The sequence below is a fragment of the Anomalospiza imberbis genome, chromosome Z, assembly GCF_031753505.1.
Source record: "Anomalospiza imberbis isolate Cuckoo-Finch-1a 21T00152 chromosome Z, ASM3175350v1, whole genome shotgun sequence".
Lineage (NCBI taxonomy): Eukaryota > Metazoa > Chordata > Aves > Passeriformes > Viduidae > Anomalospiza > Anomalospiza imberbis.
The window spans coordinates 71,011,079-71,083,167 of record NC_089721.1 but is presented as its reverse complement, the minus strand read 5'-3'; the positions used below and the strand labels follow the sequence as shown (position 1 = coordinate 71,083,167).

The 72,089-nt window shown below is 38.7% G+C and overlaps 1 protein-coding gene, 1 long non-coding RNA gene and 2 other non-coding genes across 6 annotated transcripts; 3 read left to right on the top strand and 1 right to left on the bottom strand.

Annotated features, from left to right (window-relative positions):
- Window positions 1–12,317: 12,317 nt before the first annotated feature.
- Window positions 12,318–49,627, bottom strand: LOC137464881 (uncharacterized). Of its 3 annotated transcripts, none has more exons than XR_010994464.1 (7): window positions 48,672–49,627; window positions 31,877–31,948; window positions 31,024–31,205; window positions 23,243–23,384; window positions 16,476–16,622; window positions 14,558–14,654; window positions 12,318–12,858 (listed from the first exon to the last, which is right to left on the bottom strand). It is a non-coding gene; the product is annotated as an uncharacterized lncRNA (long non-coding RNA). The 3 variants fall into 3 exon arrangements; XR_010994462.1 differs by lacking the exon at window positions 48,672–49,627 and adding an exon at window positions 36,292–36,427; XR_010994463.1 differs by lacking the exons at window positions 23,243–23,384; window positions 48,672–49,627 and adding an exon at window positions 36,292–36,427.
- Window positions 49,628–54,652: 5,025 nt separating this feature from the next.
- Window positions 54,653–56,936, top strand: COX7C (cytochrome c oxidase subunit 7C). Its single transcript, XM_068177442.1, has 3 exons — window positions 54,653–54,815; window positions 55,779–55,924; window positions 56,848–56,936. The coding sequence occupies exons 1-2, from the start codon at window positions 54,741–54,743 to the stop codon at window positions 55,893–55,895; spliced, it is 192 nt and encodes a 63-aa protein (XP_068033543.1). The 5' UTR covers window positions 54,653–54,740; the 3' UTR covers window positions 55,896–55,924; window positions 56,848–56,936.
- On the top strand, window positions 54,994–55,056 carry LOC137465542 (small nucleolar RNA Z39). The gene has a single exon (XR_010994684.1). It is a non-coding gene; the product is annotated as a small nucleolar RNA Z39 (small nucleolar RNA).
- On the top strand, window positions 56,211–56,271 carry LOC137465548 (small nucleolar RNA Z39). The gene has a single exon (XR_010994690.1). It is a non-coding gene; the product is annotated as a small nucleolar RNA Z39 (small nucleolar RNA).
- Window positions 56,937–72,089: the final 15,153 nt, after the last annotated feature.

The following is a 72,089-nucleotide window of genomic DNA, read 5'->3' as shown; positions in this document are numbered from 1 at the left end:
AATTTTCCTTCAGAGTTAGGATGAGCTTTGGAAGCAGAGCAGAAGCTCAGCTCTCGTTGTCCCCAAACAATGCATAAACTGAGGAGTCAGACTTGCTGTGACCCACTGTGTGCTCTCTTTGATGGGTGAAACAGGATTCTGTGTGAAAAGAAAAGGGAATAATTATCTTCTTTCCATCACCAAGTCTCTGTTTCTGACTGCCAGGAACATTGCTAGAACTAGAACTGTAATGTAATTATAAGCTCTTTCTGATTATTTTGACTTCTGCAACTGAGCAGAATAAATTATTGTCAAAAACATCAGAACTGATCTGTCCACCTCTGTAGGGGTGTTCTCAAAAGCAGAAAAAGAAACTGAAGAGGCTGATCATTAATTGGAAATAGCCCCAAAGCCTACTGTGAAAGTAGTGTTAGCCCCAGGAGAGGTCCATAATGCAAGCAGCATTTCTGCTCAGAGACTGGGAAAGGATGGAAAGAAAAAGAGGGACCCCAGGTGCCTAGAGCTGGCTCACCTAAAGTGGAACCTTGGAAATCTCTCCTGAACCACTGCGTAAGCACAATGGTTAAACATTAACTCAGGGAAAGCATCAAATTTCATCTTAGACCTGAATGTTCCCAGCAGTTTTGGTTCTGCCAATTCCCAGTGCATTCATCTTGACAGTGCTGAGCTCCGCAGGCCTCTGATTCTTACTGGGATTCAGAAGTAGCATCACCTGCTCTATAAAACTCCTGAGGAGTTCAATCCCACAGCTGAGCTCTGAGTCCAAGTTAATTCCAGTAAGTGTTCTGAGACTAAATTTAACACTTACACCAAGACTGGGAGATTCATAAAGCAGCACCAGCCACCTCCTTCCCTTTCAAGAACCATGGAGCTGTATCAGAGCTGGGAAGAAATGGAAAGGACATTGTCAGATCTTTACAGACTTCAGCGCTTCTGCTGAATGAACTGAGAAATGCTTGCTATTTATAAATTACTATGGTCTGGCTTCTACCATTTTTATTTTGAGAAAAAAAATTCAATTTCCCATGCATGTCATCAAAAGTGTATATATAAACTCAGAAACTGGTTAAAGCATGAAGATTGAATCAATTTCAATAAAAGCAATAAAACTGATGCTGTTGAGCAGTTTCAAAGTGTGATTGTCAGCAATGCAAGAACTTGCCAAGATTTCCTGATTTGCTCTTTATTGAAACATAATTAATACTAATTTGATGAATGCAGAAATATTAGCTACTGTAAACTAACATTATTTAGGAATATCAAAATACAGATAGCATGTCACCACTGCATGGCAGCCTTCATGTACAGCGTCCATCCTTTTACCTTTAAGACCTCAGAATGGGACAAATATGAAGATAAGAGCCAGAAAACCAGAATGTGGACTCCTTGAAGTCCTGACCTGATAAATGAATTTCAGTTATTCCATCTGATGGAAACATTCCTTTATTTCTATTTGCTACATCTCCCTAAGCATGAATATAATGAATTCTGGAAAATGCACATTTTCACAAATTGTTTTCCTACAGCCACAGGTATGGATTTTTTTATCACTTTTTTTTAGTAGGACCAGCTACATGAGATCACAGGAACAGAGGCTATGTCAAAAAGAAATTGAGTCAGGAGAGACAAGATTTGGCCTTCCCAGTACATATTCTGAGTGAAAGTCATAAACAGACCAGATATTACCTGCATAACTAAAAGATACCCTCATGACTGTGGGTGTGGTTCATGATCCAGCTTTAAAAAAAAGTTACTTTTCAGAGGAATGAAGTGTCAGATCTATTGGGCCTTTTTTTTTCTCTTTTTTTGTCGGTTTTCAATGTTCCCAGAAGGAAAGGCCATATTAATAAGGAGACTCAAGACCAATTTCCTCCTATAAAGCATCAACAGGACACATTGCCACCCCATAACTTATGGCCCAGAAGTACTGCCTGTCCTTAGAGAAGTGTGATTAAAACTAAAACAAATAAAACTTTTCAGATTCTTCCACAACTGGTAGCAGTGGCCACACTGGCAGAAGAGATGAAGCACCCTCAGGTCACATGCATGTTCCATTCTACAGTAATTTGGCTTGGAAAATATTCACATAAAAGGGTCTCACCCTTCCCTTCACCCTCTGAGGCTCAACACAGAGCCAGGATGTGAGGCAACAAGGAGCTTGGTGCATTCAAAAGCAGAACAACAATGGTTTTATATTCTTCTGAACTTGTTCAAGCTGTTAAAGAAGGGATGATGCAGCTCACACTAGTAAGGGATGACTCACCAATGTAAGTAGTTTCCAGTTTTTTTGCATTCATCTGTGCTTGCCCCTGATAGAAAAAATTACACAAAAGATATCTGTGTTCTGTAGAATGGTTCTGAGAGGGAAAACAGACATGAGAAAGAATGTTTAATAATTTAACAGCATTCAGATAACCAAGTTGCTCCAACTCAATAGCAGTCGGACTGTGTTACAGCTGGTGCTTTGAGAGGTTTTAGCTTCCTTTGATTCCTTATTCCATATAAATTGAAAGACACGATAGGCATATTTTAGGTCATCTTTTCAATTCTTTTTCAGCAGATAATATGGCTAAAGCTCAGCAGCCAGCTTAGAAGAAAAGGAAGCAGTGTCTCGGTGAAGTTAATTTGCTAGAAAGCAAAGGGCACTGTCCTGTAGTTGCCCATGACCCTTGTCTGTCACTGCCTTCCCAGGATGCTGGAAGAGCTCAGTGTGGAGGATGGATAGCAATTTGCAGTAGTCAGTCCACAGTGTGCACATCTGCTTAATTCTCTGTGAAATTATGGGCTAAATACTTTTATCTCTAGCTGGGAAACCACAGACATTGTCTTCATGGAGAGCACTACCAATATTCATAAAGAGAAATGCCTGGATTTTTATTTGACTGAACCTGTCATCCACACAGACACATAGGAACCGGCCATCACTAGGGATCAAACCCAGAAAAGTCAGTAGTGAAAGATCAGAATTCCATGAAAATTTGATCATCAAGATGGAATAATTAGTCTGTTCAGTTGCTGGAAAGAGGTGCTGCAGCTACTAGTTGAGATGATAATTTCTGTTTTGTTTTTCAGATGGCCGTATGTCTAAAGAAGATTAGACCATTATATTGTTTTCTGGCTACAAAACAGCCATCTGAAAGCAACTTTTGAGCTCTCACAACTTGAACCAGGCACAAACTCACAATCTGAAAGGAAAGGTTCTTCTCTTGGACCAGACACACACCTGGAATGGTGGAATAAAAGTTGGTGAATGCAAAAGTAGCAGTTACCTCACTGCAGCTACTCTGCTATCTCCTCTCCTATTTTCACAGTGTGCAATTATGAATTTGCATTATTTAGCAATCTACAGATGTGCAGCTATAAAGTGAATTATGCATGCTTCTCAAAATGAAAGTTATAATGATATATCAAAAATGAAAGTTGCAACTGTGTATCATTTTCATCCTTTTTTCATTTATTCCATGCCATTACTCATTTTTCCACATGCATTTTTCTGTCCATCCTGTGTAATAAAATACAGTAGACATAGGGAGTCACACATACCTTAATGGCAACTATTTTTTTTATAAAGACAACAGCAGGATTGCTGTCCATATAGATTTACACAAAGATCATACTAATATAAAACAAACTGTCTACAACTTTGAAAATTGAGGCTGTTTAAAAATTTATAAGCTTTGTTATCCTCTGCCACTTTTCCACAATTATCCCATTTGTAATTCAAATTAAAGGTGTTGTAAATTATTGTAGATCAAAACTGTGGGGTATTTTTTAACACTCTGTATTAAAGGTAATCATCTCATAATGATGCAAAATAAATTGTAAGTAAAATACATGAGGGTCTAAATTTTATTCAGGAAGCTGTAGTAAGACTGAGTTTGAATGAGTAACCTTGGTCTCTCTAAAGAATTCTCTTACTTGAAAGAAAACAAAAGGTGGGGGTAAAAAAGTCAGGAAAAATCATCTTACAAAGTGATATGCAGTGGAAGCCCAATGACCTTTTCGTATTTTGATGATTCCCAGTTTCTCTGTAATGACATAAAATAGAGAAAAATTATTTTTTTCTTTTGAAATCATTACCAAATTCACTGGGCCATTAGGCAACAGAGACAGCTCTCGCTTGGGAACACTGAAATGCTTCATTCTCTGCATCAGACAAGTTGTTCCAGCACCACAATTTCTGAAGTAGGTGTTATGCTGACACTGAGCAGGAGATTGCTTTTTCCTCATGACCAATAGTTCAGAGAAAATTTCCAGCACTGATAAAATAAGTGTATTTTCAGTTTGAATTACTCAGAATGTTCTCCTGACATCAAAATAATCCTGTTTAATGTTAAGGGGTTTTGTGAAGATTACAGTTTTGCCTCTCATTAAATTTCTGAGTATCCTGCACTTAAATTCTGTTTCAGATAACAGAATCAAAATCTTCACTGTTACAAGGCAAGCACCTGACATTATAAAAATCACTGTTTTCCAAAGCACTTCCTGACAAGTTAACTGAAACAAGCACTTCCTCATGAAAGGTTTCTGTTTTACTAAATTACCACCTTCAACAACAAAAATGTCTCACAATATGAGAAGTCTTGTACTTTTTTAATGAAACCTATCTTTCCTGTTTCTCCTAATACCTCTCTACAAGAAGCAAACTCTTTTCCAAATGGCAATTTTCCTCCATTTCCAGATTGCACCTGAAAATATGACATGTACCAAAGCACCCTGTACCGCAGTGTCTGTCCGTGAAGGGTTCTGGGACATTCCTACCTTGTAAAACCCACCATGCCAATGAGTGAAATGTAAAAATGGACTGGTCCTCCAGTTTCAAATGTTAGCACATCTGTACAACCAAGACAGGACAAATATGTAACCGTTTAGAGGAAAATTGCACATGTTGGTGGCTCATTTTCTAAATCCACACCACAGATATGTCTCTTGTGATCTGCTCTCTATTTTCTTTGTCCCTTCCACAGAACTCTCTTCCTTAATTTCTTCTGCAGAAAATTAAATATGTCTGTTTAGAGCAGAATGCCCTACAGGGGCATCTAAAAAGTGCTAAAAGTGATGCCTCTTTGCCCGTGACTAATAAGCAATAAAACCCTCTAAATCAACCTTCTCTTGCCGTCACACTAACAGAAGTTTGTGTTCCGTGTTTCTCTCCATTGCTGTTCATTGTTCTCCACACTCAGAATACCTCTTTCCCAATGTGACAAAATCTCCTCACAAATACGTCAAATGTGCTTTGGTCAAACCTCCTGGAAAAGAAAAAAAAGAGGAGGGAAAGGTAATTTCTCAAGCTGTTAAAAATATCAACGTTTCCAAGTGTCACCTTCATTTACCTCCCAGTATTCACCAATCCCTCAAAACACTGCACTGGAAAGTTCTGATATTCCATCCACAACAACCAGACACATTAAGAATCCCAGAATCACAGACTGGTTTGGGTTGGGAGGGACCTTAAAGCCCATCCAGGGCCACCCCCTGCCATGGGCAGGGACATTTTCCACCATCCCAGGCTGCTCCAAGCCCCGTCCTGGATTTGTGTTAAGGATGTTACTGGTGGTTAATGCACGGGGCAGTATTTGTGGATGTGTGTTCAGTAGGATGAGCAACTCAAGCAGTGCTGGGAAAGCTAAAGGCACTTCTGCCCATGTTTGAGTGACCTGACTGATCCAGCTTCCACTACAAAACTGATGTTTTCCAGTGTGATTTGCACAGTACATTTTTTTCTTCTGAAATAATTATGCCTTTGCTAGAGGCAGGGGGTAGGACTGTAACCCTCTGTGTGATTAGATGAGTAAAAGTCACTCTGAAACTGACCCTTGTTCCCCTCTCTTGCCCTCTTTCTTAAGAAATCAAATATGATTAAATACTTGGTTTTATTCTCATTGAACTTTAAAAAAAAATATTATAATGAAAGATCAATGTGCTTTACAAAATATGAAGAGTAATGACTTTGCGGAGTTTGCAGTCAATCTTGTGTGTTTGATTTCCTCCTTGAAGGCATATTTCATTTAAATAGATTTCTAAAAGTTGGTTAATGTAAGACTAGATCTATATGTAATATATCAGCCCTTAGCTCTATTTGAAAACAAGACAGTAAAATTTGCAATGAAAAATAGTAATTAAATATTTATAAGATTTCTTCATGCCTCTTTCTTGAATCAATCTTCTGAATCATGATTTCTCTTAGATTTTATAGATCTATATTTTAACAATCACTGAATACCAAAATGAAGTTTCTGTCATGACAGGGAGAGAAACAAAAACCAAAAATCCTACAAACCCATCCAACCAATCAACCAATAAACAAACAAACAAAATAAAAAAATCCAGACAAATAAAACCTCAAACATAATTCTGAAGTTAATTAATTGTTATTCATTTGGGAAGATGATTCAAGTTCAAAAATCTGTAGGAATTTTCAAGAACTGCACTCTTAATTTTCTTCAACATTTCTGAGCATGCTAATTTCATGTGCTGTGAACAGTTAAACTGATTTTGGTCAAATTATTCCAAGTAAAGTAAAATGTGGGAAACACTGTAAGAGGTCCTGAATCACCTTGACGGTGTGTCTGTTTTTTGTTCTGCTATTTTCTAACTCTCCAGTTCCAGGTAGAGCTGATGGTTTGAAGGATGTGGCAGTATGGGTTAGGGGGGAAAAAAAATATGAAATGTTATTCAACAGCTCAAATCTTCACTCAAATGCAACTATTGTCAAAATACCCATATATTACAACAACGTAGTCACCAGGCTTTCATCAGCAACTGACTCTCCTGGCTGGAGAAGGATAAAAAGCAGTAGTGTCTTGCTCACAATTGAGTTTACCTTAGAGAAAGTTGTTTCAGTGACTTTCTGTGCAGCAGGAAAGGAGCAGACCTCATAAATTTTTATCTGCAGTTTCTAGACAATCATTAAGGCCTCAGCTGCCAGTCTTTGCCTGGCTGTAAATGGGAGGAAGTGATCTTCCATTCCCAAATGGAATGAGAATTACCAGACAATGGTTATCCCAACAAGATTCCATTATAAGTAAAAGGTATCAGGGACTACAGGAAATGCAACCAAATTTAGGAAAATCACTGCAGGCCTGATGAAAGAAAAGAACAGGTAGAACAATCAGAAGTTAGTTCTGTTATATCTTCCCACTGCAACAAGTTCATTTTCTGTTCATCTGACAGTAACTTGTCCTGCAAAGAGGCAAAAGTTAAATGGAGCATCCATTCCTCTTCACCACTGGACATCTGCTCTTTGCAGAGATTTCCAAAACTCTCTTCCTGAATTTTTGCCTTGCTAGGGCCAGGTGACTGTGCAAACATTTGCCCAATGGAAAGCAGCCAAAAGATACTCATGTAGCTAGTTTGCATTCATTTGCTGTAAACGTGTTATTCATTCTTCACCTTTTCAAGTGGTACGTGCTTGTGAGGGGAGTGAATAGGATTAGCCCAGCATGTATGAATAGATTTTCATAATTAATACAGTATTTGAATTCTTAATCCTTGTATGCTTTAAGTGCTGAAAAAATTCTTAAGGTGTTCATGAAAAACAGTCTTGCAAGACTTTGAGAGAAACGTTTTTAAGAAATGGATAGCACAGACAGTAACATGCACTTTTCCAGAGATTTATTTCTTCTGAATTCTTTTAATTGTGCAAAAATATTTTTAGCAAGTGGCTCTTTTAAAAGTAAATTGGAAGTATAAAAAGAGAAGTATTCAGTTAGAACAAAGTATCACTTATTGTGGATATGCTCTACAGCGACAACATATCAGGCAAAACAACTCTTTAAAGCCCAACACACTGCCATGATCTTATCTACACAATAGAAATAGAAAATTTGATGTAGATTATATTTGAACAATAAAAAACCCAAAAAGGTGGTCCTAAATATTTTGCATTATAAGCTTTGTGGCTATAGTTAATTATTTTGATTCAATTAGTGACTAGGATAACCAGCTGGTTAAAATATAGAGTTTCATTAAGGACTAAATCAAAACAGATACCAAACATCAACTCTGAATACTGTATTATTGCAGTATCTCTAATGGTGTCCAAGATACCAAATGCAGGTGTCTGAGTTACCTCCCCTAAAAATTGTATCATTAGAGGATGCCATACGTTTTAAATCATTGCTTTTCAGCTGTAACACATACTTATTTCTAATTATTACAATATTTTGGACAGCCTATGAATCAAGTGAGGTACTGAGTGATAGTTTGTCTAATTGAGGGATTTCTTTCACATTAAGAGGCTTCCTTGCAATTTCTTTGTCCTTTTGTTAGTAAGCACAGCCTGAAAAGTGTTCAGCTTTTACTTCAAGAATTTTTTCCATTTAGTTCAGGAGGTGGAATGTTCCTTTGAAAAGTACTATTATAAGTGTGTATTGCAGTCTTTATGCTATCTTATGACTCTGAATTTTAAGAAATTTCTTTTGTGGGGTTATTCTCTTCTCAGAGCAAAATATCTAACGAAAAGCATGTCTTATTATAAAAGCCCAGTGATTTCTCTCACACAATCCACAGTTCACACCTTTTTCAGGCAAAAAAAACTGCTAATTGAGGCAACCTACTGTGGAGCTGAAAGAGCTGCAGCTGGATTATCAACCATTGTGCTAATGAGCAATTCAGCTGCAAGAACACCTCTCCTGTGAGGAAAGGCCAAGAACTGGATTTGTGCATCCTGGAGAAGAGAATCCTTGGGGTGACCTCACTGTGGCCTTCCAGTGCCTGAAGGGGCTGCAGGAAAGATGGAGAGAGGCTCTTTGTAAGGAGTGAAGTGAGAGGACAAGGGCAGGGCTGGATGGGATATTGGGAATTAGGAATTGTTCCCTGGCAGGGTGGGCAGGCCCTGGCACAGGGTGCCCAGAACAGCTGGGGCTGCCCCTGGATCCCTGGCAGTGCCCGAGGCCAGGCTGGACACTGGGGCTGGGAGCAGCCTGGCACAGTGGAAGGTGTCCCTGCCATGGCAGGGGACACTGGACACTGGGACAAGGTGTCACTGGATGGGATTTAAGGTCCCTTCCAGCCCAAACCATTCTGTGTGCCACCCCCTGCCATGGACTGGGACACTTTTCACTGGCCAGGTTGCTCAGGGTCCTATCCCACAGCTACTGCCATGACCTAGGGCTCTATATCTATCAGACATGCCTCACAAAAATGCTGTTTGGAGGGGAAAAGAAAAAGAGGGAACTTTCTCTCCCTCACTTCAACAACCAGGTAAGTACTACAGAATACATAGGTCTGTGCACAATGCTGTTGGGATAACCTGCAAATATTCAAATGCATGAGGGAATCTGACTGTTGAAAGTAGCACATCAGGACAGGTAAGAATAAAGAGATTAATAGCATTAATGTTTCGTGCCACCTTAATGCTTTGTCAGACTAAATATTTCATCAAATATTTTATACGTAGGACATAAAAATGTCAAGGTATTGTTATGAATCACTCTAGGAGATTACAGAGTGGGGAGTTGTGAACTGAGTTGTACTCAAGGCTACTGAACAAGAATCGTGTGCTCTGCTCTCTGCCAAAATCCTGACAGCAAAGAGAAGCTCTAAAGAATTTGAAGAAAAGATTTTAGAGGCTTTCAGAATGAGCTGAACAGTCCCATTCAAAAGGAAACATGACTCTCCAGGTCCTGCCACAGTGGACATGTATTGGATACAGGTTTTGCCTGCTGGTCTGGCTGTCCTGCAGTGTGTGACAGCTCCAGACCTGTCCAGTGCCTGCTGGACTGTGGGGACATGTTTTATTTTTTTACAGATGCTGTGCATTGTGGATTTTTTTTTTTGTTTTTGTTTGTTTTTGGGGTTTTGTTTGTTTTTTGTTTTGGTTTTTTTTGTTTGTCTTTGTTTGTTTGTTTGTTTTTCGTTTTTTATTTTTTTGTTTTGTTTGGTTGGGGTATTTTTTTGTTCTTTTTTTCTTTTTGGTTGGTTGGGTTTTTTGTTTGTTTTTTTGTTTTCTTGTAAGCTCTGCACATCTCTATCAATTCCAAGCAAAACGCTGGATTCCAAGTCACCACAGGGTATGTGTCAGCGTTTGTTAAACACACTCTGTACACTCTCATTAATTTTACATGGCTGTGGTTTCACTGTTGGGGAAATGCAAATGGCAGCACATGGCATTGCCCTGTGAGGAAACAAGGGAAACACTGCATATTTTAGTAACGCAGGATTCATTTTTCCTGCGTTCATAGACTTTTTTGCATTTTTTGCTGTATGGACAGTTTCTGTGACACTTCTTACCTGCCTAAGGCACTCCTCTATAGACAGAATTTTTTACACATGACTAACAAATCACTGAATTTTAAAAGCAATGAAAGATAGGCTTTCATGGCAGGAGAATACTTCTGGAAAGACAAAACCAATCCCTTAATACTTTAAAAAAAACAACAGCAAAATTCTTCTTCCCTCTGTATCTGTCCATGGACTTTGGAGGAAGGCTCACACAGCAATTCAGTTCTAAAATTTGTGTACTCTCAGTCCAAATTCCCTATTACAGGGCTTGAGAAACAGGATTAGAGTGGAGTTGCATGAACATCCTACTTGATTTGTAAAGATAAAAGGAGCATTCCTCCTGCAGCAACTGTTTTTACTCTGATGTGGGAATAAATTGCAGCTGAGGATTTCTGTGGCCAATTGATGTTCCCAGAGAGGAACAGCAATCAGGGCTGGTGAAGCACAAGGTTGATGTGATGGCAGGGGAACATCAAGAGGGGAGGATTAGGCAAACCTGCTGCTCTGATGGAGCACATTTCTCCTAATATCAGTTTGTTACAGTCATCCTCTGCCTCTGCTATTTTCTGCCCATTTTCACACTATTCGTTTAGGATTCCTTTACCAGCAAAACCCCTGAGCATGAGGAGCCCATCCTTTGCAGATCCCTTGGCTGCAGAAGGCTGCTCTAAGAAAAATACCTGTAACAATTTGTCTTCCACTTGAGTCCTTTGTCTCATGACCATTTAAAAAGCACAAAATTGGATGTACCTACTGTATTTTCCATGGGCAACAGTTAATTTATGTTTTCTTACCTGATGTCAGCCAGAAATTATGAAGTCTGAGAAACACAAGATGTACAAAGACCATTCAGTACAGGGACTCAGCATCCACATATTTTCCTTTTTCTACCTCACCAGTCTCTAGATATTCAGCAGCAGCCGGCTCCTTTCCCAGTATTCTACAGTTTCAGAGGTTTTCACTGTATTGTGGTGGTTTCTTTTAACAACAGCCTGCTTTACTTCTTGATAGTTTTGATCTTGTTATAAATACATCTGTCACTCCCAGATGTGAACAATACTGTACAATCCTAACTGAACAATACCTAACAATCATGTTAGGTACACATGATAGGAGGGACTGTGCTTTTCACTTCACAATTAAAAAAAAAAAAAAAAAAAAAAAAAAAAAAAAAAAAAAAAAAAAACCAAATATGTCACTGTAAAAGAAAAAAAAAGAAGAAAAAGCAAAGCAAAAGTAACCACAAAAAACTCCACACAAAAAAAAACCCCAAACAAATAAAAAAAGAAATCACACACACAAAAACCCCCCACAAATTAAAAAAACCCAAAAAAACCACAACCAAACCAAACCAAAAAACTCTCCACAAAACTACAGAAAAACTTAACTGAACAACTTCATTTCCATTCAGAGTCCTAACTTGGAAAAAAAAATGTCCCTAGACTAGGTGCTCAAATAACATAAAGACTGTATTTATGATAGCTCAAAGAAGCCAGGGCCACAGATGGTGCCTCTGGAACCGTTGAGAAGATAGCATGTATTGCCCTAACAAAAAAAAACAGTTGAATATGTATTAATTATTTCTAAACCTCGGGTCAAAAATGATACCCATTGTTGGATACATGGCTTTTTTCAATCACCCAGTGCTTTAAATTCAGCATGTCTTGAGGATATGCTCAAGGGTCATAGCACCAAGAGGATGCACTGCAACTAATTTTAGAATAAAGTGAGAAAACTGTGTTTCTTCATAAAAAGGAGTAGTACATTTTAGATTTTGCTTTTTGTCACAATGTACTTATAATAGAATTCCAATAATAAGAAAAATAAAATAAGTTTTGTATTAATTGCTCAGTAACCAGCACTGTACCATGCATGATTTACACAGCACGAGGTATTTAGTATGCATGTGGATCAGCACCCAAAATAATAAATGCTAGTAGCACATGGCTTTAGAAAAAGTTAAAAAATACTAAATTTAAAAGAACAGAATATATTATTCTCTCAATATAGTACAAAGTTGTGAAGTCAAGCTTGCTGCCATAAGATGTGGAGAGTAGGATTTTTAGAATTTAAAAAAAGAATAAGGCATAAAAACATTTTCTCTGTGAAAATGATGTCATTTTTCACAAATCTTTTCCTCTCATTTTGAAAATGTTCATGTCAAAGGTAGAGGCCTTGAATAGTCATCATTCGTTCAAAAATAAGCTTTTCCTCATAGTCTAACATACTATTTCTGAAATTTTTGGCAAGCAAACATTTTAATAAAAGAGGAACTATAACCATATAGGAAACTGATGAAAATTAAAGTAGCATAGAAATAACATCATTTTTAGGCCTGGAAACAGGTGCTGAGAACTGATTTTAAAAACAGAAGCTCAAAAACTGCCCACCTTTTCCTCTTTATATCTGCCTTTCCTTTCCTCCCCCATCCAGACAGACATTAAAAAGGGATGAACGCTAACCATTAAAATGAGCAAATCAGGGTATCTGTGACTTCTCCTCAGGTATTTAAACCATTGTTTTCAGCCAAATTCCAGATTTTCCTTTCTTGCTCATAATCGGCATTTGGGACTTATGTAAGCTGGAATCTCTGAAATTTTGGAGTTCTTTCTGTGTTGCAAATACTATATAAAACTGTAAAACAAGTAAAAATAGAGAACAACAATTCCATAAAAAGGACTGAAACTGAAACTTATTTTACTTGTATGATATTGAGTAAAAACCTTCTATTCTGCCACTTCCAGAATCTTAACTACCAAATGAAAGAAAAAGTTAAAGCATTTATTAGGATATTTTCAACTGCTTTCATACATATGCATAATGTAATTGGTTTCCTGCTAGTTTGATTGTAGTAATTTATCTTGTACACTACGAAAATAAAAATAGCTCCTGGGGAGCTTAAATTGTCTGCCAATGAAGATTATATGGGAGCAAAAGTCTATTATCTGCCAATGCTGGAGAAATTAATGCTTAAACAAGGTTAGTATATCTAAATACATTAGATCACCTAAAATTTTGCCACTCATGATATTTTATCATTGTAAAAGACCAGTGGTCAATGATCTATCAAAGAACCAAAACCAGAAAGTATAATTTATTTGGCTAGAAAGATTTCTGGGGGAAAAAAATAAAAGTAATTTTCGAAAAACATTGACTGTCTTTCTGTATCACAACTCAGTGTTGAGTAGATGTCAAGCTGTACTTCTGATTTTTATTTCTTTTTAGAGTAGCAAGAGTTTCTCCCGCATTTCCTTCTGGATTTGGGGAATTCCTTACACTGAAGCTCCAGTAGGCATTAGTCCCCAAGGTATAACAGGATTTGTCTCACAGTAATACCACTGTGTATCTATCCAGTGAATTTAATAAGGATTCTCTCTGCTGACAACTCAAACAGTCAAGTCTTTGACTGTCAAGAAATCCCCCTCAGAGCTGTGACTCATTCACAGACAAACTGGAGGTTTTCGTTATCACTGGCTAAACCAACACAAAGTATCTGCTTGACCGGGTGTTTTTCACCCACTAGAAAATTCACCAATTTCTTTGGTACCTGATTGTTGATTCAGAGAGATTGTATTTTCTACCTCAAGGCACTGTGGTTTTTTCCTTCTCTTTTTTGGGGGGGCAAAGGGGTGACAGTTACCTCTAGAAAGAGTAATTTGAGGATCATTCCTGCAGATTCAGTTTTCCATGGGTTTTCTATGGGTTTCATCTCATCATCAAATTATTTGAGTACAGGATCTCCCATTGTTTAATGAATTTCAAGACATATGGAATAGAGACAGTCCTACCCTTCTAGATAGTACAAATTAATTTATGATTAATTTATTAAAATTTCTCATCCTTTGTGAAGGATGCTCTGAACAGAACTGTAGATACTCTTGGTACCTGATTATTAAACATGAAATAATTTCAATCACTTGGTGCTCTCTTGCACCCCATTTTCAATCAAACTCATACAAACCCCTGTTGCTGCTTAACGCTTTCACTGGTTTTATTCAGTGAAAAGGTTAGGAATAAAGCCCCATATTCTCACAGAATCCAGAAGAACTTTGCCATTTATTTGGCTCTGAGCAGAGAGAGTGATGCAATTCACAGATTGGGTGATTAGAGTACTTATTGGAAGGGCAGAGAGGTTCTTATTGTAGTGACTTTTCAGTCTTTCATTCAATATGAATTGGCTTCAAATGACAAAATTATACTTTAAAATGCCTTTTATCTTGAATGTTCTCCAGGCAAATGGGCATCAGGGTTCAAATCAGCACAAACAGAACAGGGTAGTGAACAAATTTCTATTTGAGTGTCAGTCATTACAATACTGTTAAAAAGCACTGACCTGCTTTAGCTTCATCATTTGGCAAATTTTTCTCAGAATTTATTTCAGCTGCTTCGCTTTCATTAAAGATTTGTGAAAATAAACACTTTGTCTTGGTCTGAAAGGAAACAAGAGAGCTGTGATCATAATTCTTCCCCCCTAAAACCTTCAGTGGTAGCAGCAAGGGGTGGATTCTGCTGACTTTGTGTCTGTGCAATCAAGGACAAGCGTTCTTGTTTTTGTTGTTTCCTTGATTTAACTCAGCTTGCATTGCTATTGTCAGAAATACATTTAACACCAGTGATATTCACTTGTTACTGGCTCATTTTGGTTAAAAAGTTCAAATATTACTCAAACTTTTAAGGTCTCTTTTTAAGGTTTGATCCAGGCAAAGACCTCCCTGAACTTCTGCAGGAGGAACACCTACTAGCACTTGACTGCAGCCCCTTCCCAATTTCATTTTTCCCTGTTCTCACAGTCCCCTGAGGTGAGCTATCTCTCTGGTGAAATCACCATATCCATATCCATATCCATATCAATATTCATATCCATATCCATGCACATCAGCCTGGATAACCTAGCACACAGCCACACTTCATGCTGCTCACCTCATCCCTCAGCCCAGCTGAATTCTCTGCTGCCAATGTGACCAGTGGCATTTTTAACCAAATTATCCCATTATTCAATAAAAGCCTGAGAGGATTCTGTGTAATCTGGGAGGAATATCTGCAGTGACTCAAAAACTTGAATTATTAACTTCACCATTTTAACATCACAGACCTTGGTCTGCACCAAAGGGTCTTTGTGAAACAAAGTAATTAAGCAGCATCTTCCCACTTTTAATGGAGATGAATAATGAGTTTCTAACAAGAATGGATGATACCTCTCATTTCTGATTAGAATGAGTATCCCTAGGGAGGGATAGCCATCCTAGACTGGTGTATGAAAGAAACCAATCTAGGCCAGATATAAAGGTTAACCTTCACCTCTTTAAAAAGCTGAGGAGGAAAAAAGAAAATAAGAAAAGAAAGGAAAAAGGAGCACCAAAGTGCAGAAAGCATATTTTCTCATCATTTCATTGGACTTGAAAGGGGTGCTTAGTCATGGAGTAAACAACTTCCTTCAGCAAGCACATAAATCTGACCTGTACATCCCTTACTGCTCTGGGAAAGAATAAATTTCTGTCCTGGCCTTCAGGTCTTCGTGTGCTGTGTACTATGCCTGAAGGGTTCCTTCATTGTCACATTCTTAAAACTTTATTTGAGTATTTTCAATACATTCCTCTTCTGGTCACTCTAAAACTTTATTATGTATAACTAAAGCTGACTTTTTAAAAATCTGCACTATTGAAAAATAACTTATACAAAATTAAATCCTACCATCAGTCTTTAAATTTATTTCCTTAAGTAAGGGTTTTCCTTTTTATGCCTTTTCTATTTTTAAACAAGTAAAATACATATAAATTGAAAAGTTGAGCATGTGAACAAGTGTACTTAGCATACCATAACTTACTGCATTCTTCTAATTACTCTTCAATCTTTAACTAATTTCCTACATCTAACTTTAACTACTGTTAGGGGGGAAAAGTATTTTCCTATAATTAAAATACAAATTTCACCCAAACTAAACTTTGGCAGAGAACAAATCTGGTAACCTCAAAAATGAAATAGACAATTAAGAAAAAATTCTTAAGCAATCAATAGTCCTAGGCCATTTGGTAGCCAACAAATATTGCAAAGTGTTAAATTTCAGATTGGTGAATTGAGAAAAAAGTACATGAGCATGTTTTAATTTTTGATAACTAGAATTTTTCCAAGAAAATAAACCTTCCTGATGAGCCTTAAATGACATCTAGCTGGCATTACCCAGTGCACAATTTTTTTTTGACTTTTTATAAACAAAATCAATATATTTAATTTAAAAAATAACAATTGCATACTTGTCTTGCAGGTTGGAATGTTGGACAATATGGAAAACCCTCATCTTGTAAATCCTGGTGACTTGGGAAAACCCAAGATTGCACATATTGTGCAATCTTCTGCAAAACCACAGGAAAACTCTCTACACAGACCTAAGCTACCACCTTCTGTGAAAAACAAACAAACAAACAAACAAACAAAACTCGAGAGCAACAAACCAGACTGAAACAAAGCAAGAAACTTCCCTGGTACCTGGAATAAATTTACACTCATGTGCATTTCCCACATCTCTACAGACGTTGATAGCAGACAAGTTTCCTCTGTAAATAACCTATGCTAGCAGAGAAAGAATAAACAAGGCATAATTCTTTGGCAGATAAAAGAATCATCAAGAACAGAATCTGTTTTGCAATCCTCATCTTGTAAAGTACTTATGTATTGGTGCTTTAGAAGAACCTGGAGAAATAAAGAGCCATCATTTGTGGCACTTTATCTTCTTTCCATTTCCTGGTACCAGGAGTTTGTGGGTATTTATGTTTCATCTGCATGGAACTCCATTGCACAGCTAATGTAATCTGCACTAATAACTACACCCTGGAATTACTGCTATGGTAATGTCTTTCCACAAACCCTGTTGTACTACCACCTAATAAAGCACTGCCTGTAAAGAAAACATCTATGACTGCCCCGTTTTTGATTTCTGGATTTTGTGTGAAACTCAAAGACACTGTGGCACAGTGAAAAATTCCCTGGCTGCACATCTGAGCTCCTCCCTGAGGTGGCCAGAGCATCCCTCCCTCCTGCACAGCTGCACCAGGAGTGCTGCTCCTGGGTGCCACTGGAGACCAAGCTGTGATGCCACCCAGAGGTGCTCCAGCCTCATTAAACACAGGTGCCCTTCCATGAGCAATTCCACCAGTCTCAAGATGAAGGAACTTGGAGAGATGCTGATTTTTTTTATAAAAACATATCCAGATGGCACAAATATGTAATTCTGTTTAAATATGTTTAAATATTTCCGTGTGATTTTGTCTAAACATATCGCTCTTAGACATGAAAGGAGAGGGGTTTAGAAAAGCATAATCTTTTAAAGATGTTTATTTCTAAAAGTACTGTGAAGTATACATCTCTTGGGCAATAGACTTGCTTGTAATAGAGTAGAAATCAGTTAAAAACACACTGAGTCACATTTCTGTACATGGGCTATCCTCTAGCTATAGGCAAAACACTACAAACATATGTTGTATCTACTGCACATCATCAGACTGCTGATGTTACAGTTTTTACTGTGTTTTTTAAGTGTGGTATTTAAAAGCAGCAGATGTATATCTGAAGATTCCTTTCAAAGAATGATGACAGCTATGGAACATACTTGGCAGATTTATATACCTCTGATTTTTATAGGTTTACTCTTAAATGTTCAGGAAATACATAGGACAGAATTGCTCAAATACCAGGCTGTGCTCCCAGCAAAAAAATCTTAAGTTTTAGCTTCACATGTGGGTTGTTTGGGCAAAGAAGCACACTCTGTGCCATAACAGAACAGGTTATTTTGATTGCAGACAGTACAAGACAGTCCTGTGTACTCAGGACTTTTCACACATTCCCACAAGGCATCCAGTGTTAGAATTAACATCTCAGTTATAAAAAGCACAACTACATCGGGAGTTCTTTATAGAAAAAAAGAACAAAGAAGAGTGCTCACAGCTTGCATAACACATTTAAAAAGGAGTGAATATTGCGGCTCTTGGAGTCAACATGGAAATGGAATAGGGTCTGGGGGTTCTGCAATAAGGAAAATGGAAGAAATGGGTGACTGCATGTGGGAATGTTTATTTATCTATATGGATGCACAGGGAATGCTTTATTTACAATCCTTTTGCAGGCAGGGACCATTTTCTATCCATTCTCCATCCCTTTCTCATTCATAACCCAAAATGAGAAATGCTGATTTCTGCTGACCTTTGGCCAGGGGGGTTAAAGGGGGATGTACCCAAATATGCACCTAGACACCGTCTGGATCAATTGTACCCATCATCCCAACTCAAATTGCTGCTTGGAAGAGCAGCAAATTAGGAAGGAGAAGGTTTGCAAATGCCTACCTAAATTTTGTGAGCCATGCATAGTTCTACTCCATATATTTTAACTAGAAATGATTATGTGAAATTCAAAGTTCCTGAAAAAAAACATGTTTAATTTCCTTTTGTTCCTTACTTCCATTGCAATCAGCACAAAACAACAGATACTCTAGGACTAAGCCATTTAACAAAGAATCATGAAATACATATAAAGGTCAGGCATTTCTTTTCCAGGTACAGACTGTGTCCAAACTGTGATATGTCAGCAAATGTCCTGACAGTTGCCTAAATGAAACACATGGCTGTGTTTGAGAAGACATGGCTCTTATTTGAGAAGCTTTCTGTTAAATTTTCAAACACATCAATGGGTTTTGGCCTGAACCTTGTAAATTCAGAACCTGTTGTTCACCTAAGGCAGCTAAAAGAATCCAAAAAACTCCCAAAAGAGTTACTATTTGTTCCTGAAGTCACTTGATCACACATGTCTCTGCTAAGATATAAATAGCGACTAAGGCACTACGCAACTCAGAGCTGTGCGTCAGGTTGATCAATATTACTATTATTATTACTATTATCATTAATAATAATAATAACCTGGTCATTCTTTATGATCCATTCACACCCACACAAATGCACAGGCTGTCTCTTAGGGGGGAAAAAAAAAGAATAAAGGAAAAAACAAAAAAGGATGAAGGGAAGGGAAGTTCCAGGAAGAGAATGGGGAAGGGAATGGGGAAGGGAATGGAATGAGAGAAAGGGGAAGGCAGAAAGGTGAGGGGGGAAGGGGATAGGGAGAAGGAGAAGGAAAAAAGGAGAAAAAGGAAAAGGAGAAGGAAAAAAGGAGAAGGGGAAAAGGAGAAGGAAAAAAGGAAAAGGAAAAAGGAAAAGGAAAAGGAGAAGGAAAAGGAGAAGGAGAAGAAAAGGAAAAAAGGAAAAGGAAAAGGAAAAGGAAAAGGAAAAGGAAAAGGAAAAGGAAAAGGAAAAGGAAAAGGAAAAGGAAAAGGAAAAGGAGTCCATATAAAAAAAGCTGTTCCTAAGGGAAAACATAGTTATTAAACATTGAAGGAGTTTTGCCACAAATATGCAAGTTCTTACTTCTTATACTGTATGTATTTATTACACAGAGTAACTTACTAACACTAGGATTTATGGGAAATACTTCACAATTTAGAATTCATTCTGGATGTTTCAAATTCTGGATGTCTCTGATGAGATAAGCCTTTTTAAAAGCCTTACTGTATGTGTGTGACTGCTCAGGATTTCCTGAAATTCCAGCTGCAAAACTGCAACTCTCTCCACTCTTCAAGAGACACTACCAGGAGCACTGCATCTGTATTACTTAAAATGTTATTTCTCCAACAGAACAGAAGCTGAGTAAAATACATTTATCAAAATTGGTAGCTATTTGGTTTCAAAAAACCCTACCAGTTAATGTTGCTGTGATGTATTGATTTTCTCCTTAGTTTTTAATGAGGGCATGTAGAGCAGTAGAGCTTGGGTTTATGGCTGCAAAAGACAGAAAAATATTCTAATTGGGTAAAAATATAGACTTATACACTGTCAAAATATGATTTCCACTTAGCTCCACTGTTCACTTACATAACCTCAGCAAATTAAGACAAACTTCATACCTCTGCAGTGGAGGAAGCTTTGAAGCAACAACTGTATTAAAAAAAAAAAAAAAAAAAAAAAAAAAAAAAAAAATTAAACAAACCACAACTGAATAAGTAAAAGACTGGAAGTAGATAATAAGGTACCTGCTCTGCAATTAGCACTGATGCAGGGGTCTTAATGAATGCCTATGGAGGTCCTAAGTTTAAAATATTTTTATAAATATTTTAATTATTAAATATTATTAATTGTAATGCATTTTAAAAAGGCTTTAATAAGTTAAGAAATAATGCCTCTTGTTATACACACATCATATTTTCCAGAGGAACTTTGGATAAGCCCAGAATGAACAGAAATTCAGGGACAATGGTGTATTTAAAGGTCAAACTCCCACTGTGTTTAGTGCCCAAGTCACACTAAATTCCTGACAGAGGCACTTCAGTCTCACATATCTTTTCTGAACATACCAAGCTTTTGTAATTGAGCAGGTCCCACCTATTAAAAACATCTGGCAGGTGAATATTTTAAGCCTCTAAGTGAAGGCTTTCAACCACACAAGTATTTTTTCATTCTGGTTTACCCTTTCTATTCTTCTCTTATTTGTCATTTTTATCTTAGTTTCCCTTCCAACCATCTCCTCCACTCATTTATTCACTGAATGGCTCATCAGTCATATTCCTTTTCAACCTTCATTTCAAAACCTCTTTCACCTCAGGAATACTATAACTGGGATAAAACAACATTTACACATTGCATTTGAGCTCTTGTACAACCTGAAATTATTATGAACTTACGCCTATAGAAGAAAAAAGTCCCGTAGGGCTAGCGAGCAGTGGAATAGTCACTATTCCTAGCCTTATTTGTCTTAAAAACAAACAAAAATTTTCTGCATTTATGCTCTTTCTAGTAGATTCTTTTTTTTAAAAAGTCAAAAAAAAAAAAAAAAAAAGAGGGAAAAAAAAAATCAGTATTTACATAGAAGTGAGACATTTGGTAGCTAAATACTGGGAAATAAAAGACAAATATAAAAGCTCAAATCCAGTCCCCAGGGTAACTAGTAGAGAAGATATTCCGGGAATTGAGAGACTCCGGAAATTTCTTAGAGAAATTTAATTTAATAAACCCTGTAAATTGCAAAAGACACTAAGCAGAATATTCTAAAGGCCCACAGAGAATCTTCCAAGAATTCATAAGAGAAATAATATGCATTAACCAAGGTGAAGATTTAAAGAGCTGTGCATAAGAGAAGCACCTCAGTGCCCGGAAGTGAGCATAACATTCACTATAAAATTAATTAAAGACCTGTCTCTTTGGTACCTTATTGTACTACTAAGATCTTGCTCCTTAGGAGCAAGACACCACAGAAGATGCTGCACCTCTGTGAGACTCCTGACATTGGTATGACAGGAAGAAACTAATTTAAGCCAAAGACAATTTGCTGCCAGGATTCACAAAGAACATTTTAGCAATATCCTTCTCAAATCCAGATGGAAAAAAGGGAACAAGAAAAGAAAAAAAACGAGACACTGCTTTAATGAAAGGTAGAGTTCAATATTAGCAAGTGACAGACAGGTGAGTTTGATAAAATTAATAGCATGAAACTGAATTTCTTTTTAAGCAGACATTTTGTTAAATTGTGATATTGCTAATGATAAACTCAGCACTGCTACCTTTCCTCAATTACTAAATTTTGTTTATAGGGCACTTGCAGTGGTAAAAAAAAAAATCGCTGAAAGAGAGGAAGATAGGGGAAAGATATGGAGACAGAAAACACCCAGGGAGAAATTTGAATGAGTTAGATTTTGGTAATAATTCATTAAAAATCTAATATATGCCCCCCTTGTACTTATGAAGGGCAATTTAGATTTACACAAATATTAACAATGTACTTTGTTTATATTAGTGCACATGTGTATACAATGCAACAATAAGTAAGTATCACAGTATACCAGGATGGTTTGGGCTGAGAGGGACCCTAAAGCCCATCCAGTTCCCATCCCAACACTTCCACCATCCCAGGTTGCTCCAAGCCTCATCCAACCTGGCCTGGGACACTGCCAGGGATCCAGGGGCAGCCCCAGCTGCTCTGGGCACCCTGTGCCAGGGCCTGCCCACCCTGCCAGGGAACAATTCCTTCCCAATATCAAAATCCCTTCTCTCTAAGTTCAAAGCCATATATATGAAAACATACATATATATCTATGTGTCAAAGTGATAAAAAAAATTATTGCTCAAATGTATAGAAAAGCAGAAGTCGTCACATTATAAGATTTCCCATGGCTTTAAGATGCATATGGATTTACTTGAGGTATACATATATTCAGAAAGAAGGAAATTCAGTCTCAAAGTTGTTCTTTCCATCCTAAAATAAAAAAGGTTTATTTGCTTCTACATTTTACATCCAAAATGCTCTTGCAGAAGTAAATACAGAGCTTTTGAGTTTATAGGGAATTTGCATTGCATATATAATAATCAAATTTGCAATTTCCTAAGAACTGGATTTAATAACTACTAGAATTTCCTCATCACTGTGCTCACAAGTCCACCTTGTGCATGGATAGGAACAAGTGCTGGTACATTAATCTTGTTCTCACCCACAGACCCGAAGGCAAGGGTTAAACCAGCCATCAGACTTATTGTGGCTTGACTTCTCCCCTGATATTCTTCTTTTTACTGGGATAAAGGGGAGGGGGGAAAAAGGAGGGGGGAAAATCATTATAAACATGTCTGTGAAGAATAAAGGAAGGGAGGCAACCTCTCAGAAATCTTCCTTCCTACTTTATACTTACAGCTGAAGATGGTACATAAAGCATGCATTAAATCCTACTGTGGCTCACTCAAATGAGGTAACACTGTGGAAAATGCAATTTTCACTCCAAAATCGCCAGGTTATATTAATATAACTGAGAGATAAAGCACAGTGAATGATTTAGTAATATTCTCAAAATCTATCAGCTAAGATTTAAAAATTATCCATTTGACAAAACTTCACCATCCAGAAAAGATGTCCAAAGACAAATCATCTCCTCATAAGGGTAAGCAGTAAAATATAAAACACAACTACAGACCTTTCCATGAAAATGCATACAAATCCTTACATTTTCTCTGTAGACATGGCAGGTTTCAGTTTCTGAGGGAAAATATCTGACAGATGTTCAGGGGGGTTTCAGGAGTAGACCAAGCTGCTGAATGAGAACCACTGAACCCCAGAAAGACACAGACTGATTTTTTCTTTCTCAGCTAATAAGCAGTACAGATTTTAAAAGGATATGATGTTTACTACTCAAAATTTAAATTATCGCCTGCTTTTCCACATCCCAAACTCACTGCAGAATGAAATGCTCCTACCAGCCAAATACATATTCTATAGATACCCATTAGGAATATCAGGCAAAACTGGCAGAAACCCTCTTTTGAGCTGATCGTGATCACATTTCTTCTGTCAGCATGTTTAAGTTATTTGCTGTCCCTGAACATATTCACTTAGTTCCAGAGATTAAGAAATTCTCAGTAAACAATTTTGCCCCTGGAGTGGATTAGCAGGACATATTTGCTATCTGTCATCAAAGCCATTTGATATCATTCTCTCATTAGGAGCCATGGCAACAGCACACAGAGAAAAATGATGTTTTGAGGGAAGGCTCAGGCCTCAAAAGAGATGAGATGTTCCCAGCGCAGAAGCTGCTCTCCCAGTGCTTTCCCATGCCCAAGGAAGTATAATTCCCTCCAAAATTTGCCATGAAGCTTCAGGTCTTTCAAGGCTTTCCCACCTAAAAAGGGATCACTTACCTTATTGATAGACTTGGTTTCCTACAAATCTATAAATATTCATTGAAATCTATAAATCATTCATTGCCCACTTGCAAAGATACAGATCATTCCAAAGGCAGGGATTTTGGTGAGTGTTGCCCATTGCAGACTATGGGTTATCCAAAAGCACTTCACAGATGATATAAAAAAGCCAAAGTATATAGAAAATTTTATTTAATGTATTAGCTGTTTTGAAAGCCCATTAAGCAGCAGTGAGTGGCCTCACTCACTGAGGAATAATGCTGTTGGGAAAGTCTGTATAGAGGAAGATTAATAATGAAAAAAAGAAAGATTCAAAAAAAAAAAAAAAAAAAAAACTACTTTTCAGTGTGTCTCATATGGATTTCTCTGCTCACTTTGTCCAAACCAAAACATTGGAGGTGCTACAGCTAAAGTTGGATATATTTGTTACTAAACATGCAAGTCTGGTACTACCAGCATTTGATCTGCCAGTATGACTTCTTCAGGAAAAGAGAAAATAATCTCATCCTGGTCCAAACTTGGAGAAATCTGAACTCAAAACAGTTCCATGCAAGAGCAGCTAAGCAGGTCAGAACCAAAGCAAGGAAAACCCATTTGCATCCCTTCTCTTTACCCAGCTCAGACTTCCTCAGGATCAAGTGAAATAGCAAAACACCCACCAAACACTTCACATCGTTTTTGTATCAATCCATGAAACATTACTGGGTTAAATTTGGTCATCATCATCTTACAGCAGATTAGACAGAGCTTAAACATGGTTCTAGCAAGAGAGAGGATGAAAATAAGCCCTAAGTACACAATTACCCCTTGCAGGAACTACAAAAATCCAAGCAAAAATTTGACTGTCTCAAAGTATCTGGGGGAAAAAAAAATGTTTGTCTGATGATGAAGCCAAGCTGCCTCTTTCTCCTTTAAGTATTTTGTGTTGCCTTGCTCAAGGACAGGAGTGTTCATTTTGAATAAAGAAGTGGAGAGTTTTATTTTCTCAGTCCCAAGTTATTAGCTGCCACCATGGTGATGAAGCTGTTGCAACTACTGTGGCTTCTCTTACTAAATAGTGAAGTAAAATCCTATTTCAGTAACACAAAAACTGTATTTAAAGGAATGGTTCTTTATCATGGGTGTATTTATCAGAGCAGAGACTAAAAGTGCTATGCATTTTCAGGTCTAAGCATCAAGTCATTCATTTTCACTTTTTCTTCTAAAAACAAAAAGAAGAAGAGCACAGTTGAAAGGAAAACTCATCGCAAGTGACGTGAATGTGAAGTTTCTGGATTATATACATCCATTTTTATTGCTGATCCTACTCTTTAATAACCATCCCTTTGTACACTGAACTCATCCACTGTCCATCACAAAAATAAACAAATTCACACGATACAGCAAACAACACTAAAGTTCCTTTATGACAGATTAAGTGCTATACTTCTTTCAAAACGTGGCTTGTTAAAGCACTAATTATCTGAATTTGTCATTCAAAAGAAATAATGAAAATTAGTCCAGGGTACTCAAATGATTGGACCTCAGGACTTCAGAAGTGTATTTTAGGTTTCAAGGATAAAAAAAAATACCACATGCATGCATTTTTCAACTGTCTCTTTCCAATTCATTTTTTCTGCAAGGACAGGCATCTGTTCTGTCAAAAAACATGGAGAATTTAAACACATACCACCCACCCTCCCTGCAAGAAAAATGCAGAAAGGCTAGGAAACTTCCCTTCACAAGCTTCAGAGCTTCAGATTAAAAATCAACACACAACAGCTACAGGGAGCATTTCTGTTTCCACCTTCCATAACTCTGATCTCTCCTGCCATCACCGGGCCAACCTATAAGAGGAACAGCACTCAGCCCATTAATTCACTTTCAGTTGAGGTTATTTCCTTTACCCCAGGAAAAAAATAAAACCACACAAGGTAAAATTGAAAGTCACAGACCATTCACTGTCAAAACCCATGCACTTAACAACCTCAGTTCATCATGAGGCCAGCTAATTAGAAATGCTTCATGGAGACATCAATAGTTTTAGCCTGATCTCTGAAGATTTTTTTGGTTTTGGTTTGTTGGTTGTTTTTCAGTTTGGCTAGCTGTTTGAAAATATAATCAACAGGCTGAACAGAATTTCAGCTAAGATATATGCTTTAATTATAGGAACTTCAAACAAGTTGCCAACTTGGCTTATCTGACAAAAACCTTTTCCAAATTGATTTAGAATATTCTGCCATCACCTCGTTAGTAGTACAGTTAAAATGCATTACTTGGGTCAAAAGAAGCACATGTATTCAAAGACTCCCACAGAAACCCAAAGAAAAACCATTTCAGTTAATGTAATTAATACCTCAAGAGTTCTAGCAAATTGCCTGATACACAAAGGCGGTAAGTAGCAAAATGTTGGCAAGAGAATAATCCTGGGAGAAAGTGTTTTTCTTTGCTCTTACTCATTCTCTTTACTTTTCCTAACAATAGGTAAGCTTCTAATCTTAGGTATTCTTCTAGGGAGAAAGAAACTCTTTCCTTCCATATTTCATTCTTTCTGGTCATGAGTTTGAGAATTGCTTCATGATTCTGAATGTTTACAGTTTTAAGTGTCTACATTGAAAGATATTAATGGAACTAGATAAGACAATTATATTTGAGTATTCAAGAAACAAAGGCACAAAATCATCAGTTTTCATACTGTGCCTAGAATTACTTCAGTTGTTTGACTTACAGTTTGAAATTTTGATAAAAATTCTAAAGAAGCAAAAGTAGAAGTCTATAACTGATTCAGAGCACAATAACAAAAAAAACCCAGCAGGGTTTTAAAGTCATTTCAGACTTTCCAGTCAATCTCAGGAACACTGATGCATCCGTGGTTCAAACCTTGATATTTCCTATGAGATAATATACAGACGTACAATTTTCTGGAGTGTAATTGCATAAAGCATTTCTTAAAGAGTAATAAAAGAATTTCAGGTTATCTATCAAAGGAAATCTAGTGAAAAATAAAATGCATTTGGTTGAAAATGAGGAGATTCTGTCAAATTAGGCACCACTGCCCTCTTCAGTCAGGCAGACATCAATTTCATACACTTGTTCAGAGGACTTTGCCTGATAAATCCCCACCAAAATCCCAACAAGTATGAACTTTACTTTAGGGAACACTTCTCTCCTAATACCAGGATACGATGCAGCATTTCATTAACCTAATGAAAATAGATATTTTGCTGTAATGTTTGATTTTACACATGCTTAGATGCATGTGCTTTATGAAGGCAGGGTACATTTCTTTACATCCTTAAGATATATATACATATATATATATGTATGTATGTATATGTATATATGTATACATCTATGCATATATGTATATATGTATATATGGATTTGAGAAATATGTTGTTTTTTTGAGAGAAAACTGCATCACAAAGAGAACAAGTAATTAATGGTTTTCATTCACTTCATACCTGACAGGACTACTAAGCAATCACATACCTTCAAAGCAGGACTTCAGTAAATTTACAACTGGAAAATTAACATAAAATCTTACCTGTATTTTTAAAAAATAAAAAATAAAACAACACCTCGGCATATCTTTCACAATACTCCCTGATTAGGATGTGATAATGCAAGATTAACACTGGAAATTTTTTCTTAAGGTGAAAACATACACTTTGAAAGCAAAACATCTGAGATCTGAGAGTTTTCAGGTACACTGGGATGAAAAGGTAGCACTGAAACTATCAGAAACTGTCAAGAGATTCTTAGTTCAATACTTTTTTAATCATACCACTCAAGAATTGAACCTGAAATTAAGAGAGGTAATCTTTCAACGCATGGCAGCATGAGAACACTAGGCAAAACATTCCTTTTAACCAATGGAAAGAAAAGTCATTTTACTTCTCTGAGCTTCAATTTATTTGCTTTTTTCTTGTTAAAAAAATGGGGACAGGCTGTAGTTTGTTTTTCATGTCTCCACTTTCAAACACGGTGAAAATTTACAAAATCATAGAATATCCTGAGCTGGATGGGAGCCACAAAAATCACTGAAGTCCCACTCCAGCCATTCAGGTAGTATCTAAAAACATGTCATGCCAAGCAGTGACTTCTACATAAGACCCTGAGCAAACTTGAAAGAAATCATTAGAGAAAAAAAAAAATTGCACAGCAGTTTATCTCCAGACTTTAGAAAGTATGCCACATCTAGGATCAAAAATGAGCTGTCCTGTAGCCTGCTGAGGCAGTTTAAGTGCCAGCTTTTTATTTAGTCTTCATCACAGCTGCATCTGTATTTAATAGATTTTAAATCTGTATCTCTCTAGCTTATTTATCTCCCTTTCTCCCTATCTCCTTCCCAGTAACTTATTCCATAGTTCCAACTCCACACTCACTGCTGTCTCTACTTTCTCTCCCACTTTTACATCATTTTTAGGTGTAAAATATGGGGAGCACAAGGAAAAACACCAAACAGAATGTGATACCAAGAGAGCCAACACAGCATCAACACAAGATGGTAAAAATAAAAAAATGTTATCCTTTAATGGTTCATTGGAATACCCAGTTGTGATTCCTAAGGCAGAAGAAGGTCAACAGCATGAGAAAGTAAAATACATCTAACGTGGATAATTTTAAACTGTAAAAGGACATTATGTGCATTTGTACTCCCCTGCACACACCTATCTACATCTTCAAGCAAGCCTTCTTTCTATTTTGGGTACTGGTACAAACTTGTGATGGGCTTTTGCATGATACAAAGATCTTCGTAAAAAAGAAAAAAAAAAAGAACACCAAACCTATATTGAATTTTTTTTTAAAAAATAGAAGCGGTAACACCTGCAAACTTTTGACTTTGCGATCCATCATGCTATACCCAGCAGGAAAAAATACTAAGTAAGCACACCTCCAGGAGAAGTTTTCAAACAACTTTACAACCCTGAAACCATACAAAAGTCTGAAGCTTAAACATTTTGTAATTAATTTTTTGGAGAGACAGCACATGAGAAAAGCTTTTTTTTGACATTATTCCATCTGTAATATAATTTTAGAAAACAGCAATAAAGTCAGAATTGAGAATGTGAGAGAAAACAGTGAACTGTGCTCTTGACCACCAGGTTTTACCTGGATCAATAGAGTGGATCCAGTTGGAATTTCAAACAATGTATCTGTTTTCCTTCTCCACTAAAACTAAGTGCATAGAAGATATTGCTCATATTTACTTGGGAATGCACAGGGCTGCAAAAGACCACAGGAAACAACTGAGAGGCCCAGACCAATGAATAATCACCATCATCATCATCATCATCATCATGGATAATAATTCATTCCTAAAGTCAGTCTTCTTAAAATCAGCTGGAAAATGAAGATGAGGACCTAATAAAAGCTTTCACTCTTTCAAAATTGACTTTAGATATCAACATTTCAGAACTGATAAACAGAATTATAGAATTCTTGTGGTTTTAATAAAACTATTTGATTTTGGCTTCAGACCAAATTTTCAAAGCAGTCAAGAGTATAATTGATTCAAAGAGATGATTAGAGAATTTTATACATAGAAAAATGGAATCCCAGAATGGTTTGGTTTGGGAGGGACCTTAAAGCCCATCCAGTGCCACCCCAGCCATGGCAGGGACACCTCCCATTATGCCAGGGGCAGCCCCAGCTGCTCTGGGCACCCTGTGCCAGGGCCTGCCCACCCTGCCAGGGAACAATTCCTGATTGCCAATGTCCCATCCAGCCCTGCCCTGTGGCAGTGGGAGCCGTTCCCTGTGTCCTGTCCCTCCAGCCCTTGTCCCCAGTCCCTCTCCATCTTTCCTGCAGCCCCTTCAGGCCCTGGAAGGGTCTCTGAGCTCTCCCTGGAGCCTTCTCCAGGAACACTCTGAGGTCTCCCAGTCTAAGTCCAGTAAGAGCAGAGGACCTCCAGCCCTCAGAGCATGCCTGTGGATTCCTATGGCCTGGCTCCAGCATCTCCATGTCCTCTGTATGTTGGGACTCCAGGGCAACACTGCCAGTGGGGTCTCACAAAAGAAGAGCAGAGGGGGAGAACCACATCCCCCATCTTTCTACTCTCACTGATTGCAGCCCAGCACATGATTCTTGTCCAGGCAATGTCTGAAATTAGCCAGAAAAAAGAACTGGATGCTTTTCTGAAAGCCTATTTTCATCCTTTATCTCAAAATATCCTTTTCACCTATCCTCATCATTCAGTTTTACAGATTTCTATTATCATCTAAAGTCCCACTCACTCTGTGATCAATAACTGTTTTTCTAGCACTAAAATGGAAAGCAAGTTTCTTTCTGTACTACAAGAGCACACAAATACCAACATAGCTACATACCTGTGATCAGGAATGACAACAGCTTTTCCTCATTGTCTAGAGATAAAAATAGATGCACACACACACTTTATGAGAAAATCCTCTTTTCTTAATATTTCTTTGTATCTTCCCTTTTAATTATATTTTCCTTTCAAAATAGATATCACAACAAAGACCCCATAGTTTTTATTTATGTTAATCACTAAAAACATAACTAATAGGGTGACATTCAAGTGTCACCTGAGTGACAAGTGTCTCTGAGAATGTGTTTATGAAAAGCCAGAAGCAGTGTTAGAAATTCCAGGTTTTTTAGCAGCTACCAAGTGACAAAAACAGTGACTTGGAAAGCACTCCACAGAGAAATAAAAACACCTACTGCACTAACAGGAGGGGTAGGAGTCAGGAGGCAAGAGAAAGGTACTCATGATACACTAGGGAGAATTAATGTTGTTTTAAAAGACACGACAGTCCTGCACTGCAACTTCTGACCCTGTATGCTTTCTGGAAACTGGGCAGAAGCAGCACAGGTTAACAGCAGCTCTTAACAAATGCTGCCTGCAGAATTCCGACCTCATCACACATTTGGAAGAAAAAACTTTGACCCAAAAGATCAGTGTGACATTCCAAGCAGAAAATCTGTTCATAGTGATCACCCAAACTCTACAGGTACCTTTCAATTCACCTTTCTGTTTCTTGCTGGCAGCATCAGATGTAGCATTGCAGTGATACAAAGAACTGACAATCCTTCCTTTCAGGAGAACAAAAGAGAACAAAAGAAAAACCAGACAAGCACTTACCTCTATGTCCTTGAAAATACAAAATGTGAAGCCAGGGAAAGATTATAGTGAAGAGGAATGCATTTGTTCAGGAGGGAAACTATAGAAATGTGAAAACTTGTTAACAGCTGCATCAGAAAATTCTGCCTGGCATACACTTAAAACAAAGGCAACATTTGGTGAATGGGTCAGCCCAGGTTTGTCTGTAGGAAGAGAAAGACAGTGTTTGATATCTGGCTTCTCAGAGGGTTCATTCATTCTTTTAACTAAGAAAAAAGTAACCAGGGAAGCTGAAAGTTGGCAGGATGGGGTTAAAGAGATGCCTATGGCTCTCTGATATTGTGGTCTGGCACTACTCCCAACACAGTATCAAGGTAAATATAAACCATATTTTTTTGCTCGGATCACTGCAAAATATCAGTGTTGGAGGTCAGTTCCATCTTGCTCCTGACCATGTTTTGCAGAAATCTGCTGCAATATTCAGCTGAGAGTTCCAACTTTCTGTCCAGCTACAAAGCCCCACAGCTGTGCCAGAGGCTGTTACTGATACAGATCCATTGGTACAACCTTATTGAAGTACAGGTTGGGTTCTTCAACTTCCCCCAGCTCACTTCCAGTTGCAAAGATGTGTCTTAGAATTAGGAGATACTGCCACTGATGGGAAGGGATAATCTGAATTACAAAAGGACCTCAACCATGCTCTGTTTAGAAAGGGATAGAGCAGGACACCAAAAGGGGCAGTGTAAGTTAAAGTCATGCCTGGTACAAATGTGAGGCAGCACACAAGTCAGCTCAGACTGCTGCTAAATTCAGGTTCCACTTACTTTACAAGAAAATCTCCCAGCACTGAAAGGTTTAAGAGTACATGACTTACCTGAAAATATGGACATGATCCATTGCCTTCATGAAATGTCTGCATATATTTGATCACACACAAGCAGACCATCTGTACATCACATAAAGAGCTGAGTTAGAGAATGAGCAGGAAACTTTCCTGAGCCTCCTGCACATCTGTCATCTCAGAAACCCACAGGCAGAAAAATGCACAGCAACAGAGTTATAGACTGCTGCTTTTAAGTTGTGCTACAGCCAAAAGAAGTAGTAAAGTAAAAGTTCTATTTAGCATTTCTGACATCATCAGTAAGAACACCAAATGAATTAACTCACCAAAAGCTGACTGAATGCAGCTGGGCCACAGCCAGTGACTGCAAGTGTGGAATTCTTACTGCACCACTACACTGTGGTGGTGTAGTAAGAATTCACCTACAAATCTGTGAGCATCTCAGACTTTAAATGAACAAAACCAGCCTTCATATGAACTGGTTTAGATTCATCAGTCCACCCCTCCAACACAGATGAGAACCCCGGTTTAAAAAGTGTTATTCTTGCTCCCTAAAAATGTATCCACACTTTTTTACTCTCCACTGTCTTAGAGCCAGAACGAGAAAACAAAATCAGGGAAAGATGCACATGTGCTGTAGCTGGAAGGTGCACTGTTGGAATCTTGGATACTGAGAATTTTAAACTTCCTGTGCTGAAAAGCACAGACCCACAAGAGAACACTGCATTTGACCTGAGGCTGTGAAGAAGGTTTCCAAAATTGATTAACAGCACTGGGATTATGGGTGTGTAGTTGGTTTCAAGTGTATAACATCACAGGGTGGAAAACTTAGACTTTGAGGTTTTAGAATATAGAAATAAATATGAAGCAAGATGGACATTTTAGGGAGGAGGCAGGTTGTTCTTCTTTACCTTCTTCTTCCTTCTTCTTCATGGGTTTGTGTGGTATTTTGTAATTGGACAGAAAAGTCCACAGTGAGGGCTTAGAGGGATCATTTATTGGGTTAAAAGGGAAAATAATTTAGGTGTCATTTCTTGGTTGGATAATTTAGCCTTAAAAGACCTTGTAACAAGAGATAGTTAGCCATTTTGTGCCTGGCTAATGAAGGACTGCAGAACTCACAGTTGTGAGGCTGTAGCATAGATAAGAAACAATAAACACCTGAGCTGAACACGAACTGTCATCTCAAGTGCCTTTAATCCCAACCTCAACAGAGGCAGAAAAAACAAGCAGAGAACCCACAGTGCACCTACAGCTGGTACAGCCATTTCCATAAATAAATCTGGATATTTCCTTTTGCTCCACTGTAAAATTATTTATGCTTTTGTTTACAATCAATAAGCCTAAAAAACAAAAATATGAAGGTGTTTTAAGATCCAGAGCTGAATAGCACTACCTTATTTCAATTTGTCACTATGCAGAAGTAAAAAAGCTATCTCCTAATGAAAGGATGGCTTATTAGCTCAAGCACTACACCTGGCTAATAAACATAATTCTGAGACCAAATTAGTGTCTTCACAGAGCTCTCCTTGGTCCCATGAAGACACAAACACTTGGCTGAGGCTCACTCAAGAACAGATAAAATGCCCCACTACATAACTGAGAACTGAGGAAAATCTGATTTTAAGATCTCAAGTAACCAACGGGTACTTTCCAGTGAGTTAGTTGTGTTTAACTTGTTTATATTTTTTCTTCCACTTGCTTTTCTCTCAAGCAAATACTGTACACTGCAAAAGCCCAGGGACCAATGGCAAGCTCTTCCACAAACCTGGCAGGAACACAGTCCTGCAAGGGGTGAGATAAGAAATCACAGCATCCTGAAAAGGATTCTGAGTTTTAAAGCCAGTCAGGAGGGACAAAGAAATGAGTCACTGCTTCATAAATCACAGAATAGAGGAAGACAAATGGAAGAAGTCTTAGAGACCTCCTAAGGCACCTCCTTGCCCCACAGCAGGGAAAATGAATTCTCATACAAAACTTTGTTAACATGCTCCTAAAACCTTTTACAGTTGTTAAAACAGAGGGCCTGCAATTAGATGGCACCCTAAGTGATCTCTCTTTAGAGATCTTGTTAATTCCCAAGCAGTGACAAAACAAAAGGTTACAAGAGGCTTCAGATAAGAAAAAAAAAGACTGTAATGCAATGAAACCAGCACAATTTTAATTTTCTTGGTTTTTTTTTTTTTTCTTTTAAATAATTACCAAATTTTATTTTTCTTTTATAATTTTTGGGACACCCTGAGTCGGGATGTCTACTCAAACTACAGCAACCATGGATGTCAAGAACTGAGAAGTATCCAGGTGATTTATGTCTAATGATTGATTTGGTGTTTTAGGAATCTGAATCTTTATTGTGAATGAAAATGTTAGATCCTTGCTTAAATGTTCCAAACCAAACTCTCTGTGTCTTTGCAGAGCTCCACATCAATTTAGTTCAGATCTTGTCTGCAGTGGAAATCTTCTTGCTTTTAATACTCAGACTCTTTAGGAATAACAGCAGAAACAATTCCCTGCATGCCAGAGAATTATCCTGTTTGCCTCCCTTCCTCCAGTGCTGCCCAAGATCATCCTCAATAGTGTGGCAGCATGGAATAGAACCAATCCCATCTTCTGCTCCCAAGTAAATTCTCCAGAAAGGAAGGAGAAAGACAGCAAACACCTTCATAGAAATGAATCTGTGCAAGACATAGATGCTCTGTGCACATGAGTGGAGAAGAAATAAACTATATTCTTACTGTTGTTGTTTTGGTTTTTGTTATTGTTGTTATGTTTAGGACAAGGATTAACTAATTTTTTTAGGCTGACAGAGAACATATTCCTGAAAAAAAACTAAAGCTGGGGCCAGGGTGGGAAATGTCTCCAGATAATTGCAATTGTCCCATTTGTGATATTCCCCCTCTCTGAGAATCACTGCCGCTAACAGAGACAGACTTCTGTGATTCCATGCATGACTTATACTGATGGCAAGGAAGCATTCTCTGCAAAGCAGCATTCACTTATTTCCCAGCAATCTCATTTAAGCTCCATAACACGTGCATCCACATCTCCCCTTTGCAGGGGGGAAAGCATGAAATATTGAGACTGGTTTCCAAACCCATTAAACCCATTGCTTTTCCTTCCTCCCTTCCTTTTCTCCCAGTGTAGCTGATGAAAGAGCATCATTCCTGGCCATGTCTCACTCAGCAAAGCGTTAAAATTGTAAAGTCAACCTTCTCCTATCATGAAACAAAATATAATGCAGATGCCATGCAACCAACTAATCTTACCTACATGATGCTGCCCAAGCAGACACCACCAGTCACACACCATGGAACACATTTCCAGAGCATTGCCTGAGCTGTTTAGTATCGCTGTCACTTCCTCAGGCACCCAGGTAAGCGAACAGGCATCACCCGAAATCACACCACTGAAAGGATCAGAAATTAAACTGATGAACAATCCTACTGGCTGCCTGTCCCACTGATAGGGGATCAAGGATTCCACCTCAAATCTTTATCCTCTGTAATATGTAAAATATATTTTTAATGTTAGTTTACTTTTCTTAATTTCTTTGGCTATTAACATTATGGCAATAAATCGTGCTTGCTGACAGGAAGTTACCAATTGAAATTAAGGAAATTAATCTGCAAGTAATATTGGAAATCCAAGGAATCACCTCTAAAATTAGGTCCTAGAGACCTCTCAGAAAATTAGTGTTTGGGATAAGATCTTCCTGGCAAAAATCCCATCATTCCTCATCACAAAAGGGTCCAGGACTTGCAGTTTATTGTCTCCAACATTTGCTGATAGGATTACTTGACATAAAAAAAATAAAAAAAAAAAAAAGGAGAGTAATTAATAGTTATCTCTACACTTGCAATCAATTTTCATCTCTTAATCTGCCAAAATTCCCTTGGTGTCAGAAAAATCCTCTGAAGGTTCAGAGTCCTAAACTAAGGGATAACCAGAAATTTGCCCTGCATATATTGAATGAGTTATCAGATTTCTGGGCACATTTTGCAGACAACCTGATAACATTTCTTTCCTCACTTGAAAAAACAAAACAAAACAACAAAAAAAAAAATAACCCACAAAAAAAGCCTAGCAAACCAAACAAAACCTTTGCTACATTTGTGAAGCCTCCAAGACCCCATTCAGATTGCAGAGTACACAGATCTCACTGCCAATATTTATTTTTGCAAATAAATTAGTGAAATTCTTAATGACTTTGCAGATCATCTATGCCTTTACTCCAGTTTATGCACAAGCATGGTTTTAATAAGTTTATAACAATGGAAAATTTTATACTTAGTGCCAAATGTAAGAATGTCAGTAGCACACACTCTTGAGAAAGCAAACATCCATAAGGATATGGCAGAACATGTGAATGCTTCTTCATGCCAGTAATTTTTGTCACATCTTTAAAAACAGATTATTTGTGTCATGGGGCAATTACATTTTGTACTAACAGTTTTGATGTCTTCCCTCCAGCTGAAATAATCTGTCTTTTTTCTATTTTCTCATTTTTCTTGCCTTCCTCAAGAAAAGCTTCCTTTTCATGCTGTGCCGGATCTCATTTTCTAGTCTTTTGTTTATTTTTTAATTCATTCAAAGCCAGTCCAATGTATATTATCAATGTCATGCTAAGACAGCAAAGTTGGTCTACAAAACATAAAGACATAAACATGATGTTGAAAATATTTAAACCATAAATAACAGCTTTAAAAATGTGTAAAGCAAAAAAGAGCATCATTTCAATAAATTAGCAAAAAAGGAGACATTACAATTATAAAATTGAAAAGCTTAATTTATTTAACACAAATCAGCCAAACCAGCTGGAGACATTATTTACAAGATCCTCAAGTGTCCAGCATCTTTCTTTGACATCTAGTTTCACAGAACATAAATCTACATTTAAAGAAAGGTAAAAAGAACGGCAATAATTATTTGTTATCTTTTTCCTCTATCCTTGGTGTTAATTGAATTTCCTCTGCCTAAAGCTTAGGCTGGAAATGGCAATTCAGTCACACTTAATTTTATTGAGAACTGTGATATGTAAATGCTAAGTAAACAAAAAAATACAAATAAGGATTTGGTCATTTAAGGATAGTTGGGTGATAGTATCTTCTCCATTGCCTTCAATATTAATTCCCTCTCCATTATAAGAGTTTTATTTTTTATTGCCTCTCACACTCTGACAGTTTCTTTACCTCCCCTTCCTTCCTGATAAAAAAGCTGAGATACAAAACAAAATTAAAAGAGGTTAAAATGACCAAGAAATTTCTCCAACATTTACCAATTTTGTACCTGGTTGGGAAATTATCAGAACCAGGAATATTTTTCTCCCAACATATCTATTTCTGTACTTGCCCCATTTAGTCAATCTGATCGGTTTCCTAGTCTTACAGAAACTCATCTACTTTTTCACCTTGATTAATCCCCCCAAAAAACAACTAACACTGACAGCACCTGTTAATTTGAGGTAAAAAATATTACAATAGTAACCCCATGGTATTCTGCTCTGAAATGAAACTAGAGAAATGTAGGCATGCAACAAAAAATCACTAAGGTATCTAAATAACACACATTCATTATTTTATATTAATGCTAAGGAATACTTTTACAATTTGTTAAGTTGATATAATTTCTTTCCTGTCACAGGGCACCACTAAAATGAGTGTGGCTTCCTTTCTCTTTGTCCCCCGTTCAGGTATTTCTACTTTCAAGAGTTCCTCCCTGGACCTTCTCTTCTGCAGGCTAAGCAATCCCAGCTCTCTCAGCCTTCCCTCATAAAAGAGATGCTGCAGTCCCATCATCATCATCATCATCATGACAATCATCATGGTCTTTTGTGGGATGTGTATCCAGTATGGCCCCTTCTCTCATGTGCTGAGGGTATGTAAACACATACTGTCTCACATAATTTCAAACTGATTCTAAAAAACATGTTTTATTTCCTTACCTAACATCCATTATTTTGCACCCATTTTCAGTAATCCTTACAACCAATGAAAAACTGTTCAGATTTACTTCAAAACTAAAAATATTTCAATATTCAATATAGAAAATATTTGGATTCTATTTTTCTGCATAACTGCACACATAATGTGACTAAATTTAAACACAAAAATCAACTCAACTTTATGTGCAGTGCTGCCTTCTCTGCATGTCGGGAGTGAGAAAAAGAAAGTAACTGCTGTCCATCCAGATGGCAAAACAGATCTCACGCTGACTGAGACACATTTTGATTTTGAAATGAAAGAGCATCCACACATACTGAGCCTCCAGGCACTGAGCTCTTCTCTTCACCCCAGAAGAGCAAAAACTCTGCTTCCTACCCTGGAACTGTCTGTTCTTCCAGCACACCATGGCAAAAATTGTCCTCAAATCTCAAGTCTACTTATAGCAGCTTCTAAAAAGAGTTTCCTGCCAATGGGTGAAGCAAGAGAACAGCAGGCAACTGGTCCTTTTGAACTAAGTTGTTGGCATGACCATGAAATCTGGCAATTGCAGGGGTCAGTCATGCTGAAGACACTCAAGTTTAGACCAGAAGCAGTCATGACCATGGCTTACAGCCAGAGCACCACTCAGCTGTCTCTCTACCACTTAAAAACTTAGTAGCAAGATTCTCTCTTTCATCTTGCAACTGAAATGTGCTTTGGGGATGCTTGTTCTGTATCATTTGCAAACAACTGCAAGAAAAGGTGTACACACAGCAGTGGTGTGTATATATATACATATAGATTTCAAAATGAGAAGGAAAGCAACAGTCCAAATAAACTGAAAAAAGCCTCTACAAAATCCCAGTGTAGCACATTATGCATAAATTTAGGAATTCTTTGTGATTGTGGCAGTACATGCTCATGTAGCAACATTCAAAACAGCTTACATTTAAGATTTTTTGCAAGTAGTACAGCTAATGAATACAAATGGAAATAGTCTCCAAGCTTCAACTTTTCTTAGAAAAACCAACCTCTATTTTCAAGCTAAATGAAGGAGTACCCAACTGCTTTCATATTATTATCAATTACATATAAGTGGACATGTAATATCACCTAGCTGTGAAAGCAGAATTCTGAAGAACATCATCAAGTTCAGAAATACATAGGAATGTATCCAGATATTTTCATAAAATCCCAGGATGGTTTAGGATGGAAGGGACCTTAAAGCCCATCCCATTCCACCCCAGCCATGGCAGCATGGACCTTGCACTGTGCCAGGCTGCTCCCAGCCCCAGTGTCCAGCCTGGCCTCGGGCACTGCCAGGGATCCAGGGGCAGCCCCAGCTGCTCTGGGCACCCTGTGCCAGGGCCTGCCCACCCTGCCAGGGAACAATTCCTGATTGCCAGTGTCCCATCCAGCCCTGCCCTGTGGCCCTGGGAGCCGTTCCCTGTGTCCCGTCCCTCCAGCCCTCGGCAATTGTCTCTCTCCATCTTTCCTGCAGCCCCTTCAGGCCCTGCAAGGCCACCCTGAGCTCAGCCCAAAGCTTCTCCTGCCCAGGTGAGCAATGGCAGCTGTGCCAGCCTTTCCTGCCGGCAGAGCTGCTGCGTCCCTCTGCTCATCCTGGAGCCTCCTCTGGCCTGGCTCCAGCAGCTCCAGCTGCTCCCTGTGCTGGCCCAGGGCTGGGGCAGCTCTGCAGGTGGGCTCTGAGCTGAGGGGCAGAGGGGCAGAATCCCCCCTGCCCTGCTGCCCACGCTGGGCTCGGCCCAGCGCGGGGCTTCGGGCTCTGGGCTCAGCCCAGCACAGGGGTTTAGGTTCGGCCCAGCACGGGGCTTTGGGGTCCCAGCTGTGCCCCACAGCAGCTCCAGGGCTTCTCCAGGGAGGATTAGTGCCTGAGATTGTTGAACATTTTATGCATTTACCAGTTGCAATTTCTATATATTTATCAGTATATTCCTATTAAAAATACACAAATTTAACAAAAACATGCAATTTATTTTCTGACATCCTGTGAAATTGTTGCTTTGCAGCTCAAAACACTTTTCTTGAACACCTGAAGAACAAAATGGCTAAAGTGTACAACTAAACTATTCCCATGGCCACAGTCGGGGGCTGAGATAAATTTTATCACTTTTATCCTTATATTTGCACAAGCGTAGCTACATGTCACACACTGTTATCATGTATGTGTGTATGGCTTAATCCACACACTGTCACTTTTCATCTGTTCCCTCCTTTTTAATTGTGGGGGTAGACTAGGCTATTACATTTTGTATTTTTAATTCTCTATCTGAACTTCAAATTATTAAAGAACATTTTGAATTTGGAAAACCACAACCCTAATATCAGCAAAGACTATGACACTAGCAGAGAATTCAACTTATATAGATTTATACTGAGAGAAGTTTAGAGAGCTCTTCTGTACCTTCTAAAGATACGAATTTATTTAACTATAAGCTTCCAGTTCATGAAGTACTATGAAGAGTTTTTTCCCTGTTGATCTTCAAAACATTTCTAACCACTTTGGGAGAACAATTTGTATGGTAGTACATAATGCTAGAGGCTTAATACCAAATTAAAAAATACAGATTTATGATTAAAGAAAAATATTATGAGTTAGAGTCTTACTGTGGTCAGTATAAGATCCCTAAGTGAGACAGGGAAAAAAGCAATATTTAACCAGTCCCATATGATGTGAAAAGACATGTATGAGTGTCATTCTCAACAGGAGAATGAGCATCAGACGGAGGGAAGTGCACACACAAATTATTTTACTTAAATCCTCTCAAGGAACTTCTAGACAAATGTTGGTGGTAAGTAAGACCTTTCTCAGTAATCAACAGATTTTTCTCTCACTGATTTCACTACTATCTAGTTTTTAACTCTGAACTGAGACACCATGAACTCCTTCTCATGTGCTATCCCTGCATATATGAAACTGCTGGAATATCTGCAGATGAAATAGCCTAATGAATGTATGGAAAAAAAGCAATAAAAAATGAATTAAATTTCTTAATACAAAAAGTTCCAATCTTCAGAGACTAATCTTCCTGGTTTTCCAAACAAACTTATGAAAGAGGTTTCTTGGGTTCCAGGGTCAATTGGCTACTTGGATGTGCACAGAGCAAACTCTCAACACCCTCAGGAAGAAGAGAATGACAGTATCTAGTTTCTCTCATACTGATCTGTATTCAGAAATAAAGAGAAGGAAACAATACACAATAATTTATTTTTATGAATGTCAGGAATGACAGTACACTTTTATTTTTTATCCATCCCAAATTATATCTGAGCCAAATATTTAATTTTAAGAGTCCTGTTAAATGTTTTCAAAGGCCTTGTTCTATGTGTTCATGAAATAACTCACTATTTTTTAGCTTTCAGGAATGGTAATTGCTGTAAATCTTGCAAATTAGCATGAGTAGTACCAGCAAGACACTCTGTTAAAATTCATCTACATTGTTGCTCGAATATTTATTAGGTACTAAAATATTTAAAGGAAACCTACAACTACTACAATTCAAATTTCATTTCACCTAAGAAAGCCTTTCTTACAGCACTTAATATTATTGTTTTGTCACTGTATGAGAAAGTGCCTAATCCAACTACTGTCTTGAGTGGAAAGACTTCTTTACATTAGATGGTTTCATTAAACCATTATATTAACTGGATATTCCCTATTGTGTTTTATCAGTTTGCACAAGTAAATTGTAGTGCTCATTGTAGTAATTGACATTTTCAACATTTGCACACACAATAGAAATGTCAGCACCATTTATAAGCTAGTTGGGTCTTGATGGATTGGTGACCTTCAGAGGTCCTTCAGCATGGATTTTCTCCACAGCAGCAGCTGGGGAGATCACCTCACCCATTTCCTCATTATGATCACCTACTTTCCAGCATCCCTTTTGTGTCAGCATCTTCTAACTAGTTCCAGTCCAACACGGGTAGCTGACGCCTACTATTTAATTTTTTTAGCATTTACCTCACTGCTTCCTCACTTCCCCCTTTGCCTCTTGGAAAGCTCATTTGTATTCCCTGCTCCAGCTGATGGTGACAGAAGCTGAGGCTTTCAGATGGTGCTGCACAGACCACAGACCAATTCCTTCACATGCTAGAAGACAATAGTATGTAAAGGCCAACCTCACAAACTGCATTCTTCCTTCTCTATGAGAAACTGACTTGAGAAAAAAGCTCCATATACAGACCTCACCTCTTCTGTTGGTCCTCCAAATCAATATATAGCCTAGGAAAGGGAAGAAACTAACAGAATTTGGCTAGGTACAAAGAAAATTATGAAAAGGTACAAAGTTACAAAGAAAATTAACATAATATATATTATTCTGTGGCTCCATTCCTATTTGCAGCTGGTATAGGAGCAAAACCTGAAAACAGAGCTGACTAAAGATAATACACGTAACAACTTCTCTTGTCTAGAATGAGTAACAATTCAAACTCATAATGAAATGAACACCTCACATCTTTTCAGGGATGAGAAAATAAGATACAAGTATTTTGCAGACACAAAATAATCACACTGTCCTTTTTTTGTGGAAGGGTAAAAACACATATATTTTGAGAGACAATATGCCATTGTATAAGATGTTCCTCTTTAAACTATTTGCACAATCCTTATAGTTTTGGTAGTTGATTAAAAAACAAAAGCCATAAAAAGTAAAACATAAACAAAAACAACCAGTGCAACAAAACTCCAAACAAACAAAAACTAAACTGAGGGTCCTACCATGTTGCAGTACATGTATTGCTACTTCTCAGGGAAGAACAGCTCTCAAAATCCTCTGACCTAAGCTGCCATGGGATGGTCCACAGGATCTCTGCACTTGCCCTGGAGGCACTGAAGGTCCTGGTGGCAGTGTGTTCTCTCCTGGTTATCATGGCTGTGAAGCAGAGACATTTTTACAGGCCTTAAAAATAAGTAATCTTGAAGGAAAACGGAACTCAGCCAAACTAAAGGAGATCCTGTCATGTAACATTCATCTTTTATTTCTTCCCTGTAAAGGTAAGAAGAGGGCAGAGGGCATGAAGTCACTGATTCTGAGATTTTCTGCTCTCTAAAACATTGATGCACGATTTCATTGCAAACAATATAAAGCACCAGTGGGAAAGTCTGGGTGAGATATTTAAAACATTTTCCCAGGGAATTTCTCTAGTTTTAGTTTCAGCAAAGGAATACCTTCACACAAAGAAAGATTCTGACAGGAAATATCCAAGTTTCTTTCCTAGCTGTTTATGTTTTTATAGCTGTACCCAAACACAGTGTGTTATATATACAGTATCTATACATGTTTATATACACACCCAACAGAACCTAATTTATCATTCCCTCACACATGAATATAAGATGTTCCTTCTGCTTTCTCATGCTTCCTGATCTATCTTTTGGATTTTGTCATAACATTCCCATGCCCCTAACCACTCCAGGCAGATGTGGGCAGCTACTAGCACCATGCTGAGGCTGAAGCCAAGTGAGACAGGTTCCACACCACAATCAGAAGCTGGAAACCAACCTACTCCTTTTGCCATGGAGTAAGGGAAAAATGCATTCTGCAGCAGGGACACAGATTCCTGACGTACACAAAAAACCCAAGGCTTGGAGCAAACTCAGTAAAAGAGCAGTAAAAAATTTAAAACTGCAGTTACAGCCAAGCAGTGACCAACTTCCAGTGACTTCAAGCTTAGGAAAAAAAAAAGTATAGGTTATTCCTCACTTGATCAGGTTTATTCCAATATATCAGTCAGTAAATAAAATATATAATTTCCAGGGCTCAAATTAAAGTAGTCTTATACATCACTCTGAAACCACCAAGGAGAATTTATAGAGTTTTGAACTGACTGCTAGTCAAATTTCAGAACAATCCTGTTCCCAATTAGATCAATGCAAAATTGTTATTTTGAAGGTCTGTGGTACTTGTAGGATTTAGATTAGTTCTGTGAGCTCCAGCTCTTTTTACAACATTGCATAAGGACTCTACACTTCTCAGTACTCATCACGTTTTCCTGTAGCACAATATTCTGAGACAAAAATATTAAAAAACCAAAATATTCCATGTCAAGAAAAAGGTTTTTTATTTGTTACTTATGTCTTCATTAATTTTGTGTACCTCTGTAGTGAAAGCACAGCCTGTGCACAGCAGAACTTGTGGTAAGCACAAGTCTCATGTCAATATTATCTCACAAATTCCCTGCCCCTTTGGAAGTCCTAAAGTTAAGGTACTTGCACTGAATAACCAGGACATAGTTTTGCCATCCGACCATCATGACCACCAAAAAACCTCCTCACAAGCCCATCATACCAAATACAACCTGTAAGATCTCTCTTTATATGCACTCAGATAAAAGATTGACTTTTCCTCCTTCACTAGAAGCAGATCCAATGACTAGAAACAAGAAAAACTCACTTTCTTCTGATAACCTATCATTTTAGTCTCCTCAGTCAAATTAAGAAGGTTATAAAATGTCTGTACGCAAACAGAAAGAGCCAGCAACCCTGACACACTGCTTAGAGAAACTGCCGTGGGATTTTTAAATTTATTTATTTGCAATTTCTCCAGAAAAGATAACCATTAAAATACACTGTTGAGGGCAGATTTTACTCAGAGGAAGGACTAATACATATTAGAAAAGGCACTAAACAGCAGCATAACCACCCCCACCCCCCCCCCCCCGCACCTGTGTTTTCTGTAGAATTTCTGTGGACAAATTCTGGATAATCTCTGTGACACTGACTTTGACAGGACTTTTTTCCAAACACAACACAGCTACAAGAACAAGATCAAGAAAAACAGTAGGATCATTCTTCTTGTCGATCAACAAGAATACATTAGTATAGACAGGACCTAGTCCTGACCCCTTCAGATCTAAATCACAGATTACGTTCAGATTTGGACTTTGTCTCCACAACTCATCTTTCTTTGCTTGCCATAAATTCAAGCATAAGCTGGAAAATGACCCATATTTTAGCTTTATGTGGAATGAACATGATTCTCAAGGAAGGCCTCCTAAGGCTGTGGGACTGTGGGACTCCTAAGCAAGTGATTTTAAATCTCCTTTAAAGTACAAGGCTATGTAATCTTCTTTGGTGATCAGCTAATTTGAAGCCAGGCCTAGCTCTCAAATAACAGTTGTATAATCTTGGCTACAACTTCTGAAAAAAAAAAGCTAAATTTTCACAAAATGCCTTCACAAAGTCCATAAAGTAAATTAGGGAGGCAGAATAGCAGAGAATGCTAGGGTTTTTAAGAACAGTTAACAAAGATTTCAAGAGAACAAGGACTTGCACAAAAATATTCTGTCAAAAAAAAACCCAATAATTAAGAACTAAAACTATCTTAAGTACAAATTGTCATCATCACATGTATGATGTAGACATGTATGATATATGATGTATCACATCACCAACACCAGTATGCCTCTGCACAACATCCAGGACAACAACTTGCTGCTTGAATGTTTTACTGAAACAGGAGAATGACAGATGTGAAAACATATGTATCCTCTCAACAAACATAATAGTCTCAGTAGGAGGCAAAAGAATAAACATCACACAAGGCACAGTAAATACAAACTGAAAGTGTTTATTATATTGTCACTTCTAATTCCAAGCGATTTAACAGATATTTCCTTATAACATTCACATGTTCCACTCTTTGGAAACTGTGATGACAAAATGATGTGTTACTGCCTTCCTTTTATCAAGACACCAAATCAGATGCATCAGATGAAAACATGGGCTCACTTATAAACACAATCCCAGTTTGGGATGCACTTCAACACATACTGGAGCACAATCCAGTATCATGCACTTGTACCCCAAAGAGCCTTGCTGAATCCATGACAGAATGTTAGCACAGACCACAAAGGTGATGCTGTTATCTCACGGATATGTCATCAAATCCCCTATATCTTTTTTCACTGGTCATCTACCTTTTCCCAAATATCCTTTCTTGATGTATTTGCTTCCAGCCCCAGCTCTCTGCTTCCTTCCAACTTTCTCTCCAAATCACTGTTCGTGCATCAAATACTCAAGAAATGGAATTGCAGTTTAAGGCAATCCTGTAAAACATCTACAGATTAAAAGGCCTCAAGGAATCTGCCAAGAAAGCCTAGAAAGAGACTTCAGATCTGAGAAAAAAGAATAAGTATCAGAACAACTTTTGGCTCTTGTGATATGACTTGCAAGTATTTTCCAAGAAAGAAATAAACTTTTGGAAAGAAATCCCAGAAATACAGAGCAGAGGCAAGAACTAGGATGAAGCTGTGGCACGCACCCTCAGTCTCAAGAGACAGGAAACTTCAGTATTCTCATCCTTCATGTGCAATTCTCACACTTTAGACATAATCTAGGAGAAAGTGCAATTGGTGATAAAAATTTTTGTATGAGAAGTTGACGTGTGACATTATGCATGTAAGTAAAAGCTGTGGGAGAAGTGAGTTTCTTGGAGAAACTTTGTGTATTTGCCCCATATTCCTACAGCCTGTCCCTGAATTCTCACTCACAGAGCTGAAGCTTCAAGAACATTTCTACCCATGCTGCCTCTTTCTCTGAAAAACTGTTTGAAAATAAGTTCTACAAGCAGTTTCAAGCAAGACTCAGCAACAGGTTCTCAGTCATACGCTTGTCCATCCAAAACAAAAGCATCATCCCCTGAAGAAATTCACGTCCCAGCTGTCCAGGCCCTGCTCCCTGCTCTGAGGAGCCATAAGGGAACACATTTACTTGGATTTAACTGTGCTATGTGCTACCAGGACAGAAGGAAATAAATAAGTACCATGGGGCATCAATCTGCTCAGTTTTGTGTAATTTTAAATAAGAATTAACCATTCAGAATCTTAATTTCTAATTAAGACAAGCAATTGATTCAACCTGAGTATGTTTAGGCAAATGACATTTTTCTGTTTCACACTTTCATTACTTCAGCCTGGTTATTTTCAAAGACAAGAACCACTTGCTCTACAATAATGTGACACTCTTAAGGTGGATTAAACATGCTGTATTCTTGCAAAGTTAGCTATTTTTACACTTGAATAGTCAAAGCAAAAATTGGCAGTATCATACAGCTCTAGTCAGGAGTCAAGTTTCCAACTGTGAAATGAAATTCCATTACGAAATTGAGTATGTCCAGTTGAAAAAAAAATCCACTGCAATGTGTATGTCTAGTTGATAATGATTTCCTTTTATAAAATGTATTGAATTTCCATTTATAAAATGAATGATTTTAAAGGAGAGAGCTGGGTCCCAGTGACAAGCTGCTGAAGTTATCAAATTCTTCAGGGAAGGTTTTGCACACATCTCTTCAAGACATAGAACAAGACAAAGATGAGACATGAAAAAAAGATAACCTCTTAAGCAAAAGAAATTGTTCAAGGTATTTGATAAATACATCAAACATCTGATGAAGTTTGGAGCCACAAAGGATTAAAAATGACAGTAAGTCCACCTAATATGAGTGTGTTTCTCCAGACATTTAAGTGGATTTTTTTAATCTCAGGAACAAACATTAAGCTGACAAAAAATATTTCTTAAAATGTTCAAGTAAAGCACTGAATAAGGATTTTGGAGTTATGTGACTTGAGAGGAGTCAAAAGGAATGCAGGGATAGTCAAGTTCATGATTTCCAAGGTAAGGAGGGCGAATGTAAATTTTCCTAATACAGGCTGGCTATTTCAGGACCTTATCCTGCAGCCCTCCACTACGAAAACCTTGCCACATAAACCTGATACAGCAGGAAATTCTCCCATGGTGCCTTAGAGTGGACCAAACAAACATTATTGGTTTGTAAAAAGACATCCAGTTTTAGGTGGAGAAGGAAAGCACACACACAGAACATTCCAGCATAGGAACCTACACACTATCAACATCCAGCTTATGTTCCCCTAAAATGTTTAAATATGTCACAGAAACAGATCCACTGCCAAATGATGTGGCCAAAAACTGAGATTCCCATTTGGAAAAATAGTGGTTACTCAGCATTTACAGTCTGCAGTTTGGCACAAACTTTGTTTTGACTTAGCAACCTATGGTAAGGCAGTAGCTGCAAGCATTTTGAAAATACCACTCTAAAAATAAACCTTCTGATTATCCCATTATGAGAAGTTTATCAGTAAAATATTTCCCCCTATTCATTTGACTGGTAAAACTTGACCCCAGACTTTCTAGCAGAGTGACCTTGTTAGTGCCAGTAATGATGATGATGTGAGTCCTCATCACTGTCACTTCATTTTAAGTTCACATTTAAAGTCAATAAGTCAGTACAGCCTGAATTACATAGAAAATACATAACAAAGTCCAAGACTAAATATTTACTGCACTTTCAGCATGCCTGACTGCTGACCAAGCAGCCAGGTCTGACACAAAAAAGTGTCTGTGCTTTGGCAGACATTAGCTCTTTGTTGACCTCATAAACCAGGGAATAATGTTGATGCACAATGAATATAAACTAGAGGCACCAGCAGACTTCACATTCAACATTTCAAACAGTTAATATTTCATTATAATGATCACTGATAGATGACACACTATATTTCACCAGCATATTACAAAAACATTTTGAAAAACTAAGTTTGGAGAAGAAATCAGTGTACAGGTCACTGGAGGAACTGACAGGCTCATGTGTAAATAAAATAGCTTAGCTAGATGGAACTGGAATGTTATTAATGAATCAAAATACCATAAGAAATGTTCGTAGTTTCTTGTCATGTATTTACAGGAGGGTGAAATATTACCCAGTTCCCTCAGTACCTGTGGATGCATCTCATCAGGTCTCATGAACTAGTGCACCTTTAGCTACTTTCAGCAACTTCAGGAGTTCCAGCTTTGAGCTCCAAGAACTAAGATGATAAATCATTTTTATATCCTCACTGATGTCAAAATTGAAATTACACAATTTCACCTCTTGTCAACACTGGCATGTCTGTGTATGGTACCTGAGAACAGATTGTAAAAACATCAGTTAGTGTTCCCTCATCATGGCAAGTCAGCAGTAACCACACTGCCAGGCATCCTTGTTGTAAAAGACACAGTTAAAAGCTGCTGTCACAAGTGAATTTCTAGTCTAACAACGTATTAACAAGAAAAATTACAGCAATACTTGCTTGGCAGCTAAACAATCTGCCACAATTAGAGAGAGAAAGTAATACTACAGAGAACTTATGCTTATGGCCAACTAGAAGTCACTGGAAACATCAGTCCAGAAAGTGTACTGTAAAAGTACTTAAAATAATAGTAAACAGAGGTGTAATTACATTGTTACAGTAAGTTATAGAGGAACACAAATTCATCTTCAATAGTTAAAAGTTATTTTTTGCATAAAAAGTACCTAAGAGAAAAGCATTTCTCCCTCCACCTTTATTTCTCTCCAACTGCTGTATTTCTTTTGGCATTGTGTCACAGAAACCATCAGCACTGGGAATCTCCCAGAGCACGACTGCAATGACTGAAAAAAACCATACCACACTAGGCAAATGCTCCTCAATTTTTGGTTCTTATGCTTGGTCACCCTTTTTCATGGAAATTACAGCAACCTGGTATCTTAGCATACCACTTTACAACATACACAGTAGGACATGTTGTCTACACAAAAACACCCTTTCCAATTCATTGTACATCACCTGCTTGACTTGGTAGTCTGAGTGTAATTTGTTCTTTTAAGTTGTAAAAAAAAAAACCCTGGGTAGGTTAAACACCTGCTTCAAAACTCAGCAGCCTGAGTTTAATTTATGGGTTAGCCCAGTATGTCACAAATTTTAGCCTACTGTAAAGAATACATTTCTCTAGGAAACATTCACAATATCTGGCATGGCTTTGGAAAAAAATAATACCTTGTTGACAAGACTGACTATATTAAATAGAGTTCTACCCCTCAGCATTTCTTTCCAAGATTAAGGGGCAAAAAAAATTGATCTTTTTTTTTTCTTAACTCTATTTTTAATTTTTTTTAAGACACATGCAATTCTTTAATTGACCTCAGTCAGGGTGACAATATGTATAGCTGTGAACAGCTAGAAACAAGGCAGCAGTGGAAGATTTTATAAATAATAGGTTTTACAAATAAGACGGGAACATGAATATATTAAAAAGGCTTGTGCGTGACTAAAGAATTGTAAAGAAGGAAAAAGACAATGTGTGAATATATGTATGTGTATGTGAATCAATGTATATGTATGTGAATCATATATGTCATATCTATTAGAAGAACTGTATTTTGAGAGCACTTTTCTACTCCTATGCATATTTTGAACCGCACACAGTCCTCTGGATGGAAAAACCAATAGGAAGACTTTTTAAAAAACCCTTTTTAAACTAAAACCCTCTTTAAACTAAAAATAAGCACAAATTGGGCAGAAAAAATAAAGGGCATGTTTTGCTTTTACAACAAAGTAAATGGAGGTTGCACCTGCAAGGACAAATGGTGATTTCAGGGCTCCTAAGATATTCCTACACACAAAAGATCTCCTTCAAGCACAAGCTTTAGCAACCAAGCAATGGCTGTTACAATGAGATAGTTCAAAATGCAAGTAATTATAACGCTGCTTGCTGTAATTGCAAACCAACTGTCTTGGTGTCTATGATAAAAATACAGAGCTTTACATACTCCATTTTAGAGAAAGACAAGAAAACAAAATAAATAATGCAAAGTGGCTCTTACTTACTGTGCAAGTGCTGTATGCTTGTGAAGCCTCTGGAATAGGTTCTGTGTAACCAACCTTCCCTTACGTATTTTAAACAGTCTTTTGGGAGATTTAATTAATGCTGCTAAATACTAACGAAAAAAGTAATTCTGTCAGGGTAAAATATTATTGTTAGGCACTTATTTCAGCTGCTGAAATACTGATAGTACGTAAAAATGAGACTCTGCTTCCATAAGGAATCACTTAACATGAAGGGGCAATTTTTGAACTATTTCACATAATGTGAAAATAAATTTATCTAGGTACACTGCCAAAATTGTGATTTTGTCACTATGCACATCCAGCTTAGCTGCTTCCATGAGTAACACTCAATCTATAAATTTCTGCTCAACTTTTCATACTAACTGTGTTTTTCACTAAAAAATGACACCAATAAGCAGAGGCACAGCAAAGAAGATCCTACAGCACTTTTATATTCAGGATGACTTAATAGCATGAATTACATAGGTACTGTGTTACTTCCCCCCACAATCCTAAAGGCAAATCAAATGATACAACCAGAGTTAACAGGCAAAATTCAGATGCACAGGCCCACTTTTTGGTTTAAAACAGATGCAAAAATAACAGTATTTTAATTGAGGTTGAGAGCAGTAACTTGAGCTGTGTATGTTAACTCTTATGTTAGCATGTTAACTGTAAAGGGTTAAAAACGTTAATTATACAGTCTTAAAGACAATTTGTGGAGTGGTGGCTGAGAAAATGACAACAGTAGATTGTCAGGAAAATGATTGCACATAAAGATATTATAATACAAAACAAAACTTCCAATTATTTTATTCTCGTTTATAACATATCACAATACACTGAAATCTTCCTAAATAATATTTTAATAGCTACCACCTTATCTTGAATATCATGATGAATGATACTGGGAAATAAAATTAATAAATGCACTAGGCATAAGCAGTATCTGGGGCTCGGGAAGAGTTTTATTTTTCTCTTGTGATAACTTTCTCATGCCCTAATACCAAATAATATATATGCATTCTGCAGCACAGCTGTAGTTGGACGAGCTCTTTCTGCCAATATAAACTGATGTTGCTGCCAAGAAAAGCACTAATTCTGTGCATCTATTTCTACCTTTTTAATGCTACAACTGTTTCACACCTTTCTGTGGGCCAGTTGAGCCTTTGCGCCACTACACCCTGAACAGGATCTGTGAGATGATCCAGTCCAAAAACAGCTGGGGGAGGAAAGTGCCCTTTGAACTGTGCCCTGAAAAAATTACTTTCAGTGAATATTTACATTTGAAAGTAACTCAGTTTCACACCTTAAGGAAGGCTTGCACATTTGGAAGCTTGACTGGTTTTAACAACTAAAATTGAAAAATAAAAGATGGGCTTTCTCCTGACAGACTCCTCCAATGGGCGTCCTGTTGCTGTCAATGTCTGCAACAAATCTGTAACTGCTTCCGCAGGAAAATTCCTTTTACTACTCTGCTTCACTTGCCTGAGATTTACGTGGGCACTCTGAAATCAAGATTAACAAAACTGTGAAATTAACCCAGTTTTGCTAAAAAACATATAATTAGTATCCATTATATAATGTCTCTCCAGCTTCAACTCTCCCTTTCCATTTTATTACTTGGAATTTAACAACTGCTTAATCTTATGGCTAATACCTGACCTTACAACTGAAGGGAGGTTAATTCCTAAGTTGAATGCTAGACAAAATAATTTATTGTGTCAGCAGAAACAGAGGATAATTTCCATAGAAAAGCAATGTTTTTGTGTCGCCAATGACAGTTGTTTTGTCTCCTGAGCCCTCTGTCCATGACACTAGCAAAACAGTTTAAGGAGTTTATGCTATCAAAAAGCTTTTGTGAAGTACACACATCTGAACTTGACCATAGGTAATTTCAGCACTCAAAACCAGCTGTTTACTTACTCATAAAAGAGGACTGTAAAAGCCAGTATGACTTTTATCTTGGCTCTCCCACTGTATCTCAGTGATTGGCAGTTTCCAACCCCAAAGTATGGCCATGTGTACTTTGTAAAACATACACTGAGCTTTCTATGCTTATTTCTTCCATCAAGATCATGAAAGATAGATCCTGTGCATTACTTTCTCCAGCAAGCTGTGTTTTTTTTCTTATTTGCATTTTTTGGCATCTAGATCAAGAAAAGAAACATTCCTTGTGGGAAAAAGTGAGTAAGAAAGCAGCACCTGAAAGAACTCATCACCAAGTCATATTCACAGCAGCAATATATAATTGAAGATGAAAAAGATAACCTGGCAAAAAGAAATAGGTGTTTTAAAGGAAGAAAAAATGGTAGACATAAAAATATGTATGTAAGTGAACAAGCAGCCTAAATTCAAAGATTCATAGATTTAAAAGCTGGGAGGTACCAGTATAATCACCCATTCTGATCCCATGCATGGCACGAGCAGGGAATTTCCCCCCAGCAATTAATTCTGTAATTCCCACAGTTTTTGTGTGAGTTAGACTGCCTTTTTATGAAGGCATATAGTAGAGCACTTGGCATCTGCTGTAAAATTCTGCCCTGCTACCTGATTATCTTCATCATAATTAAGGTACATCGTATTTCTAACACTTTAGAAGATATCTTTCATTCCTTTGCCAAATTTCAATCAATGCCATTGGAGTCTGTTACTCTAAACTCCTCCCCCATGGCTTTCTGGGGCTTACTTTGTATCAGTTTATGCTTTAAAGGAGAACAGATTTGAGTGTTCAGCTCTATTTCTCCAGCTGTAAAACAACTCTAGATATCTACCACTCTCTAATCATATTTACTTAGAGATCCCCGCTTCTGCCTACAAAGCAAACATCTGCAGAGCATCAAGGATTAAACTAATGCAACTGTTTAACAGGAATCTTTATGCCTCCGTTCAGCATCTCCTCTGCAGTAACACTACAAAATCCACTGCAGGACGAGAAGAGCTACATGAAAACAAGAACATTTGTTATAAAGATGATAAAGCAGATTGCAGAGCACTATCGTGCCGTAAATTCCAATTATAAAAGGCTTGAGGAGAAGGAGGGAGAAGAGGCCTGGCTGCCTGAGCAGCAATGAATTTAGCAAGAACAGGAAAGCATCTTTCAATAGACCTCAGAATTAGAAAATGGAGGGTGGAAAACGTATTGCAGACTCTGACAAATATAAAAGTCTGTCTAAATACAGGGGAAAAAATTTTAAAAACAACTAGCTAAACAAACCACAAGGAGATCCACAAGTAATGACAAAATGTGTCCTAGGGCTCCATATGAGCTGTTAGTGGTCAAGGACCACCAACTAATGTAACTAAGCCCCACTTCTCAAACTCATTTTAACCATTTTTTTTAAGGCATTACTTCGGTGAGCATAAAAATCCTGGTTTTCTATACTTTCACTGTAAATAACCACGCAGAAAGGCTATGACAAAAAAAAGAAATTGCTTCCTGAGATGGCAGCATCAAACTTCTTTTCCTGAAAAGTTTTGTCTTTAAAATAATCCATGTAAGAAAACAGATCGAGACCACCAATACTGGAAGTAACTTTGTTATTCCTTTGGCAAATGTGAAGGTTGCTGGCCGTCTTTCTTTCCCTTCACATTGCCAAAATTTATTTAAAGTTTAAATAGGACGCAGTATAGTCACTGAAGGAAGTGATACCGTTTAAAAAAAAAAAAAAAAAAAAAAACACCAGGAATGCAGGCTGCGAGAGGGCAGGGCTGGATGGGACACTGGCAATCAGGAATTGTTCCCTGGCAGGGTGGGCAGGCCCTGGCACAGGGTGCCCAGAGCAGCTGGGGCTGCCCCTGGATCCCTGGCAGTGCCCGAGGCCAGGCTGGACACTGGGATTTGGAGTCACCTGGGATGGTGGAAGGTGTCCCTGCCCGTAGGGGGCGGGGAGCGTTGAACCGGATGAACTTTCGGGTCCTTCCCAACACAAACCACTGTGTTACTGTATTTTCCGTCCATTTAGCGGGATCCATGAGCTGTACAACGGAAGTGGTCCAGTGCAGCTCTCGGGACGTAGTTAGCCCCCAGGCCCCCTCAGCCCCACGCCCGCCATTTCCCGCCGCCCCTCAGCCGCCACAAAATGTCGGCGGGGCCCGGCGGGACTCTCTCCCCTCCGGGGAGCGCGCGCGGGGCTCGACCAACCGCAGGCCGCCGTTCGGCGCCACGTGACCGCGAGGAACTACAACTCCCGTCATGCCCGCGGCGCTCCCTTCCTCCCTCCCGGTTCCGCTTCCGGCTCCCGTCAGCCGCGCCAGCCGGGGGAAGGTCGCGCAGGGCGGGCGAGTGGCCGCTGTCTCCTGTCCCTACCATGCTGTCCGCCGGTGTCCGCCGCTTCGCTACCTCCGCCATCCGCCGCAGCCACTACGAGGAGGGACCCGGGAAGGTGGGCAGCAGCGTTCTGGCCCGCTGAAGGTCGCGGGCAGGGGGATGGCGGGGTGGGGGTTGATGGCCGCCCTCTGCCTGGCTGTGTTGTGTGGGCTTTGGGGTGGCGCGGTGATGCCGGTAGAGCCGCAGCAGCGCAGATCGTGTGGTGGCGGTCCCCAGCGACCTTCCCTGCGGTGGTACAGATGATGAGCATTGCGGTATGAGGGGTAACAATGATACTGTAAACGCTTTCTGATGTACCTGGCCGGTTTTCTCAAGCCTTCGGTCTAAAAGCTTAATTTTACATGCGTGACTGCTACGAGGAAATTCTTCACGGTGAAGATAACGAAATACCAGAACACTCAGGGGGCTGTAGATGTGTATCCTCAGGGGCTTTTATATTGAACTGCATGAGACTTGCAGCAGACTGGCCCCACCTTGGGCTGGACGGAGAAGAGAAGAGGGGACGACGTGACCTCCAGAGGGCACATGCAGGCTGTCATCATGGAGTGTTTGGGTGGCAAGGCACCCTAAAGATCATTTTATTCCACTCCCTGCCATGGCAGGGACACCTCCCACGATCCCAGGGTGCTCCAGGCCCTGTCCATCCTGGCCTGGGACACTGCCAGGGATTCAGGGGCAGCCACAGCTTCTCTGGGCACCCTGTGCCAGGGCCTCACCACCCTCACAGGGAACAATTTCTTTCTCGTACCCAGCTAAAAATCTCTCTCAGTTAGAATCTGCTCTCTCTTGTCACTGTAATTCTTCATGAAGAATCCATCTCCAGCTTCCCTGCAGGTACCCTTCAGATACTGGAAGGTTATTTATTACCCTAAATACCGTGTTTCTTTCCTTGAGAAATAGTGAAAATGATCTGAAACTGCTTATTTGTTTTGTTCTGAGGTTCTTAGCACTTCTAAATGGGTTAGAAGGGAATTAGTGCTTTGACTGCAAAGGCAAAATTCCCTTTTTTTCCCTCTAGAACCTGCCCTTCTCTGTGGACAACAAGTGGCGGCTGCTCGCGATGATGTGCGTGTTCTTTGGGAGTGGATTTGGTGCCCCTTTCATGATAGTCAGACACCAGCTCCTGAAGAAATGAGGAGGACGGGCTGCAGCTGCACCAGCTGGGTAACTGCTTTTGTTGGATTTCATTGCACACTGGAATTTATTGAGCCTGAACTGGGCAGAGTTGTGGAGTTCTCAGCCTTTAGCCCAGGTGCTGAAGTGTTGTGTTGCGCAGTTGCAGACTGAAACAGTGGAAGTTTGTGTCACAGAGCTGCTGCACTCGGTGGTTTGTGACCTTTGCCTCCCCAGAGGCCACTCCTCTCTGCCTGCAGCTCCTGGCTGTGACCAAAACCATGTCTGCTTCCTCCCCCGAGGAGGGGAAAAGCTGCAGCTGGTGTGGGAGTCACTGGCACGTGTGATGTGACAGAACAGGATGAGAAACTGTGATGCTGTAAACGCTTTCTGATGTGCCAGAAAAAGCTCAGGGGAAAATTACATTTTCTTGAACCTGTGTCAAAACAATCTCACCATCGACATCATCCACAGGTTACTGTCCAGTTAAGGTAAAGTCATGAACAGAAATTAATTGGTGCTTGCTGATGATCCTTACAAAGAAAGCCTCAGACTGTGCAACCATGCCAGTTCCAGTTGAAAGCCCACTTCATTTTGTCTTAAGGTGATCCCACTTTGGAAGTACCTGGTGTTGTCTGTAATCTGAGAAACTAAACATTTTTCAGAAGCTTCAGTGACCCAGGTAGTTCTTGAAAGGAACTAAGTGTCTTCATTGGAATCTCATAATTGGAACAAATTATGTAATTCCTTTGCCAGTTTGATGTTTATTCCACCCTTGACTGAGGGGAAAACCAAGATCAGCAGGTTTGTATTCAAGTTGAGCATTTATAACTGTGTGGTTTCATGCAAGTCGAGGCCTCTGATGCAAAACCAGACAGTGGATGAAGCAAAGTCCTCAAATAAATCCAAAGTTCTGATAGAAATACATGTTTATGACAGGGCTCTTAAATTCCTTTAATTTCTTTTTCTTGCAGAGTTGAAGTCTTCTGCACAGCATCGTTCAATGGGGATATGATAGCTGCAACCTGTGCTGGATGTCTCTAAATAAAATCTTAAACCCCAAGGCCTTGGGCTGTGTGTTTTGTGAAACTCCTGAAGAGCTTTTGACAGCTGGTGTGTACTGAGGACCTCTTCTAATTGCAGTGCATTGCCATTAAATTAAACACTTAATTGTCATAATGTATAAGGTCAGAGGGTGGGGAAAATCACGTTTCAGAACAGGGATTGGGCTGAACTTTTTTTACTGCTCGGAATAATGAGATGGGACAGTTCATAGCAGTGGGTATCCTGTCTCACCATAATCCACGCTGCAGAATCTTTTAACTTCAGTGAGGATTTTCTGTGGCTTTTCTCCCAGGCTGGGCAGTTCTGAAGAGCTGCTGTTCCCAGGTTCTCTGTAGCACCAGCTCTGAGCAGGGGCTTGGGCATTGCCCTAAAGGTTTCATGAGGCTTCAGGCTCATGGGGTGACATGGACACAGCTCTGACCACAAAAAAAAGTATTGTCAGTATTCTGTAGTTCCCAAAACTGAACCTGCTGCAGATTTGCAGGTGTTTGGAAGGAGGTGATGGCTTTCTCTTGGTACTTTTTAGTTGTGAACTTTTCTGGTTTGCTTTCCCCCCCACTCAGACACCTTCCTGCTGCAGCATAGTGCATTTAATGTGGCTTGACTGAACTTTGAATTCTTTTCTTGCCATTCTAATCTGTGGATGCCAGTTTCTCATCAGACTCCCGCAGCAGAGGTATGTGGGAGTGGTAACACGCTGCTTGTAGCCGAACAGCTCATGGGTACCACATTTGTCTTCAGGGGTGAGTCGAAAGTGCTGATGACTGTTCCCCCTTACTCTAGAGTCCCTGATTGTCAGATTTCATAATTCTATTTCTCTAAAATACCTAGTTTTATTTATAAAGCCATATTTTAATTCTTACTTCTAGCTCCATTTCTCTCTCAACAATATCTTACTCTTTAACATTTCTAAGTCAACATTTCTTATCTTAAAGTTTATATACAGTACATACTATATGAACCTTCTATCAAACTTCAAAAGTTCTCTACAAATACATTTCAAACACCTTATGTGTTTGGAAAGAGCACACCTCACCTCTTGAAGGTTCACCCTGTGGGAAGGGCAAACCAGTTCCTTCACTGTGCTTAAAACAAGGTCTCCTTTCTGAACACCACCACTTCTCTTGTAGCTTCCGAAGATATTTTTGAGCATGGGTGCTTAAACTTAAAGCAGTTATTTTTGGATGAAATGTTAGATACTTTCTCCTCTTGTGAAGTGTTCTAAAACTCTAATCATCTCTTTTCACAGTGTTGTTACCCTGATGGATCATAGTCATGTAGGAGCAGAAAGGTCCTGGGGGCTCCTAGTTATAAGATGCCTCTAAATCCTGACTGTTTCCAAACCTGCCACCAGTTTGGGTAAATAAATCACTGATGTGGAGCACAGTACCTGTAACTATTCCTCTGCTGCTGTTTTACATGATTTCCATGGCTGTGTGCTGAGGGGATGGAGGAGCTGAGCCTCCTCTGTGCTGTCAAACCCCCATATAATCCCAGTTTTTGTGTGCCAATACAAGTCATGCAAAAATGAAACAGCATCATCCCTGCTTCGTGTGAGGGCTGACTAAACACATCATGCTAGTCTTAAGCTGTTCGATAAACCTGTGCTTGTGGTGTGCTACTACTTTCATTTACAAAGAGAATGTGGCACAGTTTTGTAGCCTTCATTAATACAGTCAGTAAATTCAAGGTTCCTTGAGTATAGGCAGTTAGTTGTTGGTTTGTATTTTTGATAAAACACCTGCACCCTGTGAGTTAGAAAATGAGGACTTGTGTTCTCCACTCATGGCAAACTCTGTTACTCCTGCGTCCTGCCAAGGCTGTAATTAGTCCCTTTAGAACTGGGTTGTTCCCCTACATGAGGTGCTCAGGCAGTTTTCAACAGTTTTTGAGCCCCAACAATTACAAAGTCCGTAAGTCCCCTGCCTGACGTAAGTAATTGGTTCCCTTAGGATTTCAGAAGTTTTCACTTCTGCAGCAGAAATGCGTTAATAGGTCTGTGCTGCTCTCTCTGTTAATGCAAACTGGGGCAGTCTATGTTGTACCCAAAGGCATTTTTGACTTCTAGATTATCTGTGATTTCATCACTGCTCAATAAAGCAAAGTCTGAAATGCCTTATTTTGGTTGCTGGGCTGGAAGATGCAGGTTGTCATTGAGAGAGATTTCGCTCCTGTCATTAATTTGTTTGACTGTGTTTTATTTTCATAGAGGCCCAACTCCAGGTTGCATTTTTTTCTTTTATGAGAAGATCACTGCCTTCAGCCAATACTTCCTCAGCCATACTTATTTATTGCTTTGTTTATTCATTTAACTGCCCATGTTTTTAATTTACTCCCCAAATTTACCTTGGTCTTTAATCTTTTGTAGTTTACCCATTCTATGATTTATTTGTTTTAAGTCCTCCTAGACCATTGTTTCTTTACTCACTGCTGAAGAGATGAGCCAGAGAAACTCAGATTTTTTTTTTTTCTCACCTCATTTTCTCATTTTGCAATGACTTCTCAAAACACATTCCGACCACAGATACTAGCATGGAAATCACCCTGATTCTAGAGAAAGAAGTGTCACTAAATATATATGAATGAACTGATACTTAATGGTATTAAGATGGATGGATCAGATTCATTAAACCCCACGAGCTGCAGAATTGAGTTGTGCAGAAACAGTGTGTTCCATCACACTCAGATCTATGGTAGTCTCTGTACCCAATGAAATATTTATTTTAAAATAGCCTTTTAGGCCCCCTTTAGGGCACCGTGACTTGGTAGAAGAAAAAATCAGTTGAGAATAGGCAAAAAGCAATATGTAAGTGGTGCTCCTCTGTCATTAAAACTGTATGAAGGAAACAAGGCAGTAGTTAAAGGACCTCTGGGAAATAACACATCTGTGTGAATGATTGTATTTTTTTTTTGCTTGCCAGATGCCAATTTTAAGGAAAATCATTAATGATCCCTATTTTTTTCCAACTTCCCTGTTATAATTTTCACCTTCATGTTTTCTATCTTGGCACAAACCCAAAACCTCTCTGTTTTGCTTCCACAGAGCTTCACAACTTACCATTTTAATTATGTTAGGTATAGTCTTCAAGCAGTTCCTGAATTAAATCTGAGCAGATGTGAATTAGATGTCCTTATGCTTTAATATTTTGGATGTTTTCAGTTTGTGGATGTTTTTTTCTTACTGTGGAACAGTCCTTAATCCAGAGGGACAAGTCTGGGCTTGGGTTGAGTTCCATTGAATGAGATATTTTGATTTGGTGAAAATGAATACATTATTTTTCATATCAAATTATTCTAAGGTTTCTGTTCAGCAATTAATTTGACAGCACATCCTTTTCATATCCACTCTTCAGAAACCAATGGGAATTTGATTTTTTTTTTTCCCTCCAAAGAAGAGAAATTTCAATTCCTGTTCAGTTGTGCTTTGAAGCATCTGGTATTAATCCATGTTGAAGATAAGATACTGGCTTGGATGAGCCCCACTTCTGAATTAGTGTGAGCAACCCTTGCATAATTGATCTAAGTACAACAGTAACCTGGACTAAGTTTTTTCTTCCTTTAAATTGTGACCCCTTTACAGAGGTGTTGCCCTGTACAGTAATTAAGAAAGAGAGTTACTTATGAAAATTTCTTTAAGATCTTTTTACTGCTAATTAAATAGTAGGGGGAAAATTCAAAAGATTTTCCAATATAAGTTCTCAGCCACTCTTTTCTTGTTTCTTCCTAGCCTGAGATTTTTATTTCTGTCTGAACGTGGAACAGTTCAGAGGTTTATAGACAATTAGGGCTGGAGGATGAAAATATGACAGTAGAACTTAGTATTGTATGGGCTAGCACATTGAAACTATTTTTGTCCTTTAAAGATCATCTATCCATCACAATTCATACTTTGGTTGAATTCATACTTTTATTTTCAGTGCAGTAACATCAATGGTTTGGGGTTTTTTGTTAATTAAATAGAATTTTTAAGTAGAAAAAAGTGAAGGAAAGAAAAAATTTGCCACCTCCCTGAAAAAGAAAGTAGTTGTTCTAAATTACATGATCAAGAAAATAAAAGTTATATAAAGGCCAAACAATACACCCAGTGGGGGACATCAGAGTTGGGACACAATATCCAGAGCTATAAAAATATTCCTGCCCGTTCTCACCTCAGTGGACTACATCAAACAGCGAGGAGAACCTTTTTGTAGTCGTTATTTTAATGTGTGAAAATACACATTAGGATAGAAATAGGGCAAAACAATCTCTGGGTTGCTTAATTGGAAGTTGGAATGTGTATCAGAGGAGCACAATAACACAGTAATTTATTGGTAAAAGTGTTGTAATTACATCTTCAATTATTACCAAAAAATAAGTTGAAAAATAAGGAGGAATGGTGCAAGTTTAGGACATGCATTACTGAAAAAACACTTTGGAGTAGCACAGAGTGCCTTATGGCAGGTTGAGACAGAAAGACAGTGACTGTGAGACCCTCTGTGGTGCAATTAATCATAGTTTCAATTAAAACATAAATGTGGGCTCTGCCCCCTGCCCTCTCCATGGGTTTTCCAGAGGCAGCCCCTTCTGCCAGCAGTGAGCGCCTGCCCGGCTCCTGTTTGCTCTGCTTGCACAGGGAAGATAAATGTTAGTTGCTCTCTGGGATGATATGCTCAATAAGTTTGACTTGAATTTAAATGAGTTTGAAATAATAGTATTTGCCGGAATTAATGTGATCCACTGTTCCATTTTCTCCTTTGGTATTCCATGAATAACATTAAGTTCTTTCCTGTGGTCGTGCCACCTTTTTCCATTAGCTATGTAGAGCATGCAGCTCTTTGAAAAATGTCACTGCATAAATAGTGTTGCTGAGAACCTGACTAAGCCACAGCCAGCAACAAAATTTGGAAATGTACCTTGCTGGTGAAAAAAAAAAAAAAAAAAAAAAAAGGTGCAAAAATCATGTATGTTAAAATGTGTATAAATGTATATAAAAATTCTGACAAGTGATGGAAGGACGGAGATGAGAGGGAAGAGTGAGGTTTTTTTTCTTTTATATAAAAATTTTTAGTTGCACTATTAAAATTCATAACTCTCAAGAGTTCTTCAGAGTTAAGTTTAGGAAAAAAAAAAAAAAACAGTTCTGTAGTGCTGGACTAAATGTAGTTTTTGTAAAGACAAGAAGATCTCTTCCTCAAGGGAGGAAAAAGCTGCTAGCCAGATAAGGTATATATAAATGGGGCTTTGCTGTGAACCAAAGCTATTGCCTGAAACAGTGGCAGAATGTTGGGGGGGAAAACATAAATATACAGGTCACCACTCTGAGTGAGAAATCCTTTTTGCTTGCCTCCATGAGCCACCCAGGTAACTGAAAGTGAAAACTGGAGAAGATGTGCCTCCCTAAAGAGGACCCATCTTTCCAAGACCCTATTTTCTGACAGCCCGGAGCAGATTTGGGGAACAGCTAATTGGAAACTTTTCTGGAAACGTGCACATCCCTGTGCTCCAAAACCACGCTGTCACTTCTCTTTCCTGTTTGTTTCTTCTTGTCGTGGTGCTGTCCTCTGAATCCAATTCTGCAGAGAATTGTTTTCATCCAAAGAGCAGGAGCTCTGTTGTTAACTCACCGTTGTCTCAACCCTCTGCCAGGAGCTATAAGTGCCTCTCCGTAGCTCATTTGGGAGTATTTTAGTGCTGGCTTTATGAAGCTGGATGTGGAAGGGATGGGGTTTTTTTGGAGAGGTCAAGGGGAAAGCTGGCAGCCCCTAAATAAAGTCCTTTATCTTGATATTCTGGAGTGGCAGCGCAAATGGGGGAGGTATTCTGGGAATACCTGCATAATTTAAATTGTTAGGCACAGCTGAAGTTCCTCTGCCCACTACATAATCCAAAAGCAGCGTGTGGGCACCTGACAGCCTACCTGCTGTACAACTGAAGTAGCTGAAGGTGCAACTTCAAAGTTGCACAAACCTAAATTTTATTTAATTCTCAGTTTGACACTGCTTTGAAGTTAAAGCAACACAGCAGCAGTTCAATTGGAATTTACCTCTGAAATCAAACTATGTAAAACAATTTGCCAGCTACTCTAATCCTAAGTAGGTCAGCAAAACCTAAGCGAGCAAGACTTTGGATAAATCTAAGTTAAGTTTATTCAAGTTATTTTTCCTGCTATGTAGGCAACCCCAAGACTGGGAAAGGCAAAGCCCAGAGAGCCAAGCAGAGCATCAGCACCAGGACAGGCCCAAGCACAATGACAAGGCTCAGACCCCCATGTTTTTCTGGGGTGTTTGATGTCATAACTTTTCCTTAGAAAGAGCCCATAAAATTGATAGCCAGCCTAATTTCACGTGAAAGAAGACTGGACTTCCAGCACTTGCTCAAAAGCATGTTTAAAAACAATTGTATGTAATTATTATTATTTATTTACTAGAACACTAACTCAGGCTCATTCTTGTTGGATTATGTTCTTTCTGGATTTAGAGATGGGGTAATTGAGAGGTGTTTTAAAAACTTTTATTTTCAGTCTCATGTGAAGGGTGAGACAATACAGATGTTGTAATTCACACTATTACGATTATAAGTCAACTATGTCTTAATTACAATACACTATGAGCCTTTCTTGGCCTATCAGCTTTTGCTACACTAAACTGCAAATGCTTTAAAGCCAATAATCTAAAATTACTCCTCGTGCGTCTTACTACACTGCATCTTTCATAGTTCTATTTCTCCAAAGCATCTAGTCTTTTCTGCAAGGCTGTCCTTTGAAATTTGTATCTATTTCCATTTCTCTCTCAACAACATCTGTCCTATTCCATGGCATTTCTAAGTCAGCATTTCTTATCTCAAAATTTACCTACAGGTGCACACTATTTGAGCCTTCTGTCAAGTTTTGAGAATTTGGTACAAATCCATTTCCCACAATTCTCTCCTAGTAAAATTCTACAACCACCCCTCCTATGCCATAAACAATCCCTGAAAAGTGGAATAGCTCGGCGGGTGGTACTGAGAGTACACCCTCACCAGAGCAGCTCAAGCTGTGTGGATTAAAGCAACACCCCTGGGAAGCCACCACAGATCACCTGAAACTGAGTCTGGGCCTCTCCTATTCTGCACAACAGCTCGCCTGGATGGAAGGTGACCACACACCTCTTCTTTCTCCAGCTAAATTTAGATACCACCCCAGCAGCCATGTGAGCACCCTTTACATCGGGTCATGCAGGAGAGGAAATAACCACAGGTTCTGCTTTTGAAAATGCCATTATTGCCAGAGACATGCTCTAAAAGATGTTTTCTGAAATTGCAGGAGAGGAAAAACACAATATGTAATCAGGGACTGAAAACAGTCATTTATTAAAAGCCCCTAGCAATTTTTGTGTGAGATTGCTAAATGAAACCTTTGTTCTCCCTTAGGAATCAATGACCTTTGAAAAATTAGTGACCAAACAGAAATAGAAGACAATTCAAGGTAAGTCTATTGACAAAATAGGAAAAAGAATCAAGGGTTCAAACTGTCTCACTGAAGATGAAATAGTGGAGGGTGCTGCTGGATGAGAGGTACTCAGTGAAGGTTAAAATGTCTCACATCTGCAACAAATCACAGTTAAGAAAAACTGCCCACCAAAGGGTGTTTGGCCACCTGCCAGGTGCATAAAACAACGGAGAAAAACTGGAACCTAAATTCTCCCAGATATTTCTCCTCACTGGTTTGAGTTGTGCCAGGTGGGGTCTGAGAGGGTTCAAGGTTTTAAACCCCAAACACGCACATGAGAGGAAGAAAAGGTTTAGGTAGCTGCGTGCCAAAAAAAAAAAAAAAAAAGGATATTGTTTGATTTTCCTGAAGAAACATGAATCAGGATTCCCATCTACACTTTATGTTGCCTGCTTCTGAATTAAGCCTTCTGTAATTGCAGAAGGGCTTTTAAAAAAAGCACTGGCCATGGATCTCCTTATTCTGGCTCATATTTTCTGCAGTATTTATGACCCCAGGCATGCGGTTCTGAGTATCCAATATCAAATTATTCAGACAGAACAATTTTTTAGGAAATGTCTCTCAACCCATTCTGTGAAAACCAGATCAGTAGCAGATTTTGGGAAGTCATACTCTCAAAACATAGAAGTCTTTAAACTAAAATAAATTTAGAAAAGAAACCAGCCCATACACTAAAAAAAGACACGTTGTTATTTACCCTTCATCCCAAACACTGTCCTCCTCAAAAATTTGCATTATGTCACTAGCCATTCTGTAAAACTACAGTTTCTCAATTTCTAGCTGTTAATACCCTATGAATCTTCAGCACTGGTTCTATCAGTGCTGATACCTATTAATCAAGTTGAACTAATTTGAATTTATTAAATACCTATTTGACAATCCCATTCATCTGCTAATACTTTAAAAATTTCCAGTCTTTTTGTAAAATGCAAGAGTAATTCAGAAGGCAATGCACCATCTGGCCTCATAATATCTCTCTTAGTCTTGCCGGTTATCAAAAATTCACTGCTCCCTCTCTCTCCTTCATAATCTTCTGCTTGTTTTCTCTCACAGTCAATTTCTTTTTTATCATAAAAAGATTGTAAGTTTAGAAAGCATTCAAAACCCCAAAAAGAGCCAAAGCTCTATGGTACTGTAAGGGTTGTAAAACAAATGTTGTTTTATGGCAGGAAAGATGGTACTGCTGATGTGACACAAAGCAGACGTTTACAACAGAAGTTCAGGTTTTTCTTACTGAGTCTTTACAGACTTTGTAAAGATATTTGCATTCCTTAGAATACAGATATATATTTAAAAAAAATTGAGAAGTCCTAGCAAAAGATTCTGTGGGGTTTGTTTTGACAGGGAAGCTAAAAAGTAGCAGTTGGATATAGTCAAAGTCTATCCAATTAAGAAATTCTTTTGAATATCAAATGAGCTGTAAAACTTATGTAGATATGGTAAAAAAAACAAAACTGTGTGAAAAAAATGTCAGCATTTTGTCCCACCATTTTATTTATCTTTATGTGATGCATCTTTTGCTAGTTAGTGGTTTACATCCATTTTTTTATTTATATGTATGATGGTGTACAGGTAAAAATTAATAATTATATAAATGCTTGGATTTCCTCTCTGTTCCACTGGACAATAATATTTGTTACCTGGGAATGAATATGCACAGAATGAAGAAATTAAAACGATTTCTAAAACTTTGCCGTTACATTTCCTTTTATTCTGTACTTCTCAGCCATAAAACCTAATTCCTAAAACTTCAGTCTTTGCACAGAATTATTATTTATATAGTGCTGCAATGTCTGAATAAATATTGTCTAATTCTTCATTTATTTGCTCAGTTCAAGTGGTCTCACACAAATGTCCAAAGGACTGTAATCATTCCCTTACCTCATTTTCTCAACAAGGCAGTGTTTTCACAGTGCTCTGTTGCTGTAATAGGTATTATAGTGGAAGAAAATTGAAATGCTTGTTCAAACATTTGCCAAAAAATTAGAAATTCTGGACTGCCACCAAGTAAAGGGAGAGAATTCCCAGTCAGACATCCATCAGCTACTCCCCATCCATTCAGAGAGCACCCAAGGGAGCAGGATACTCCTTGGTTTGGTAAGCCTTGTAAAATTCAGGAGTATCCATATTAGATGCCTTTTCATGCAGTTTTGTGCCAATGCTTGATTTCTCTGTAGTGTCTGGTAGTAATTTGTTAAATGTCTCACTCTTCCATGAGGTACTGCTGGTGCCTAAAACATCACCCATCAGAAAGGAATGACCTTTCCACAAAGGAAGGGGGGCGGAGGGGGTGGAAATCACTGCTTATGTCTTCTTATGTCTTTTTAAATGCTGATAAACTTAGGTGGCACCAACAACCCCAGCAAGATTTATTGAGCAATACCCTCCAGTATATAAGCACCATCAGGTAACTTTGCATTCTCTGATGAATAAACAATTGAAGTCGTAATTGTTTGTGCATTCCTGAAAATGTCAACAAAATCAAACATCTGTCATGCCAGATAAGGAAACACGGCTCGTTTAATGCACTTAGTGCTCTACTCAGCCTTGAAAAGGTCACTCCCAGTTTTAACAAGCAGGGTGTAATTTATTGGCTCCCAGGAAATGACCATGTAGTGACAGTAAAGCTGTGGCCATGTTTGGTTACCCTTCAAACGACGTATTTGATTAAGATGGCACATCATATTTAGCACAATCTGTTTAATGTTGCTTTTGGATGCGCTCTCACCCTCTCAATTACAAGCAACTGTGACATGAAACCATTTTCACCAGAGCAACACTCACAGCCCCCAGACCCAGCCCACCACAATAAAGCAGAGCAAGCCAGAAGGACGGCCTTGAAATCCACCCGTTTAAGACAACAAACGGCACACAAAGGCAGCATTCACTCCTCTGCCATCTTCAGTGGCAATAAACAAAACCCACACAGGGCTCCAGTGCAGATTGGAGCCATCACCAGCACACAGGTGGTGCCTGTCTGCCAAGAAGGGCTGGACACCCCTCTGACTCTGCTCTGGCTTCCTGCATCAGGCTTCTGGATCCAGCCCTGAACCCCTTCACGAATAACTCATGGCAAGTCCTGCCTGTTCTCCCTGCTGGCTGCACCAAAAGGCAGGCAGGACAGCCCAGGGATGTCTCATTTTGCACAGACGTGTTCAGCTGAAAACTGATCTCTTGGAACCACTCTCAGTGATCTCCATTATTCTCCTGTTGGCCTGTGCTCAAAAGATTTGCTAATGTGAGAGGGAGATAATTTGGGGTGAATATGGACACAGTGTGGCATAGAGGTTCGTGACTCCTTTAACACATTACCTTGAAGCATAGTCAATTTTCTGCTTCATGGCTGTTGTAACCTAAGAGTGCAGTGCATTCAGTGTCATTTGGCCCTAAAAACCCTGAGAAAATTGTTAATTATTGGTGCTGATGAGTTGGTTCTGTTCCTCTTTAAACTGAGAGGTCTAATCCTGCAGGACACCATTGTGTGGAAGATCCAAATAAGCAATGTATTTCCCAGACTGGCTGGCAGGTCAGAGCTAGCACAGATGCACAAATGTGTTGATCACATCACTGGACAGCTGGTGGGAGCTGGCCCAGCTCTTCCCTCTGTTCTTCTCCCAGGTTTTTGACTTCTGAGCCAGTTCTGTGAGCTGGCTCCAGGAATTTATTTATAATCCATGGAGGTGATGTGGGGTGAGAAAACAATACTCTTAGAAGGTTTGTGCTTTAGGGAAAGGTGAATTTGAGGTGCTTTTTATGTCTAAATTATGTAAGACATTAAACAAAAAAGGAGAAAAGATATGGACTGTTCTTCCTTTCCTTTATTTTTTTGTACACAAGAGAGTCAAGGCCAAGTGAGGATTATGCTGCTGGGTTTTTTTCATCCCAACAGGATTACAAAATGCTTTATGAAGTGTCAGTTTGTTTCATGCCTGCCAGTAATGGAAAATGGGGATTACAGCCCTCTCTGCAAAGGTTGATCACTGCTCCCCTGAGCAAGGACAAGTGAGCCTCTGCATCCAGATCAATCCTAAAGGGCTCCTGTGGGAAAATAAGATTGGATTTTGGCTGTCTGAGTAACCAGGCTTTACACTGGATTGTTACTAGGCTCTCCCACAGCCTATTTTCAGAGTTTGAGGTGGCCTGACCCTTTCTACTTACAAAGATATGTCATGTAAGGGCATCAAGCAGAATTCATTCCTGAGGCATAATATGGCATCACTGTGAGGGAGTGGATCACCCGTTCTCATGATCAGCTGTCATGATTTATGTGAGACATGGTTTAACACCAGCCAGAAAGTCACCCCCACATCTTGTCCACCCTGCCCTGATGGGATCAGGGAAAGAATTGGGAGGGCAAAAGTGATAAAACCCGTGGGCTGAGATAAAGACAGTTTAACATGTAAAGGAAAAGCCATGCACACAACACAGCAAAACAAAGAATCCATTCCTCATTTCCCACGGGCAGGCAGGTGTTCAGCCATCCCAGGACAGCAGGGCTCTGTCACATGTCGTGGTGACTTTGGGTAACAAACACCAGCACTCCAAATGTCCCCCACCTCCTCCTTGTCCCCGCAGCTCTACATGCAGAACATGATGCTGCAAGGTCTTGGATGTCCCTTGAGTCACTTGGGGTCACCTGTCCTGGCTGTGCCCTCTCCCAAATCCTTGTGCACTCCCAGCTTGCACCCTGGTGGGGTGGAGGGAGGAGGAGGAATGTCCTTGTGCAAGCTCAGCATGAACAAAAGTATCCCTGTGTTGTCAAGACTCCACCACAGATGCAAACCACAGCCCCACACCAGCTGCTGTGAACAAAATTCACCTTGCCCAAGCCAAAAGCAATCCATTCTCCCCTCCTCTTCTGTGCCCAGGCCACACACTCTCCAATGCACCCTCATTAACCACTACCCCTCTTTCCATCCTTTGATGGGGCACAGAGACATTGTTCCCCTAGTCTATGGACCACTTTTGTAAAATGTCCTTGAAATGTCTAAAATGCCCACAAAAATGCTCACTGAGTTAATTTAGTCCATGGCTTTGGGGTCCGTCTGAGAACAGCACTGTTCATATGGAACAGCCTCTGTCCTCCTCTCCCAAAATGTGGATGACCCAAAAGCTCAGAATCTGAATTGAGCACCTAACCAAAAATCTCAGCTCTGGTACTGCCAGCAACCTCCTGCTAAGCAAGAATCAAACAGCATTTCCCACAACGGGTCAGGGGCACTCAAAACAAACAGAAGGAAATAACCATTTTGGAGATTGCATAATCCCACTGCGGAACACATTGCTGCAAGATGTGTGCAGGAGTTAGGAAAGGATCACACAAATCCAAAGAGTACAGGCACGTCAGTGTGGAACCAACAGGAGGGTCCACAGGCGATGTGAATTCTGGGCTGTGAAGCAGAAAGAAAGGGGAGGTGTCCTAAAAAAGCCCCTGGTGTGTAATGCTGCATTTAGTACCTCTCTAAAATTCTGTTGTTTCCTATTTCTTGTGTTCTTGTGTCTGCTGCTGGCTGACCTCAGAGACAGCACTGAGCGAGCCCTAGGTCTGAGCCAGCAAGGACCAGGCTGGAATATTGCCTTAAACAGCCTTTCAGATGCACCCTTAAAAACCTAATTGTGTTTCAGACCTGCCAAGTGTTCGGCTGATCTTGGTCATAAAGATATATTCATCTTTGGTTTGTATTTTTAATCATAATTAAGTCAATTTTTCTACACTTGGCCTTATTGCTATTTCATTTACTTAAGCTGTAATGATTAAATCTAATTTACTACTCTGTGAAATCTTAATCCTTCTGAAAAGTAATGGGCAAAGTACACAGGTCAGTTAAGAAACTGATTCACCACATAACCTCCATTTAGTAATTCCATTTATTTCAATAAAACTAGCTGGCACATGAAAGAAAGACTCCACATTGGCCTTTAGTCTCCAGAAAATCATAGAATTTTTAATGCAAGCACTAAAGAGATGTCTTGACCTCTTCCTGAACATATCATTTTTTATGGGAAAAAAGTCCAAAACAAATCCAGCTCATAAAATCTCTCTAAAGAAAACCACCTACATTTTGTGCTTGTTCTTATTTTACAAGTACAACATTATCCCTTTCAAATATACAAAATGTCAGCTTGATAAAACAGGGGAAAGGGCTTCCAAACCCACAGTGAACATGATTTCTCTAAAAAACAATAAATGAAAAGCCTATTACTAATGCAGTATTCTCATTTAATCACATTTGTTCATTACTTCCATATTTCAGGTGATAAAAAAGGAGGAACAATTATTGCCTTGTTCACTTTGATTTATTTGGCTCAGTGCCTCCTTACCTAGGTAATGTAAAATAAACTGTGCTACATGGGTCATTTATGATGCGATTTAATAAGATGCTTTTTATTTCTAGCCTGTAGGGAAACACATTATTTTGGAAGCACCTGGAAAAAAAGAAAAAAGAAAAAAGGAAAAAAAAAAAAAAAACCCTAAACAAAATCAAAACCAAAACACCTACGAAGATTTCTTTTGTTCATTTTCTGTTTTCACTCAGTAGACTCCAGCCTAGAAGTTAATTTAAAGCAGGTTTTCCATGGTTGTAATGTACTAAAACAGGGCTTCAAAACCCACATCAGGAAACGGTGCCTGGATGTCAAAATAAGGAAGGTTGTAACTACAAGCTTGACCAGCTCCTAACTTCCTTTGGGTATTTCTGTGTAAATTAAGACTTGTTCCTTTTCACTGGCTGAAACAGGTTAATGTTTTTGCTTAGCAGCACATGCTGTCTCCAGACAAAGTTATATTTGTATAACAGGTATCTGAGACACACCTGGAGGAAAAAAAAAAATCAGCTAGGAAATTGGTTTTCCACAGACATAGTGAATAACATGAGCAAGTTTACCGCACTGAAAATTACAAAAAACTTATGGGAATTTGGGACTGGTTTCTATGGCTTTTAGCTTTTTTGATGATTCACTTATAGCCATTCTGTGGGAATAATATTAACTCAAAACTCTGCAGATAGCACAAAGATAAAGGAGCTGCTATTTGAAAATCCTGTGTGGGGATATTCCATATATTGTAAGTGGAAGAGCTGGTGTTGATGACAAAGCACTGCAGCAAAAACCTACCTGTTTCCAGTGTAAATCCCTGGGGTTTTGTCACTCAAAATTCTGAGAAATTTTAATTTGAAACAACACTATTTGCCTTAATGATCTCTCTGGAAAGCGATTAATGAGTGAGAAAAGTTCAAAAAATTTTTAGAAACCCAATGATTTCACCAATTTTTTCTATTTCTAAAAGTTTACCAGACAACTTCACAAGGAAATCTCCAACTGACTCCTTTTTTGGGGGGTGGGTCTTTTTCTTTATCTCAGCTCTAGTTAGTGTGTGTATTTACCATTGTATCTATGTATCCAGCATTGGATTTTTCATTAAGTTTATGCCCCCATTAATAAAATTCTGTATTTCCTGGTTTACAGCCTCCTTCAAAGTTAAAAGCACAACCAGGAAACCTTTCACTGCAGCTTGAGAAATCCCAACCAACAAAAAGCTCCACCAAGTGCCTACCTGAAGTCCTAAAATTCAGCATATTTAGTCTCTTGAATTGTAGAAAGTTGGCAGGAGGACCACGTGGAAGAGACAGGGAGGCTTAGGAGGTGGTGAAAGGTTCAGTCCCCATGAGGCTTTTTGGGGAATTTAAG

Bases quoted from the DNA above. Each gene is read 5' to 3' on its own strand.
- COX7C (XM_068177442.1), top strand. From the start codon at position 54,741: ATGCTGTCCGCCGGTGTCCGCCGCTTCGCTACCTCCGCCATCCGCCGC. The intron at 54,816-55,778 runs GTGGGCAGCAGC...TTTTCCCTCTAG, and splicing joins ACGAGGAGGGACCCGGGAAG to AACCTGCCCTTCTCTGTGGA.